At 40.1% G+C, this 71599-nt stretch overlaps 5 protein-coding genes across 5 annotated transcripts in view; all 5 read left to right on the top strand.

The window, feature by feature from the left end:
• The window catches only part of LOC141134090 (homeobox protein siamois-like), an 8253-nt gene extending 4820 nt beyond the window's left edge, over positions 1-3433 (top strand). The window contains exon 3 of the mRNA XM_073623677.1: positions 3260-3433. Within this exon, the coding sequence (XP_073479778.1) occupies positions 3260-3433 (174 nt within the window). The remainder of the gene's footprint in view (positions 1-3259) is intronic.
• A 7617-nt stretch (positions 3434-11050) lies between these two features.
• On the top strand, positions 11051-14609 carry LOC141134089 (homeobox protein siamois-like). Its single transcript, XM_073623676.1, has 3 exons — positions 11051-11387; positions 12037-12257; positions 14436-14609. The coding sequence occupies exons 1-3, from the start codon at positions 11051-11053 to the stop codon at positions 14607-14609; spliced, it is 732 nt and encodes a 243-aa protein (XP_073479777.1).
• A 2266-nt stretch (positions 14610-16875) lies between these two features.
• On the top strand, positions 16876-19468 carry LOC141134088 (homeobox protein siamois-like). Its single transcript, XM_073623675.1, has 3 exons — positions 16876-17170; positions 18149-18369; positions 19295-19468. Exons 1-3 carry the CDS (start codon positions 16876-16878, stop codon positions 19466-19468), a joined length of 690 nt encoding a protein of 229 aa, XP_073479776.1.
• Positions 19469-27084: 7616 nt separating this feature from the next.
• Positions 27085-31299, top strand: LOC141134087 (homeobox protein siamois-like). Its single transcript, XM_073623673.1, has 3 exons — positions 27085-27421; positions 29413-29633; positions 31111-31299. Exons 1-3 carry the CDS (start codon positions 27085-27087, stop codon positions 31297-31299), a joined length of 747 nt encoding a protein of 248 aa, XP_073479774.1.
• A 1504-nt stretch (positions 31300-32803) lies between these two features.
• On the top strand, positions 32804-35713 carry LOC141134086 (homeobox protein siamois-like). Its single transcript, XM_073623672.1, has 3 exons — positions 32804-33137; positions 34116-34336; positions 35549-35713. The coding sequence occupies exons 1-3, from the start codon at positions 32804-32806 to the stop codon at positions 35711-35713; spliced, it is 720 nt and encodes a 239-aa protein (XP_073479773.1).
• Positions 35714-71599: the final 35886 nt, after the last annotated feature.

Here is a 71599-nt window from a genome sequence, read left to right as displayed (position 1 = left end):
TAGCTAAGAAAAATAAACATTTCATTTTATTTTTAAATTAAATTACCGTATTTATCGGCATATAACACGCACAGGCATATAACACGCACATTCATCTTAAGAGGGAAGTTTAAGAAAAAAAAACTTAAATTTTAAATAAGGATCTTCGAAGCAAAATAAGGGTCAGTGCCCATCTGCAGCCTCACCATTGCCATCAATGCAGCCTGATCGCTGCCCATCTGCAGCCCAGAGGGGACAGGGAGGGGGGGCGGGATGAGCGCCGAAAGATTACATACAGTGAGAATCTCCTATGATAGACATAACAGTGGTCCAATGGAGGCCCAGGAGACGGGAGTTCCTATTACAGAGGCTGCCAAGTAAACAGGAGATTCTCACTTTATGTAATCTGACGGTGCTCGTCCTGCCCCCCCTCCCTGTCCCCTCTGAGGCAGCTAAAACTGAAGTATTGGCGTATAACTCGCACGCACTATTTCCATCCGATTTTCATGGTGAAAAAGTGAGTGTTATACGCCAATAAATACTGTATTTTAATGTGTTAATTAAATTGCTACAAGTACTATATTTAACTTGTTCTTATGAAATTCTGTTTATATAAGACAATAAAAATATAAATTATGTTAAAAACCAAAACATTATGGGCTACTATATATAATGTTTTGGTTTTTAACATAATGTTAATCCCTAGTTTGGGATTTCAAACACACATAAAGGTGTGATAAATAACTTGCAGGTGAGGTGACAACTCATACAGTAGGGGAACATCAAACCTGACTTTCCAATACAAAGATTTACACAATAATTCCTGTTTCTGAGCTGTAAAGAGGCAACTTTAAGGTGAGGCACCCAAAGAGCATCAAAGGATACAGTTCCTCTTTATAGAAACTTCAAAGGACTGTGTGGGTTTCTACCTCAATACTGGTCCAGGTCCATTCCACATTTATTTAGGAATAAAAGTTGTCTAAGGACCCCAGTCCCTCATTCCAACAGATTTAAGGTGAGCAGACATGGATCCTGAGCTGGACCAAATTCTCTGCACTGTGCTTTCTCTAGAAGAAGACTATCCAACAATGTCTCCTCCCCTGCGGTTCCAGGACAACTTCATTAGCACCCCATGCATCTCTCCTGATGATTTCTTAGCTACAAAAATCCAGAAAGATCTACAAAACTCCATTACTCTACAACAAAAGATGCTGGCAATGTACACACTCTTCGGAATCCAGCAAGAAGCACATGACAAAAACTCAATAATCCTTAAGGAAATTGTACATAAGGACATAATTAATCAGAATCCATTAAAACGTAAGTCTATATATCTATTCTATCTAATCTATCTATCTAATCTATCTATCTATCTATCTATCTATCTATCTATCTATCTATCTATCTATCTATCTATCTATCTCAGTGTTTCTCAACTCCAGTCCTCAAGGCGCCCCAACAGGTCATGTTTTCAGGATTTCCCTCAGATGAAACGGCTGTGGTAATTACTAAGGCTGTGAAACTGATCAAATCACCTGTGCAAAATAATGGAAATCCTGAAAACATGACCTGTTGGGGCGCCTTGAGGACTGGAGTTTACAAACACTGATCTGTCTATCTATCTATCTATCTATCTATCTATCTATCTATCTATCTATCTATCTATCTATCTATCTATCTATCTATCTATCTATCTATCACTTTTTTCTGATCCAATTATACGTCCATTTATAATAGAACATTATTGAGTTATGCTGTTTATCAATTTGAGTTCTTAATATTTTTTTATTGTCGTTTTCACAGCTCTTAAATCAACTGTATGCACACTGGGCTTAAAAAAAGTCTGTCCTCTTGGGAGTAAAAAACGTTCAGAGCATTTTTTTAGACGAGTTTAGGAGTTTAGGAGAAGCTTAGACGAGTTTAGGAGAGCTTTACGTTTCTTCTGCAAGTGAGCTAAAATCAGAAATGCGAATCAGAAGTTTTTTTTTTCCTGCCTCCAAACGTTGATCTCAAAAATGCCTGTAATCATCCTAATGTGCATGGACACATAGGATAACATTGAGCTGCTTCTACAGGCAGAACACAAAACTCCCGTAGAAGCAACAGTTTTTAAGCCAGTGTGCATGGAGCCTTAATGATAATCTTTTTAAAGTTTTTTTTCATTTCAAATGATTGGAAATATTTAATTGTAAGCCACACATTTTCTTTTTCTTTATAATTCAGTGAATAGAATTGTGCACAAAATATCCTCTTTGTATTGTCTTTGACTGCAAAGTTTTAAACCCTGTCATTGCTCTTGTTTCTAGGAAAGTTGGAAGAAGACGAGAATGCAGGATTTCAGAACCTAAAATACAGGTAAAAACATATATTTTTACCACAATTGTTTCTTAACTAATATTAATTTGTTGTATATTATTTTATTTCAAACTTTACTGCACCGTCATGTAACTTTTTTTGTATTATATATTTTTTTAAATGGGTTTTAGTGTAGATTAACTAATACTGACATGCACAGTAACTCCTCCAGCCACTGCATTTTATAAGGATGGGATCTGTAATTCCAGATTTCATCCCAACTGCCACCTTCTGGTGAAATCTGGAATTGTGACTTGACAATTGATAAAAGGGTTTTTTGCAAGAATTTTTGTATGCCTGTGGTTTATGATTCAATCTTTCAAGTAGCACAAATAACAGCATTAAGAGAGTTCCTCTGCCATATCAAGGAGAGTTGTAAAAAAGTATGAGTTTTTTGGCTGGGGTATGCGTGGGCAAACTTAAAAAAAAATAATTTAATAACTACCTCCACATTTCACAATGATTTGCCTTTCAAAAACCATTGAATTACATGTTTGTTGATCCTGCTAGAATTCATTGATCACTTAACTTCCTGTAGTGAGCTGATAACTCCACAATGAAGCCCCACACATTATCAGTCCTGCCTATATCACTAGAACATGAACTAGAGAGCAGCACCCAACTAAGCTATGCAGAAGAGAGGAGGGGGAGGTTTTCTGTAGTCCTAACACAGTTCCTGTCCTAGGGTGACAATGCTGCTACCCCATAGAAACAGTACAGTAGGTAAGCATTGACATCTTAGGATGGGAAGTGTATCACTGGCATGATCACCAATTGAACATGTCCTGAAAAACTAAAACAAATGAGGCTAACACATTCCAAACATTCCCTAGTTGTACATGTCCCTTTTGGTTCTTCTGTTGATAACTGTATAAAGAGTATAATATATAAATGAGTAATGGTGATTCATTGTTACATGTTACAGGTTTGGTTCCAGAACCGAAGAGCAAGACATCTCCCAAAACATAACAACTCTCAGTACATACAAGGTAGACACTTCCCAACTCCAGAAGATCTTTCCAACACTTTTCAGAATAGATACGAGGATCTACAAATCAATGGACATTTGCAGATTCCAGGAAACACGTGGATGCTGTAAATGTGGCTTCAAACCCACGTCAAGGACTTATTTTATGTTATTTTGATTTAGTATGTGATAGTTAGTCAGCTATCATGAATTAAGTAATGATATGTTGTTATATGCACTTAGTTTAATTTATAATAAAACATTTTCTTATTATTTGGAATAAAGTTTTGTGTGATTTTTTAAATTATCTAAAAGGGTGGTTTGATGTTGCAGATTATTCAATTATAAAATAGTAATTAGTTTGACAATTACATTTTGCATTTTCTGGGTCTAAAACAGAAAGGTTTTTGTCAAAACAAGATTATATTTCTCCCCAAAAAATGTAGCTTTTATTTTACTAATTTTGGATTTGGGAATAAAACTCTGAAGTCTTTTTTTTTAGAAAAAGGTTTCTCCCCAAAAAATAAAGTTTCTAGTTCACTAACTCTAAAAATACATGTTCAGATTCAGCGGGGACCGGCCAAATTTCAATCCATGTATGGGCAAGCTGATTGTACCCCAGTCAATCAATCAATCGAATTGGGTACAACCGGCCTATTCCACCCATGGTGGAAGGAAAGATGATCGTATCATTTTTGGCCTGCTTAAGACAACAAGGTGATTTTGATAAAAAAAACAGGCTCTGCTTATTTTTAGTTTGGAAATTGTCTGCTCCTAAAAGTTAAAAAGAAAGGTAGTTAGTTAAATAAAAAAACTTCTTTCTATAAAAAAGTAGTAAGTGATTGTAGGCACTTTTAATTTTCACCTTGCCTTCCCAACACACACTGCCCTAGCGGTCTACAAATCCCAAATATTATTATCAGCTCTGCCCATTTCTCTTCTGTGAACTACGGAACCTCCCCCCACCATTAAGAAAATGAGGGTAGGGGGTTTTGAGTTTCACAATTCTAGAATGACAACACTGCTCCTCCAGAGATACAGTAAGCTAAATGAGTGTTGTCATCCTAGGAAAGGAAATGTGTTACTAGGTGAAAATGAATGGATCTCTTAATAAATACATATTTCTCAGCAAACGTCCATATGATAATATAATATAACAAAAATAGTAATATCATATTATATACCAACAATAGTAAGAAATCAAAGTAAACTTCATTTGTTTTTAAATTTTGAATACAGTAGGGAAGGGATGAAACAATCATTTTTATTTTCTTGTCTCTGTCCTGTTGGGAGATTTCCATTCACTTCCTATCTTAGAGACACAGCAGGAAGTTAAAGGGGATCAACTACTCAAGGATTTTGAATGTAATGCCGCATACACATGCGCAGATTTTTCGTTGGAAAAAAAATGGATGTTTTTTCTGACGGAATTCCGCCCAAGCTTGCCTTGCATACACACAGTCACACAAAAGTTCTCTGAACTTTTGACCGTCAAGAATGCGGTGATGTACAACACTACAACGAGCCGAGAAAATGAAGTTCAATGCTTCTGAGCATGAGCCGAATTGTTTCCGAGCATGCGTAGGAATATTGGGCATCGGAATTTGTACAGACGATCGCATTTTTGGATAGGAACTTTTCCGGCCGAAAAATTGAGAACCTGCTCTCAATCTTTTGCTGGCGGGAATTCCGCCAGCAAAAGTCCGATGGAGCATACACACGATCGTATTTTCCGACCAAAAGCTCTCATCGGTCTTTTGCTGGCCGAATTTCCGATTGTGTGTACGCGGCATCAGATATTTTTCCTAAAATATAAAGAAAGTTCTTTGGATGCATCTATTACATCTTACTCCTCTCCCCCTGCTGCTGCTCCCCCACTACTATGACTGCTAATTACCGGCTCTCACAATGAAAGATAGAAATTGCATTGTGGTACACGACAGCAATTCCTGTGTAAATGACATTTGCAGATAGTCTGCAAGTGTCACTGAGTAAATACAATATACCAATGTATAATTTCTTTGTAATTACTATTTCATTAATACAGTTGTGCTCATAAGTTTACATACCCTGGCAGAATTTATGATTTCTTGCCCATTTTTCAGAGAATATGAACGATAACACAAAAACTTTTCTTTCACTCATGGTTAGTGTTTGGCTGAAGCCATTTATTATCAATCAACTGTGTTTACATTTTTGTTAACCACTTGCTTACTGGGCACTTAAACCCCCTCCTATCCAGACCAATTTTCAGCTTTCAGCACTGATGCACTTTGAATGACAATTACGCGGCCATGCCACACTGTACCCAAATACAATTTTTATCATTTTTTCACTACAAGTAGAGCTGTATTTTGGTGGTATGTGATCACCTCTGCAGTTTTTACTTTTTGTTAAAAAAATGTAAAAACTGAATTAAAAAAAATATATATATTTTTTTTATATTTTGTTATAAAAAATTTAAAACAGGTAATTTTTCTCCTTCATTGATATACACTGATGAGGCAGCAGTGATGGGCACTGATGGGTGGCAGTGATGGGCACTGATCAGTTACACTGATGGGCAGCACTTCTAGGTGGCACTGATTGGCACTACTGGTGGGCATTGATAGGTGGCACTCGTGGGCATTGATAGGTGGCACTTTTGGGCACTGTTAGGTGGCACTGTGGGCAGTGTTAGGTGGCACTGTGGGCACTGTTAGTTGGCACTGTTAGGTGGCAGTGATGAGACAGATGTGCCTCCTCCACTTCGGGACCGATGTCCCTGACATCTGAGCCGGTGATCGGCTTTTTTTTCTACTCATGCTGTCAGCGTGAGTAGAAAAAAAACGATTACCGATCTTTTGTTTACATCATGAGATTAGCTGTCAACGCCACAAAGTATCCCACTTACAATACACCAAACAGCACAGAGACAAGCCTCAAACCTTCTGGCACAAAGTCATTTGGAGTGATGAGACCAAAATTGAGCTTCTTGGCCACAACCATAAACGCTTCATTTGGAGAGAAGTCAACAAGGCCTATGATGACAGGTACGGAGGTGGATCACTGATGTTTTGGGGATGTGAGAGTTACAAAGGCAGAAATCCTTATAGAGACTTTTGCATAGAATTAGACAACGGAAGGCAATATTTTATAATCAAAGCATGCTTACATTCATTAACTAAAGCTTAAGTATATTGATGTTATATTAAATTTACCATAGTTACTTACAGTGCCTTGATAAAATATTCATACCCCTTTAAATCTTCTTTATGTGATAAACCAACACAAAGTGGCACATTATTGTGAAGTGGAAGGAACATGATAAACGGTTTTCAATTTTTTTTACAAATAAATATCTAAAAAGTGTGACCTGCATTTGTATTCAGCTCCTTTACTCTGATACCCCTAACTAAAATCTAGTAGAACCAATTGCCTTCAGAAGTCACCTAATTAGTAAATAGAGTGAACCTGTTTATAATTTAATCTCAGTATAAATACAGCTGTTCTGTGAAGCCCTCAAAGGTTTGTTAGAGAACCTTAGTGAACAAACAGCGTCGTGAAGGCCAAGGAACACACAGGGATATTGTTGTGGAGAAGTTTAAAGCAGGGTTAGGTTATAAAAAAATGATCCCAGGCTTTGAACATCTCACAGAGCACTGCTCAATCCACCATCCGAAAATGGAAAGAGTATGGCACAACTGCAAACCTACCAAGACATGGTCATCCACCTAAACTGACAGGCCGGGCAAGGAGAGCATTAATCAGAGAAGCAGCCAAGAGGCCCATGGTAACTCTGGAGGAGCTGCAGAGATCCACAGCTCAGGTGGGAGAATCTGTCCACAGGACAACTATTAGTCGTGGACTCCACAAATCTGGACTTTATGGAATTGTGGCAAGAAGAAAGACATTGTTGAAAAAAAGCCATTAGAAGTCCTGTTTGCAGTTTGCAAGAAGCCATGTGGGGGACACAACAAACATGTGGAAGAAGGTGCTCTGGTCAGATGAGATCAAAATTGATCTTTTTGGCCTAAAAGCAAAACACTATGTGTGGCAGAAAACTAACACTGCCCATCACCCTGAATATACCCTCTCCACAATGAAACATGGTTGTGGCAGCATCATGTTGTGGGGAGGTTTTTCTTCAGCAGGGACAGTGAAGTTGGTCAGAGTTGAGGGAAAGATGGATGGAGCCAAATACAGAGCAATCTTAGCTGAAAATCTGTTAGAGTCTGCAAAAGACTTGAGACTGGGGTGGAGGTTCTCCTTCCAGCAGGACAAAGACCCTAAACATACAGCCAGAGCTACAATGGAATGGTTTAGATCTAAGCATATTCATGTGTTAGAATGGCCCAGTCAAAGTCCAGACCAAAATCCAATTGAGAATCTCTGGCAAAACTTGAAAATTGCTGTTCACAGACGCTCTCCATCCAATCTGACAGAGCTTGAGCTATTTTGCAAGGAAGAATGAGCAAACATTTCACTCTCTAGATGTGCAAAGCTGGTAGAGACATCCCCCAAGAAGACCTTCAGCTGTAATTGCAGCAAAAGGTGGTTCTACAAAGTATTGACTCAGAGGGGCAGAATACAAATGCACGTCACACTTTTCACATATTTATTTGTAAGAAATGTTGAAAAACATTTATCTTTTTCCTTACACTTCACAATTATGTGCCACTTTGTGTTGGTCTATCACATTAAATCCCAATAAAATACATTTACGTTTTTGGTTGTAACATGACAAAATGTGGAAAATTTCAAGGGGTATGAATACTTTTTCAAGGCACTGTATATTATAAATGTATTTTTTTTTTTTTATCCATAGGGTAGTGTACTTTTGCTTAGTTCAAAATCAGGTTGTTAATTAAAGGTCTCTGCATAACTAACAGGTCTATGCAAAACTCAAAAGAAGGTCTGGTGGATCCCCAACAAATGAATATCAACCCATTTACATATCAAATACAATATTTTTATCCCTAGAATAAAGAAGAGAGTTGGGCATGAAGTCTGTAAAGGATCAAAGCACACTGTTCACACTCATACCTCATGGGCAGATCAAAAGCAGATGCCACTCTGCCCCAATGCAAATAGTCAGGTATAGGGCCATTGATTAGAGTAATGCAAATTTCATGAAACATTTTGTGTTCAATATGTAATTAACTAAACATAAAATATGTGGCTTTGGGACCTTAAAGTGTATGCCAAGACAAAACTTTTTTTTCTGGTTTTGAATAGAGTGGGAAAGGATTAGAAGCCCTTCCTGGCTTTTGTCTGCTACCTGGGACTCAATGAAAGAGATTTACTCTTACTTCCTGTTCTGCTAACAATGTTCACTAGACAGGAATTAATTAAAAACATAAAGCAGGGACAGGTAAAAATAACAGGGGTCCCAGGTTTCCAAAACTCTAATAAAGAAAACTATTTTAAATTTTGTCTAAAATAAAGAAAAAAAATGTAGTCGGGGCATACACTTTAAACTTTTTTTAATGTATTTGCATTCATTTTATATACAGAAAATATTTATATATTATATTGCCAAAAGTTTTGGGACTCCTGCCTTTACACGGAACTTTAATGGCATCCCAGTCTTAGTCCGTAGGGTTCAATATTGAGTTGGCCCACCCTTTCAAGCTTTCAACTTTTCTGGGAAGGCTGTCCACAAGGTTTAGGTTTTGTGTCTATGGAAAAGTTTGACCATTCTCCCTGAAGTGCATTTGTGAGGTCAGGCACTGATGTGAAAAGGCCTGTCTCGCAGTCTCCGCTCTAATTCATCCCAAAAGTGTTCTAGTGGGTTGGGGTCAGGACTCTGTGCAGGCCAGTCAAGTTCCTATATTCACATTTTATTTATTTATTTTTATATTTTTATATCAGATCGGCATATACATCGCAAGTACAAAAGTTACAATACCCTATTAGATTAACTGAAATAAGGATGATTTATCTCTATGTTTGGCCCCTCAACTTTTTTTTTCCAGAATCCTACCACCAAAAGGCCCAAAAAATATCTGTTTGACATACATTATAATTTTAGGCAATTTCAGTTGTAAATGTATTTGTTATCACCTCCATATCTGCTAATAACTGTATAGCATTTACGGGTGTCTTCTAATAAACCAAACAAAATAACTAACAATTTATAAACACCCAAACAAAAAAAAATGTATAATATCAATTTTCAAAATAGCTGTACATATCCATACATTCAATTTAAAGAAAAAGTAACATTTGTGGAAAGGCGCTTTAAAATTCAGATTTTTTGTTATAGAAACATAGAAGAACTAAGTTTGTTCCAAACATGTTTGATTTTTTAATTTAGCACAAATATGCACATTATGTGCTTTTAAAAAATCAGAATAGTTTTGTTCTTCAGATAATATAGAAAAATAAATGTCATTTATTTGTGGTTTTTAAACTCCCTGACGGTATTCCCGAGTCTGGCTCGGGGTGGATTTTCAGTACCAAAAGCGGTAACCCCGAGCCACACTCGGAATCGCATCGCAGGATCCAGGAAGAGGTTACTTACCTTGTCCTCAGGATCCTGAGATGTCTCCCCGCTCTGTGTGCAAGCCGTCCTCCGCCGGATCTATTACAGCGCCGAGCTCTTTTCCCTGCGAGCGGTGCGACGCACGGGGACAGAGAAAGGCGCCAAATTCAAAAAGTAAAAAACACATTACACATACGGTACACTGTAATCTTACAGATTACATTACTGTATCAATTTATTTCACATCCCTTTTGTCCCTAGTGGTTTCTCTAGTGCCCTGCATGCAGTTTTATATTATAGTTACTGTTCTTTCTGCCTGGAAACTGGAGATTGTCAAAAGCAACCAAAAAGTGTTTTTCATCAAAAGTGGTTTTAGACCAGTTAGAAAACAGCGATAAAAAATTAGAGTCACTTGCAGAATTGAGCGATAATGATTTGTGGGGAAATTCATCATCAAACACTGAAAGTAATGACAGCGACAATTCTGCAACTGAGCAAATTTCAGTGTTTTTGATTTGATTACATTATTGAATAATATTTATTATTATTATTTGTTATAATTATTTGTAGTTATTTATTATATTATAATTTATGATTTCATTTTTCAAACTTTATCATACCCGGGATGTCTACTAGACTCTTGTTTGGACAGATTTAAGTGAGTTATTCCTAAGAATTACAGTCCTACAATATAAAACGCCAAATTTCCATGCAAAATAATTGTACCGCTTTCAGCATCAAAAAATGGAAATAATCATACCGCCAGGAAGGTTAAAATTTTCTATCAGCATAGTTTCCTTCTGAAGGTGATATAAAAAAAATATAGTTAATTTTATGTACCTATTTAAATTTTCATAACATTACATTTGTTTTGTTCTGCAGGTGATAAAATCAAATATAAATTTTATGTGGTTTGTACTTTTGCTTAGATCAAAATCAGGTTGTTAATAAAGAGTCTCTGCATAACTAACAGGTCTATGCAAAACATAAAGGAAGGTCTGGTTTATCCCCAACAAAAGAATATCAAGCTATTTACATATCAATTACAATATTCTTATACCTAAACTATAGAGGGGAGGTAGGTGGGAGTCTGTAAAGGATCAAAGTGCACTGTTTACACTCATACCTCATGGGCAGATCAAAGTGCACTGTTTACACTCATACCCCATGGGCAGATCAAAAGCAGATGCCACTCTGTTCCCCAATACACATCATGGATGATATAAGTTAGTTTGGGTAGTCTGGTACTTTATTTCTGCCAAGAGAAGCTGGGGTGATCAGAAATGGACCCAGAACTTGATCACATAATCTGCACTGTCCTATCTCTTGAGGAAGACTACCCAACAATGTCTCCTCCCCTGAGGAATCTGAATTATCCATCTAGCCCCAATGGAGAGCTGCCGAACCTTCTCCCCATCATGAACATTTCAGGGCCACATAAAGTCTCGAATGTTTTAGAACAGACTCTGCTAAAACTCTATTCCTATCTGGGTTACGAACAAGAAGAAGGTAACAGCAAAAGCATCAACCCAGGCTTCAGTGAACAAATATCTAAAATTACACCAAGCATGAACGGCCAAGAAAATCTTAGTCACAATCAAAACCAGAAAGTATTAAAAAGTAAGCATTCGCAAATTTTCTTATTCCTCTTATTTCCATGTTATTCTTATTTGTTAGCATAAATAGGGCATAAATATGACACAATGACATATTATTTTACATTCTTGAAATTGTAGTTCTTGAAGTCCAAAGGTATAATTTATCTCAATTATGTCAACTCTAATGAAGAAAACCATTTTAATTTTTGTCTAAAATAAACATTTTTTAGTCCGGGCATACACTTTAAGCTTTTTTTATTATTTGCTTTATTTTTATATACAGTATATATATATATATTCTCATTTTATTTGTTTGTTTATTTATTTTTATATTTTTATATCAGATCAGCATATGCAAGGCGGGTACAAAAGTTACAACACCCTATTAAACAAACTGAAATATAAGTGATTTATCTCTATAGTTGGCCCCTTAACCTTTAAAATTACATTTTTCCCAGGATCCTACCACCAAAAGGCCCAAAAACTTTACTATCAAAATCTAAAAATCTGGTGTATGGCTTATCCTTAATATTTTTGTTTCTTTTACTATTTTGTTGCATCTGCTAGTGTTGAAGGTACCTGTTTGCTGACTTTTGTGTTTTTCAAATGTTACCTTGTAGAAAATATTTTTTTTTGTGAATAGTTTTAGTTACATTTTATTTTCTCACTAGGAAAGATGTGTGAACTAGAGACAGATGCTAGCAACAATTCCACAGAAACTATTCACAATGCCGGGACCAGCCTGTGGAATGCCAAGTCTAGAAAAAAGACAACTTACAACAGTGAACAGACCGCCTTCCTCCAGAATCAGTTTGATCTCAATCCATACCCAGACTTCGTGACTCGATGCCGTATTGCAGATATTACTGGAATTCCGGAACCAAGAATACAGGTAAAATATTTTCTTAACATCTCAGTTTGTTTACACACACTGACCCTGATTTATTTTATTTAAGGTACTTATATAGTGCCGTCAATTTATGCAGCGCTTTACATATACATTGTACATTCACATCAGTCCCTACCCTCAAGGAGCTTACAACCTAAGGTCCCTAACTCACATTCATACATACTAGGGCCAATTTAGACAGGATCCAATTAACCTACCAGCATGTCTTTAGCGTGCAGGAGAAAACCGGAGTACCCAGATGAAACCAACGCAAGCACAGGGAGAACATGCAAACTCCAGGCAGATGGGGTTGTGGTTGGGATCTGAACCAGCAACCCTTTTTCCTGCTAGGTGAAAGTGCTAACCATTACACCACTGTGATTTACTAAAGCAATTGAGCATTCATTTTCACGTTGCAAGGAAATTCTCATTTAGCTCAGTGAATGTCATGAAAATTAAAAACATTTTTTTGCTTGTGCATACCGTAGTTGGGTGATTGAAGTGAGCACAGCTTCCCCACATTCACTGAGTTAAGCGAAACTTCCCTTGCAACAAAAAATTCTTAGTTCCTTTAGTAAATCAGAGTCACCGATTTACAAAGATATTTATATGTGTTTTGTAGTGTTGCAGTGTTTTGTAAAATTGCAGTAAAATGTGTTCTTTTAATACACAGCAGATATATTATTTAAAGTGTGTGTCCATTATTAACACCCATTTTTTCCTTTTTTAGTTTTGAATAGAGTGGGGGAGGATAGGTTTTACTGCTATCTGGGATTCCATTGGAGAGAAAAAACTGAACTGGGTTCTAGCCTTCCCTTACCCCAATAAAAGTATTTTTATTTCTGTCTTTGATGCTGTTGGAGGTTTTCCTTGACTTCTGTATGGTGCAACCATTGTCACTGAGACAGGAAGTAAAGGGGAAATCTCGCTAAAGCTGGCCATACACTAGTAGAATTGAATTTGAAATTTTTCACTTTTAGAGCTATGTTTGATTTTCTAATCATTAGTGGGGTCAAACTAATTTTTGTTTTTAATTAGGTGATGAGGAAGATTGACAGAGCAGGATGGAACATTTTTCTCTAACTAATTAATTTCTAACAACGTATATAGTTTTCGTTTGGTAAAGGCTATGCATTCCAAAATCAAATGTTAAAAGCAAGTGAAATTTTTAAGTACTTTTGAACAACATTCATCAAGTTGTCAAATGTACTGAGAATTTTCATACATATTTTCGAATGTTTGTGTGAACGTGAAGTGTACAGCCAGCTTAACAGAACCCCAGATAACAAAGAGATCCCCACTCTCTCCTAAAACGAAAAAAAAAAAAGTTTTGGCTGGACCTTCAATTCAACTTTTCACTGCCATACTAAAAAAAATATTCAACCTGAAAGCACAACATGATATCTATTTATGCTCTGTTTTCTATTACATTTAATAATTAACATCTCACAACCTCTGTTTTTTTTTCAGGTTTGGTTTCAGAACAGAAGAGCGAGACATCTTTGCAAACAAAATAAATTTACAGAGCAGAGATCTTCAGGGCCCGAAGGGAAATCCAAAAGTTTGAAGTACAACAGAAGAGCTTTGGAACAATGGACGTCCTAAAGGACATGCAGTGGTCCTTTAATTCTTCTTCAAAACAATCTTAAAAATAAATGACACCAAATATGAAATCTATGGGTGTGATTTGGCTAAAGAAATTGTACATGAGTCCACATCTAGAAGAATTCCAATGGCAAGAGTGTTAAGGATGAAAAAACTTGATGGACATATAGTCAACAGTGCTTCAAAGAAATCTGTACTCAACAGGAATCTGATTATTAGCATACACATTTTTACATAGTTATGTAGCTTTAAAGAGGAAGTAAACCCTGAAGGGTTTTACTTCCTCTTTCCTTTTGTGCAAACCCTGCAAAGTAAAAGCATAATGGGCTAGTATGCATCGCATACTGGCCCATTACGTGGCACTTACCTGCAAAGGAAGCCGGAGCTGTCCCCGCTGCAGGAAGCATCCATCTTCGCCCCTCTTCCTTCCGGGGCAGCCAAGGTTCGCCATCACTGCCCTGGTTGTTCAAGTCACTTTTGCTCCCTCTGGTGATAGCCTTTTATACAATAAACATGAACTTTTTATACAGTACAGTATATAGATGATTAATGAGAATTTATTTTTACATGTTGCAGGTTTGGTTTCAGAACAGAAGAACAAGACATCTCTCAAAAGATATGAAATCCCAAAGCACCCAGGGTAGTCAGTTCTCAACTCCCAGACATCTTCCCAACATTTTTCAGAATCCATACCAGAATCTACAAATCGATGGACATTTCCAGATCCCAGGAAACATGTGGATGCTGTAAATACAGCTTCAAATCCATGTCAAGGACGTATTTAATGTTATTTTGTTTTAGTATGTGATTGTTACAAAGCTGTGATGATTTGACTAATAATATATTGTGGTATGCACTTAGTTTAATTTATAATAAAATATTTTCTTATCTTTTAAAATGGGTTGTTGTTGAATCCTTATTATTTTATAAGTCATCTTAAAAGTTTTGTTACTTTTTGAAACAGTTGCATGTAAGTGTCACACATATGTTTTTATATTGTATATTATCTCATATATAATTAGAAAATACTGTAGTCATTTGTTCAACAATTACATATTGGAATTTTATCTGGGTCTAGAACAGCAAGATCTTTTTTGTTTCCATAACATTTTATTGAAAGAAACATTTGAGACTCCCAGAGATCTTCCTAACATCTTTCAGAAGCAATGCCAGACTCTACATATCAATGGACATTTCCAGATCCAAGGAAACATGTGGATGCTGTAAATGCAGCTTCAATTCCATGTCAAGGACTTACTTGATGTTATTATATTTTAGTATGTGATAAAAAGCTATGATTTTTTTTTTTTCATTATAGGTACTTATAAAGTGCTGTCAATTTACATAGCATTTTACATATATATTGTACATTCACATTAGTCCCTGCCCTCAAGGAGCTTACATTCTAAGGTCCCTATCTCACATTCATACATACATACAAGGGACTATTTAGACAGGAGCCAATTAACCTACCAGCATGTCTTTGGAGTTTGGAAGGAAACCAGAGTATCTGGAGGAAACCCACACAGGCACAGGGAGAACATGCAAACTGATGAATTAACTAATGATATATAAGTTTAATTTATAATAAAATATTTTCTTAAAATTTTAAATGGGGTGCTTATTATATTATAAATTATCTTAAAAGTTTTGTTTCTTTTTGAAATATGTAAGTGTCAAAAATATGTTTTTATATTGCATATTATCTACAAAAAATAAGAAAATAGTAATTAGTTCAACAATTACATATTGGTATTTTATCTGTTTCTAAATCAGCAAGATTTTTTTTGTTTCCATAATATTTGATTGATAGATTTTTATACTTAAACAAAAATGACAGCACATGAACAATTTTAGTTGCAGGCATTATTGTGAACACCAGGCAAATCAGACATATTTAATACCAGTTTAAGTACATGTTATGATAATATTTAAAGAAGCACACTACTAAATCAAATACATTTTCATTGACCAACTTAATTCTCATTTGATTTTCTATCTATCATATATACTAGCTAAGAAAAATAAACATTTCATTTTATTTTTAAATTAAATTACCGTATTTATCGGCATATAACACGCACAGGCATATAACACGCACATTCATCTTAAGAGGGAAGTTTAAGAAAAAAAAACTTAAATTTTAAATAAGGATCTTCGAAGCAAAATAAGGGTCAGTGCCCATCTGCAGCCTCACCATTGCCATCAATGCAGCCTGATCGCTGCCCATCTGCAGCCCAGAGGGGACAGGGAGGGGGGGCGGGATGAGCGCCGAAAGATTACATACAGTGAGAATCTCCTATGATAGACATAACAGTGGTCCAATGGAGGCCCAGGAGACGGGAGTTCCTATTACAGAGGCTGCCAAGTAAACAGGAGATTCTCACTTTATGTAATCTGACGGTGCTCGTCCTGCCCCCCCTCCCTGTCCCCTCCGAGGCAGCTAAAACTGAAGTATTGGCGTATAACTCGCACGCACTATTTCCTTCCGATTTTCATGGTGAAAAAGTGAGTGTTATACGCCAATAAATACTGTATTTTAATGTATTAATTAAATTGCTACAAGTACTATATTTAACTTGTTCTTATGAAATTCTGTTTATATAAGACAATAAAAATATAAATTATGTTAAAAACCAAAACATTATGGGCTACTATATATAATGTTTTGGTTTTTAACATAATGTTAATCCCTAGTTTGGGATTTCAAACACACATAAAGGTGTGATAAATAACTTGCAGGTGAGGTGACAACTCATACAGTAGGGGAACATCAAACCTGACTTTCCAATACAAAGATTTACACAATAATTCCTGTTTCTGAGCTGTAAAGAGGCAACTTTAAGGTGAGGCACCCAAAGAGCATCAAAGGATACAGTTCCTCTTTATAGAAACTTCAAAGGACTGTGTGGGTTTCTACCTCAATACTGGTCCAGGTCCATTCCACATTTATTTAGGAATAAAAGTTGTCTAAGGACCCCAGTCCCTCATTCCAACAGATTTAAGGTGAGCAGACATGGATCCTGAGCTGGACCAAATTCTCTGCACTGTGCTTTCTCTAGAAGAAGACTATCCAACAATGTCTCCTCCCCTGCGGTTCCAGGACAACTTCATTAGCACCCCATGCATCTCTCCTGATGATTTCTTAGCTACAAAAATCCAGAAAGATCTACAAAACTCCATTACTCTACAACAAAAGATGCTGGCAATGTACACACTCTTCGGAATCCAGCAAGAAGCACATGACAAAAACTCAATAATCCTTAAGGAAATTGTACATAAGGACATAATTAATCAGAATCCATTAAAACGTAAGTCTATATATCTATTCTATCTAATCTATCTATCTAATCTATCTATCTATCTATCTATCTATCTATCTATCTATCTAGCTATCTATCTATCTATCTATCTCAGTGTTTCTCAACTCCAGTCCTCAAGGCGCCCCAACAGGTCATGTTTTCAGGATTTCCCTCAGATGAAACGGCTGTGGTAATTACTAAGGCTGTGAAACTGATCAAATCACCTGTGCAAAATAATGGAAATCCTGAAAACATGACCTGTTGGGGCGCCTTGAGGACTGGAGTTTACAAACACTGATCTGTCTATCTATCTATCTATCTATCTATCTATCTATCTATCTATCTATCTATCTATCTATCTATCTATCTATCTTTCTATCACTTTTTTCTGATCCAATTATACGTCCATTTATAATAGAACATTATTGAGTTATGCTGTTTATCAATTTGAGTTCTTAATATTTTTTTATTGTCGTTTTCACAGCTCTTAAATCAACTGTATGCACACTGGGCTTAAAAAAAGTCTGTCCTCTTGGGAGTAAAAAACGTTCAGAGCATTTTTTTAGACGAGTTTAGGAGTTTAGGAGAAGCTTAGACGAGTTTAGGAGAGTTTTACGTTTCTTCTGCAAGTGAGCTAAAATCAGAAATGCGAATCAGAAGTTTTTTTTTTCCTGCCTCCAAACGTTGATCTCAAAAATGCCTGTAATCATCCTAATGTGCATGGACACATAGGATAACATTGAGCTGCTTCTACAGGCAGAACACAAAACTCCCGTAGAAGCAACAGTTTTTAAGCCAGTGTGCATGGAGCCTTAATGATAATCTTTTTAAAGTTTTTTTTCATTTCAAATGATTGGAAATATTTAATTGTAAGCCACACATTTTCTTTTTCTTTATAATTCAGTGAATAGAATTGTGCACAAAATATCCTCTTTGTATTGTCTTTGACTGCAAAGTTTTAAACCCTGTCATTGCTCTTGTTTCTAGGAAAGTTGGAAGAAGACGAGAATGCAGGATGCAAGCAACCAAGAGTCCAGATTGAGGATTTCCCGAACAGCAACACAAATAAACGGTGCATAAAGAGGACAAAGTACACAAATGAGCAGACTGCCTTCCTGATGAATGAGTTTGCTCGTAACAGCTATCCAAACTTCACAAAGAGATGTCGTATTGCCAAGATAACTGGGATTTCAGAACCTAAAATACAGGTAAAAAAATATATTTTTACCACAATTGTTTCTTAACTAATATTAATTTGTTGTATATTATTTTATTTCAAACTTTACTGCACCGTCATGTAACTTTTTTTGTATTATATATTTTTTTAAATGGGTTTTAGTGTAGATTAACTAATACTGACATGCACAGTAACTCCTCCAGCCACTGCATTTTATAAGGATGGGATCTGTAATTCCAGATTTCATCCCAACTGCCACCTTCTGGTGAAATCTGGAATTGTGACTTGACAATTGATAAAAGGGTTTTTTGCAAGAATTTTTGTATGCCTGTGGTTTATGATTCAATCTTTCAAGTAGCACAAATAACAGCATTAAGAGAGTTCCTCTGCCATATCAAGGAGAGTTGTAAAAAAGTATGAGTTTTTTGGCTGGGGTATGCGTGGGCAAACTTAAAAAAAAATAATTTAATAACTACCTCCACATTTCACAATGATTTGCCTTTCAAAAACCATTGAATTACATGTTTGTTGATCCTGCTAGAATTCATTGATCACTTAACTTCCTGTAGTGAGCTGATAACTCCACAATGAAGCCCCACACATTATCAGTCCTGCCTATATCACTAGAACATGAACTAGAGAGCAGCACCCAACTAAGCTATGCAGAAGAGAGGAGGGGGAGGTTTTCTGTAGTCCTAACACAGTTCCTGTCCTAGGGTGACAATGCTGCTACCCCATAGAAACAGTACAGTAGGTAAGCATTGACATCTTAGGATGGGAAGTGTATCACTGGCATGATCACCAATTGAACATGTCCTGAAAAACTAAAACAAATGAGGCTAACACATTCCAAACATTCCCTAGTTGTACATGTCCCTTTTGGTTCTTCTGTTGATAACTGTATAAAGAGTATAATATATAAATGAGTAATGGTGATTCATTGTTACATGTTACAGGTTTGGTTCCAGAACCGAAGAGCAAGACATCTCCCAAAACATAACAACTCTCAGTACATACAAGGTAGACACTTCCCAACTCCAGAAGATCTTTCCAACACTTTTCAGAATAGATACGATGGTCTACAAATCAATGGACATTTGCAGATTCCAGGAAACACGTGGATGCTGTAAATGTGGCTTCAAACCCACGTCAAGGACTTATTTTATGTTATTTTGATTTAGTATGTGATAGTTAGTCAGCTATCATGAATTAAGTAATGATATGTTGTTATATGCACTTAGTTTAATTTATAATAAAACATTTTCTTATTATTTGGAATAAAGTTTTGTGTGATTTTTTAAATTATCTAAAAGGGTGGTTTGATGTTGCAGATTATTCAATTATAAAATAGTAATTAGTTTGACAATTACATTTTGCATTTTCTGGGTCTAAAACAGAAAGGTTTTTGTCAAAACAAGATTATATTTCTCCCCAAAAAATGTAGCTTTTATTTTACTAATTTTGGATTTGGGAATAAAACTCTGAAGTCTTTTTTTTTAGAAAAAGGTTTCTCCCCAAAAAATAAAGTTTCTAGTTCACTAACTCTAAAAATACATGTTCAGATTCAGCGGGGACCGGCCAAATTTCAATCCATGTATGGGCAAGCTGATTGTACCCCAGTCAATCAATCAATCGAATTGGGTACAACCGGCCTATTCCACCCATGGTGGAAGGAAAGATGATCGTATCATTTTTGGCCTGCTTAAGACAACAAGGTGATTTTGATAAAAAAAACAGGCTCTGCTTATTTTTAGTTTGGAAATTGTCTGCTCCTAAAAGTTAAAAAGAAAGGTAGTTAGTTAAATAAAAAAACTTCTTTCTATAAAAAAGTAGTAAGTGATTGTAGGCACTTTTAATTTTCACCTTGCCTTCCCAACACACACTGCCCTAGCGGTCTACAAATCCCAAATATTATTATCAGCTCTGCCCATTTCTCTTCTGTGAACTACGGAACCTCCCCCCACCATTAAGAAAATGAGGGTAGGGGGTTTTGAGTTTCACAATTCTAGAATGACAACACTGCTCCTCCAGAGATACAGTAAGCTAAATGAGTGTTGTCATCCTAGGAAAGGAAATGTGTTACTAGGTGAAAATGAATGGATCTCTTAATAAATACATATTTCTCAGCAAACGTCCATATGATAATATAATATAACAAAAATAGTAATATCATATTATATACCAACAATAGTAAGAAATCAAAGTAAACTTCATTTGTTTTTAAATTTTGAATACAGTAGGGAAGGGATGAAACAATCATTTTTATTTTCTTGTCTCTGTCCTGTTGGGAGATTTCCATTCACTTCCTATCTTAGAGACACAGCAGGAAGTTAAAGGGGATCAACTACTCAAGGATTTTGAATGTAATGCCGCATACACATGCGCAGATTTTTCGTTGGAAAAAAAATGGATGTTTTTTCTGACGGAATTCCGCCCAAGCTTGCCTTGCATACACACAGTCACACAAAAGTTCTCTGAACTTTTGACCGTCAAGAATGCGGTGATGTACAACACTACAACGAGCCGAGAAAATTAAGTTCAATGCTTCTGAGCATGAGCCGAATTGTTTCCGAGCATGCGTAGGAATATTGGGCATCGGAATTTGTACAGACGATCGCATTTTTGGATAGGAACTTTTCCGGCCGAAAAATTGAGAACCTGCTCTCAATCTTTTGCTGGCGGGAATTCCGCCAGCAAAAGTCCGATGGAGCATACACACGATCGTATTTTCCGACCAAAAGCTCTCATCGGTCTTTTGCTGGCCGAATTTCCGATTGTGTGTACGCGGCATCAGATATTTTTCCTAAAATATAAAGAAAGTTCTTTGGATGCATCTATTACATCTTACTCCTCTCCCCCTGCTGCTGCTCCCCCACTACTATGACTGCTAATTACCGGCTCTCACAATGAAAGATAGAAATTGCATTGTGGTACACGACAGCAATTCCTGTGTAAATGACATTTGCAGATAGTCTGCAAGTGTCACTGAGTAAATACAATATACCAATGTATAATTTCTTTGTAATTACTATTTCATTAATACAGTTGTGCTCATAAGTTTACATACCCTGGCAGAATTTATGATTTCTTGCCCATTTTTCAGAGAATATGAACGATAACACAAAAACTTTTCTTTCACTCATGGTTAGTGTTTGGCTGAAGCCATTTATTATCAATCAACTGTGTTTACATTTTTGTTAACCACTTGCTTACTGGGCACTTAAACCCCCTCCTATCCAGACCAATTTTCAGCTTTCAGCACTGATGCACTTTGAATGACAATTACGCGGCCATGCCACACTGTACCCAAATACAATTTTTATCATTTTTTCACTACAAGTAGAGCTGTATTTTGGTGGTATGTGATCACCTCTGCAGTTTTTACTTTTTGTTAAAAAAATGTAAAAACTGAATTAAAAAAAATATATATATTTTTTTTATATTTTGTTATAAAAAATTTAAAACAGGTAATTTTTCTCCTTCATTGATATACACTGATGAGGCAGCAGTGATGGGCACTGATGGGTGGCAGTGATGGGCACTGATCAGTTACACTGATGGGCAGCACTTCTAGGTGGCACTGATTGGCACTACTGGTGGGCATTGATAGGTGGCACTCGTGGGCATTGATAGGTGGCACTTTTGGGCACTGTTAGGTGGCACTGTGGGCAGTGTTAGGTGGCACTGTGGGCACTGTTAGTTGGCACTGTTAGGTGGCAGTGATGAGACAGATGTGCCTCCTCCACTTCGGGACCGATGTCCCTGACATCTGAGCCGGTGATCGGCTTTTTTTTCTACTCATGCTGTCAGCGTGAGTAGAAAAAAAACGATTACCGATCTTTTGTTTACATCATGAGATTAGCTGTCAACGCCACAAAGTATCCCACTTACAATACACCAAACAGCACAGAGACAGGCCTCAAACCTTCTGGCACAAAGTCATTTGGAGTGATGAGACCAAAATTGAGCTTCTTGGCCACAACCATAAACGCTTCATTTGGAGAGAAGTCAACAAGGCCTATGATGACAGGTACAGAGGTGGATCACTGATGTTTTGGGGATGTGAGAGTTACAAAGGCAGAAATCCTTATAGAGACTTTTGCATAGAATTAGACAACGGAAGGCAATATTTTATAATCAAAGCATGCTTACATTCATTAACTAAAGCTTAAGTATATTGATGTTATATTAAATTTACCATAGTTACTTACAGTGCCTTGATAAAATATTCATACCCCTTTAAATCTTCTTTATGTGATAAACCAACACAAAGTGGCACATTATTGTGAAGTGGAAGGAACATGATAAACGGTTTTCAATTTTTTTTACAAATAAATATCTAAAAAGTGTGACCTGCATTTGTATTCAGCTCCTTTACTCTGATACCCCTAACTAAAATCTAGTAGAACCAATTGCCTTCAGAAGTCACCTAATTAGTAAATAGAGTGAACCTGTTTATAATTTAATCTCAGTATAAATACAGCTGTTCTGTGAAGCCCTCAAAGGTTTGTTAGAGAACCTTAGTGAACAAACAGCGTCGTGAAGGCCAAGGAAAACACAGGGATATTGTTGTGGAGAAGTTTAAAGCAGGGTTAGGTTATAAAAAAATGATCCCAGGCTTTGAACATCTCACAGAGCACTGCTCAATCCACCATCCGAAAATGGAAAGAGTATGGCACAACTGCAAACCTGCCAAGACATGGCCGTCCACCTAAACTGACAGGCCGGGCAAGGAGAGCATTCATCGGAGAAGCAGCCAAGAGGCCCATGGTAACTCTGGAGGAGCTGCAGAGATCCACAGCTCAGGTGGGAGAATCTGTCCACAGGACAACTATTAGTCGTGGACTCCACAAATCTGGACTTTATGGAATTGTGGCAAGAAGAAAGACATTGTTGAAAAAAAGCCATTAGAAGTCCTGTTTGCAGTTTGCAAGAAGCCATGTGGGGGACACAACAAACATGTGGAAGAAGGTGCTCTGGTCAGATGAGATCAAAATTGATCTTTTTGGCCTAAAAGCAAAACGCTATGTGTGGCAGAAAACTAACACTGCCCATCACCCTGAATATACCCTCTCCACAATGAAACATGGTTGTGGCAGCATCATGTTGTGGGGAGGTTTTTCTTCAGTAGGGACAGTGAAGTTGGTCAGAGTTGAGGGAAAGATGGATGGAGCCAAATACAGAGCAATCTTAGCTGAAAATCTGTTAGAGTCTGCAAAAGACTTGAGACTGGGGTGGAGGTTCTCCTTCCAGCAGGACAAAGACCCTAAACATACAGCCAGAGCTACAATGGAATGGTTTAGATCTAAGCATATTCATGTGTTAGAATGGCCCAGTCAAAGTCCAGACCAAAATCCAATTGAGAATCTCTGGCAAAACTTGAAAATTGCTGTTCACAGACGCTCTCCATCCAATCTGACAGAGCTTGAGCTATTTTGCAAGGAAGAATGAGCAAACATTTCACTCTCTAGATGTGCAAAGCTGGTAGAGACATCCCCCAAGAAGACCTTCAGCTGTAATTGCAGCAAAAGGTGGTTCTACAAAGTATTGACTCAGAGGGGCAGAATACAAATGCACGTCACACTTTTCACATATTTATTTGTAAGAAATGTTGAAAAACATTTATCTTTTTCCTTACACTTCACAATTATGTGCCACTTTGTGTTGGTCTATCACATTAAATCCCAATAAAATACATTTACGTTTTTGGTTGTAACATGACAAAATGTGGAAAATTTCAAGGGGTATGAATACTTTTTCAAGGCACTGTATATTATAAATGTATTTTTTTTTTTTATCCATAGGGTAGTGTACTTTTGCTTAGTTCAAAATCAGGTTGTTAATTAAAGGTCTCTGCATAACTAACAGGTCTATGCAAAACTCAAAAGAAGGTCTGGTGGATCCCCAACAAATGAATATCAACCCATTTACATATCAAATACAATATTTTTATCCCTAGAATAAAGAAGAGAGTTGGGCATGAAGTCTGTAAAGGATCAAAGCACACTGTTCACACTCATACCTCATGGGCAGATCAAAAGCAGATGCCACTCTGCCCCAATGCAAATAGTCAGGTATAGGGCCATTGATTAGAGTAATGCAAATTTCATGAAACATTTTGTGTTCAATATGTAATTAACTAAACATAAAATATGTGGCTTTGGGACCTTAAAGTGTATGCCAAGACAAAACTTTTTTTTCTGGTTTTGAATAGAGTGGGAAAGGATTAGAAGCCCTTCCTGGCTTTTGTCTGCTACCTGGGACTCAATGAAAGAGATTTACTCTTACTTCCTGTTCTGCTAACAATGTTCACTAGACAGGAATTAATTAAAAACATAAAGCAGGGACAGGTAAAAATAACAGGGGTCCCAGGTTTCCAAAACTCTAATAAAGAAAACTATTTTAAATTTTGTCTAAAATAAAGAAAAAAAATGTAGTCGGGGCATACACTTTAAACTTTTTTTAATGTATTTGCATTCATTTTATATACAGAAAATATTTATATATTATATTGCCAAAAGTTTTGGGACTCCTGCCTTTACACGGAACTTTAATGGCATCCCAGTCTTAGTCCGTAGGGTTCAATATTGAGTTGGCCCACCCTTTCAAGCTTTCAACTTTTCTGGGAAGGCTGTCCACAAGGTTTAGGTTTTGTGTCTATGGAAAAGTTTGACCATTCTCCCTGAAGTGCATTTGTGAGGTCAGGCACTGATGTGAAAAGGCCTGTCTCGCAGTCTCCGCTCTAATTCATCCCAAAAGTGTTCTAGTGGGTTGGGGTCAGGACTCTGTGCAGGCCAGTCAAGTTCCTATATTCACATTTTATTTATTTATTTTTATATTTTTATATCAGATCGGCATATACATCGCAAGTACAAAAGTTACAATACCCTATTAGATTAACTGAAATAAGGATGATTTATCTCTATGTTTGGCCCCTCAACTTTTTTTTTCCAGAATCCTACCACCAAAAGGCCCAAAAAATATCTGTTTGACATACATTATAATTTTAGGCAATTTCAGTTGTAAATGTATTTGTTATCACCTCCATATCTGCTAATAACTGTATAGCATTTACGGGTGTCTTCTAATAAACCAAACAAAATAACTAACAATTTATAAACACCCAAACAAAAAAAAATGTATAATATCAATTTTCAAAATAGCTGTACATATCCATACATTCAATTTAAAGAAAAAGTAACATTTGTGGAAAGGCGCTTTAAAATTCAGATTTTTTGTTATAGAAACATAGAAGAACTAAGTTTGTTCCAAACATGTTTGATTTTTTAATTTAGCACAAATATGCACATTATGTGCTTTTAAAAAATCAGAATAGTTTTGTTCTTCAGATAATATAGAAAAATAAATGTCATTTATTTGTGTTTTTTAAACTCCCTGACGGTATTCCCGAGTCTGGCTCGGGGTGGATTTTCGGTACCAAAAGCGGTAACCCCGAGCCACACTCGGAATCGCATCGCAGGATCCAGGAAGAGGTTACTTACCTTGTCCTCAGGATCCTGAGATGTCTCCCCGCTCTGTGTGCGAGCCGTCCTCCGCCGGATCTATTACAGCGCCGAGCTCTTTTCCCTGCGAGCGGTGCGACGCACGGGGACGGAGAAAGGCGCCAAATTCAAAAAGTAAAAAACACATTACACATACGGTACACTGTAATCTTACAGATTACATTACTGTATCAATTTATTTCACATCCCTTTTGTCCCTAGTGGTTTCTCTAGTGCCCTGCATGCAGTTTTATATTATAGTTACTGTTCTTTCTGCCTGGAAACTGGAGATTGTCAAAAGCAACCAAAAAGTGTTTTTCATCAAAAGTGGTTTTAGACCAGTTAGAAAACAGCGATAAAAAATTAGAGTCACTTGCAGAATTGAGCGATAATGATTTGTGGGGAAATTCATCATCAAACACTGAAAGTAATGACAGCGACAATTCTGCAACTGAGCAAATTTCAGTGTTTTTGATTTGATTACATTATTGAATAATATTTATTATTATTATTTGTTATAATTATTTGTAGTTATTTATTATATTATAATTTATGATTTCATTTTTCAAACTTTATCATACCCGGGATGTCTACTAGACTCTTGTTTGGACAGATTTAAGTGAGTTATTCCTAAGAATTACAGTCCTACAATATAAAACGCCAAATTTCCATGCAAAATAATTGTACTGCTTTCAGCATCAAAAAACGGAAATAATCATACCGCCAGGAAGGTTAAAATTTTCTATCAGCATAGTTTCCTTCTGAAGGTGATATAAAAAAAATATAGTTAATTTTATGTACCTATTTAAATTTTCATAACATTACATTTGTTTTGTTCTGCAGGTGATAAAATCAAATATAATTTTTATGTGGTTTGTACTTTTGCTTAGATCAAAATCAGGTTGTTAATAAAGAGTCTCTGCATAACTAACAGGTCTATGCAAAACATAAAGGAAGGTCTGGTTTATCACCAACAAAAGAATATCAAGCTATTTACATATCAATTACAATATTCTTATACCTAAACTATAGAGGGGAGGTGGGTGGGAGTCTGTAAAGGATCAAAGTGCACTGTTTACACTCATACCTCATGGGCAGATCAAAGTGCACTGTTTACACTCATACCCCATGGGCAGATCAAAAGCAGATGCCACTCTGTTCCCCAATACACATCATGGATGATATAAGTTAGTTTGGGTAGTCTGGTACTTTATTTCTGCCAAGAGAAGCTGGGGTGATCAGAAATGGACCCAGAACTTGATCACATAATCTGCACTGTTCTATCTCTTGAGGAAGACTACCCAACAATGTCTCCTCCCCTGAGGAATCTGAATTATCCATCTAGCCCCAATGGAGAGCTGCCGAACCTTCTCCCCATCATGAACATTTCAGGGCCACATAAAGTCTCGAATGTTTTAGAACAGACTGTGCTAGAACTCTATTCCTATCTGGGTTACGAACAAGAAGAAGGTAACAGCAAAAGAATCAACCCAGGCTTCAGTGAACAAATATCTAAAATTACACCAAGCATGAACGGCCAAGAAAATCTTAGTCACAATCAAAACCAGAAAGTATTAAAAAGTAAGCATTCGCAAATTTTCTTATTCCTCTTATTTCCATGTTATTCTTATTTGTTAGCATAAATAGGGCATAAATATGACACAATGACGTATTATTTTACATTCTTGAAATTGTAGTTCTTGAAGTCCAAAGGTATAATTTATCTCAATTATGTCAACTCTAATGAAGAAAACCATTTTAATTTTTGTCTAAAATAAAGAAACATTTTTTAGTCCGGGCATACACTTTAAGTTTTTTTATTATTTGCTTTAATTTTATATACAGTATATATATATATTCTCATTTTATTTGTTTGTTTATTTATTTTTATATTTTTATATCAGATCAACATATGCAAGGTGGGTACAAAAGTTACAACACCCTATTAAACAAACTGAAATATAAGTGATTTAGCTCTATAGTTGGACCCTTAACCTCCCTGGCGGTATGATTATTTCAGATTTTAGGTGCTGAAAGCGGTACAATTATTTTGCACAGAAATATGGCGTTTCATATTGTAGGCCTGTAATTCTTAGGAATAGTTCACTTAAATCTGTCCAAACAAGAGTCTAGTAGACATCCCGGGTATGATAAAGTTTGAAAAACGAAATAAAAAATTATAATATAATAAATAACTATAAATAATTAAAACACATAATAATATAATAATAATAAAAATTATATAATAATGTAATCAAATCAAAAACACTGAAATTTGCACAGTTGCAGAATTTTAGCTTTTATTACTTTTAGTGTTTGATGACGGATCTCCCCACAAATCACTATCGCTCAATTCTGCAAGTGATTATAATTTATTATCGCTTTTTTCTAGCTGGTCTAAAACCACTTTTGATGTAAAGAGACAGTTTTGGTTGCTATGGACAATCTCCAGTTTCCTGGCAGAAAGAACAGTTTTATATATATAAAACTGCATGCAGGACACTGGGCAGACCACTAGGGACAAAGGGGATGTGTAGTTATTTGATACAGTACTGTAATCTGTAAGATTACAGTATACTGTATCTATACTATGTGTTTCACTTTTGAATTTACCGCCGAACTCCGTCCCCGTGCGTCGCAACGCTCGCAGGGAACGGAGCTCGGCACTGTGAATCGAGCGAGACACAGCGGCTCGCCGATCACAGCGGGGAGACATCGCAGGAACCAGGGGACAAGGTAAGTAATCTCTTCCTGGATCCTGCGATGCAAGCCCGAGTCTGGCTCGGGGATACCGCTTTTGGTATGTAAAATCCACCCCGAGCCAGACTCGGGAATACCGCCAGGGGGGTTAAAGCGGAGTTCCACACAAAAATGGAACTTCCGCTCTTCGGAACCCTCCCCCCCTCCGGTGTCACATTTGGCACCTTTCAGGGGGGAGGGGGGTGCAGATACCTGTCTAAGACAGGTATTTGCACCCACTTCCGGCATAGACTCCCATGGGTGTCTACGCCTCTTCCCGTCCCCACCGCGCTGTCTCCTGGGAACACACAGCTCCCAGGAGAGAGCGGGGACCACTTGGGCCGCGCAGCGCGACTCGCGCATGCGCAGTAGGGAACTGGGAAGTGAAGCTGCAACGCTTCATTTCCTGATTCCCTCACCTAGGATGGCGGCGGCAGCTGCCAAGAACTGAGCGGGTTCTCGGCGTCGCCTGCCGACATCGCTGGACCCTGGGACAGGTAAGTGGCCATGTATTAAAAGTCAGCAGCTGCAGTATTTGTAGCTGCTGGCTTTTAATATTTTTTTTTTTGGCGGTGTGGGTGGACCCCCGCTTTAACCTTTAAAATTACATTTTTCCCAGGATCCTACCACCAAAAGGCCCAAAAAACTTCACTATCAAAATCTAAAAATCTGGTGTATGGCTTATCCTTAATATTTTTGTTTCTTTTACTATTTTGTTGCATCTGCTAGTGTTGAAGGTACCTGTTTGCTGACTTTTGTGTTTTTCAAATGTTACCTTGTAGAAAATATTTTTTTTTGTGAATAGTTTTAGTTACATTTTATTTTCTCACTAGGAAAGATGTGTGAACTGGAGACAGATGATACCAACAATTCCACAGAAACTATTCACAATGCCGGGACCAGCCTGTGGAATGCCAAGTCTAGAAAAAAGACAACTTACAACAGTGAACAGACCGCCTTCCTCCAGAATCAGTTTGATCTCAATCCATACCCAGACTTCGTGACTCGATGCCGTATTGCAGATATTACTGGAATTCCGGAACCAAGAATACAGGTAAAATATTTTCTTAACATCTCAGTTTATTTACACACACTGACCCTGATTTATTTTATTTAAGGTACTTATATATTGCCGTCAATTTATGCAGCGCTTTACATATACATTGTACATTCACATCAGTCCCTGCCCTCAAGGAGCTTACAACCTAAGGTCCCTAACTCACATTCATACATACAACGGCCAATTTAGACAGGATCCAATTAACCTACCAGCATGTCTTTAGCGTGCAGGAGAAAACCGGAGTACCCGGATGAAACCAACGCAAGCACAGGGAGAACATGCAAACTCCAGGCAGATGGGGTTATGGTTGGGATCTGAACCAGCAACCCTTTTTCCTGCTAGGTGAAAGTGCTAACCATTACACCACTGTGATTTAATAAAGCAATTGAGCATTCATTTTCACGTTGCAAGGAAATTCTCATTTAGCTCAGTGAATGTCATGAAAATTTACTTAAAAAAAAATAAAAACATTTTTTTGCTTGTACATACCGTAGTTGGGTGATTGAAGTGAGCATAGCTTCCCCACATTCACTGAGTTAAGCGAAACTTCCCTTGCAACAAAAAATTCTTAGTTCCTTTAGTAAATCAGAGTCACCGATTTACAAAGATATTTATATGTGTTTTGTAGTGTTGCAGTGTTTTGTAAAATTGCAGTAAAATGTGTTCTTTTAATACACAGCAGATATATTATTTAAAGTGTGTGTCCATTATTAACACCCATTTTTTCCTTTTTTAGTTTTGAATAGAGTGGGGGAGGATAGGTTTTACTGCTATCTGGGACTCCATTGGAGAGAAAATACTGAACTGGGTTCTAGCCTTCCCTTACCCCAATAAAAGTATTTTTATTTCTGTCTTTGATGCTGTTGGAGATTTTCCTTGACTTCCGTATGATGCAACCATTGTCACTGAGACAGGAAGTAAAGGGGAAATCTCGCTAAAGCTGGCCATACACTAGTAGAATTTAGTTTGAATTTTTTCACTTTTAGAGCTATGTTTGATTTTGTAATCATTAGTGGGGTCAAACTAATGTTTGTTTTTAACTTAGGTGATGAGGAAGATCGACAGAGCAGGATGGAACATTTTTCTCTAATTAATTTCTAACAACGTATATGGTTTTAGTTTGGTAAAGGCTATGCATTCCAAAATCAAATGTTAAAAGCAAGTGAAATTTTTAAGTATTTTTGAACAACATTCATCAAGTTGTCAAATGTACTGAGAATTTTCATACATATTTTCGAATGTTTGTGTGAACGTGAAGTGTAGAGCCAGCTTAACAGAACCCCAGATAACAAAGAGATCCCCACTCTCTCCTAAAATGGAAAAAAAAAGTTTTGGCTAGACCTTCAATTCAACTTTTCACTGCCATACTAAAAAAAATATTCAACCTGAAAGCACAACATGATATCTATTTATGCTCTGTTTTCTATTACATTTAATAATTAACATCTCACAACCTCTGTTCTTTTTTCAGGTTTGGTTTCAGAACAGAAGAGCGAGACATCTTTGCAAACCCAATAAATTTACAGAGCAGAGATCTTCAGGGCCCGAAGGGAAATCCAACAGTTTGAAGTACAACCAAACCCTAGAGAAGAGCTTTGGAACAATGGACCACCTGAAGGACATGCAGTGGTCCTTTAATTCTTCTTCAAAACAATCTTGAAAATAAATGACACCAAATATGAAATCTATGGTTGTGATTTGGCTAAAGGTATTGTACATGAGTCCACATCTAGAAGAATTCCAATGGCAAAAGCATAATGGGCTAGTATGCATCGCATACTGGCCCATTATATGGAACTTACCTGCAAAGGAAGCCGGAGCTGTCCCTGCTGCAGGAAGCATCCATCTTCGCCCCTCTTCCTTCCGGGGCTGTGGACTCTGGTTCTGTTACTGGCCGGAGTGACGTGACGTCACTCCCGCGCATGAGCATGGGAACCGATGGTCACAACACGGGCACTATAGAAACGTCATGTTCGTGCCCTTTCTTCAGTGCGCATGCGCCGATGACGTCGGCGCAAGCATATATGGTAAATATCCGTACAGGTATAGAAGATATTTCCAGTACCTACAGGTAAGCCTTATTATAGGCTTACCTGTAGGTAAAAGTGGTGTGTAAGTGTTTACCACTTTAAATTATATTGTATTTATTTGTTATGTGCACTTAGTTCAAAATTAAATACACCCCATTTTAATTACATTTGTTTTTTTTAACTTTTTTAAACATTTATAAGAACATTTGTGGAAAGGTGCTTTAAAATTCAGACTACTTGTGATAAAAAAAACATGTCATGATCTATGTTTGTCCCAATCATGTTTGATTTTTAATTTAGCACATATATGCACATTATGTGATTTTTTAAAAATCAGAATGGTTTTGTTCTTCAGATGATATAGAAAAATAAATTTCATTTATTTGTGTTTTTTAATATTTTTTGTATCAGCATATTTGTGTTCTGCAGATGATATAAAAATATAGTTAATTTTATGTACCTTTTTGATTCTGCAGATGTTAAAAAATATATAATAAAAGTATGTTCCTTTTTAAAATTTGCTGTTAAAATAGTTTTGTTCTGTAAGTGATAAGAAATAATAAAGTTATTAAACCACTCTGTTTCTTGTATTTATTTAAAATAATGCTTATTCCTCTGATTGCACCATATTTATATTTCTATTTCATTTAAATAGATAAGTATTAAAGTGAGGTTTGACATTTGTTAGAAATCCTTATAGAGAATTTTTGTATTGAACTAGACAATAGAGGCCAATATTTTATAATCAAAGCATGCTTACATTCATTAACCAAGCTTAAGTATATTGATGTTATATTAAATTTACCATAGTTACTTATATTTTAAATAATTTTTCATCCATAAGGTAATGTACTTTTACTTCGTTCAAATTCAGGTTGTTAATAAAAGGTCTCTGCCTAACTAAAAGGTGTATGCAAAATATAAATGAAGGTCTGGTTAACGCCCAACAAGTGAATATCAAGCTATTTACATATCAAATACAATATTTTATCCCTAGAATATAAAGGAGAGGTGGGCGTGAAAGTCTGTAAAAGCAGATGCCACTCTGTTCCCCAACACACATCTTGGGCAATATAAGTTAGTTTGGGTAGTCTGGTACTTTATTTCCACCAAGAGAAGCTGGCGTGATCAGACATGGACCCAGAACTTGATCACATAATCTGCACTGTCCTATCCCTTGAAGAAGACTACCCAATAATGTCTCCCCCCCTGAGGAATCTGAATGATCCATCTAGCCCCATTGGAGAGCGGCCGAACCTTTCCATCATGAACATTTCAGGGCCACATAAGGTCTTGAATGTTTTAGAGCAGACTCTGCTAGAACACTATTCCTATCTGGGTTACCAACAAGAAGAAGGTAACAGCAAAAGCATCAACCCAAGTTTTAAGGAACAAATATCTAAAATTACCCCAAGCATGAACAGCCAAGAAGATCTCAGTAGCAATCAAAACCATAAAGTATTAAAAAGTAAGTGTTAGCATTTTTTTCTGCCTCTTAATCCTCGTATTTCCATTATATTCTTATTTCTATGCTTAAATAGGGAATAAATATGACACAATTACATATTATTTACATTTCTGAAACTATAGTTCTTGAAGTCCAAAAGCATAATTCATGTCAATTGCTTGCCATAATTCCAATAATATAAGTCATAAATAATGTATCTGAAACAGCATACAAATGCTCAAGTTTAGGACTTTAATGATAGTCGCTCAGATTTCATGTAACATTTTCTGTGTAGCATTTAATTTCACCAATAATGCCTAAGTGTCATTGATGCCTTAAAGTGAATGTCAAGCCAAAACTTGTTTATTTTCTAAAGTGGGGAAGGATTAGAACCCCTTTTTTTTTGCTGCTATCTGGGGCTCAGTTAGAGAGATTTGCTCTTAATTCCTGCTCTGCTAACAATCTTTTACTAGACAGGAAGTCATGGAAAACATAAAGCAGGAACAGGTAGAAATAACTAGCTTTCCAAAACTGTAATAAAGAAAAACATTTTCATTTTTGTCTAAAATAAAGAAAAAAGTTTAGGCCGGGCAAAAACTTTAAGCTTTTTTTTTTATTTGCCTTATTTTATTTTATATATATTCTCATTGTATTTATTTATGTATTTGTTTGTCTATTTTATATCAGATCTGCATACACATCACATGTACAATACCCTATTAAAATAACTGAAATACGGGTGATTTACCTCTATATTTGGTCCCCCAACCTTTAAAATTCCCTTTTTTTCAGGATTCTACCACCAAAAGGACCAAAAAACTTCACTATTAAAATCTAAAAACCTGGTGTATGGCTTACCCTTAATATTTTTGTTTCTTTTACTATTTTGCTTCATCTGCTAGTGTTAAAGGTATCTGCTGATTTTCCATTTCAGGTATTACTTTGTAGAAAATGTATTTTTTTGTGGGTTGTTTTAGTTACACTTTATTTTCTCACTAGGAAAGATGTGTGAACTGGAGACAGATGATACCACAAATTCCACAGAAGTTATTCACAATGCCGGGACCAGCCTGTGCAATGCCAAGTCCAGAAAAAAGACAATTTACAACAGAGAACAGACCGCCTTCCTCCAGAATCAGTTCGATCTCAATCCATACCCAGACTTTGTGACTCGATGCCATATTGCAGATATTACTGGAATCCCAGAACCAAGAATACAGGTAATATATTTTCTTAACAACTCAAGTTGTCTACACACACTGACCCAGATTTACAAAAGGAATTGGGCATTCATTTTCACTTTGCAAGGATATTTTCATTTAGCTTAATGAATATCATAAATAATTTAATTTGCAGACAATACCTAATCATTTGCAAAAAAAAAAAAAATAGAATTTTTGCTTGCATGCTTGCACATAGTTGGGTGATTGAAGTGAGCACAGCTTTCCCACATTCACTAAGCTAAATGAAACTTCCCTTGGAACAAACTGAAATTTTGCAAAGTAAAAATGCTTGTTTCCTTTAGTAAATCAGTCACCAATGTAATATTTATATGCACAGTGTTTTTTAGAATTGCAGTAAAAGTTGTTCTTATAATATACACTATATTTATTATTTAAAGTGTATGTCTTTTATTAACACCCATTTTTAGTTTTGAATAGTGTGGGGGAGGATAGGTTTTATTGCTATCTGGGACTCTATTGAGAAAAAAAAAAGCTGAACTGGGTTCTAGCCCTCCCCTACCCCGCTAAAAGTATTTTTATTTCTGCCTTTGATGCTGTTGGAGATTTTCCTTGACTTCCTGTATGGTGGAACCATTGTCACTGGCACAAGAAGTAAAGGGGAAATCTCTCTAAAGCTGGCCATACACTAGTAGAATTTTATTTGACATTTTTCACTTTAAGAACTGTGCTTGATTTACTAATCATTAGTGGTCAAATCACTGTTCGTTTTCGACTTAAGTGATGATAAAGATTGACAGAGCAAGATGGAAAAATGTTCTCAAACTAATATATTTCTAACAACGTATATGGTTTTCATTTGGTGAAGTCCATTTATTCCCAAATCCAATGGTAAAAGCAAGTTGAATTTTGAAGTACTTTTGAAGAACATTCATCAAGTTGTCGAATGTACTGAAAATTTTCAGACATATTTTCGTACAAATGTTCACATGCATGTAAAGTGTATGGCCAGTTTAATAGAACCCCAGATAACTTCTCTTTTTAAAACCTAACAAAGGATGTAATCCTTCTCCACTCTCTCCTAAATTAAAGAAAGTTTTGGCTGGACCTTCACTTCAACTTATCACTGCCGTACTAAAAAAAATGTTCAACCTTAAAGCAAAAAAATGATATTACTTTGTTTCTGCTCTGTTGTGTATTACATTTTTTTAAATTAATATCTGACAACCCTTTTTTCTTCTTTTTTTTCAGGTTTGGTTTCAGAACCGAAGAGCGAGACATCTTTGCAAACCCAGTAAATTTCCAGAGCAGAGAGCTTCAGGGCCCGAAGGGAAACCCAACAGTTTGAAGTATAACCAAAACCCAGCAAGGAGCTGTGGAACAGGGCAACCTGAAGAACATGCAGTGATCCTTTAATTCTTCAAAATAATCTTGAAAATAATATACACCTAATATGAAATCTATTGTTGTGATATGGCTAAAGAAATCATACATAAGCCCACATCTGGAAAAATTCAGTTAAGGATAAAAACTTGATAGATATATACTCCCTTTCTAACATTGCTTCAAAAAAATCTATACTCAACAGAAGACTGATTATTAACATAAACATTTGTACATAGTTATGTAGTTTAAAATGATATTGTATTTACCTGTTATTTGCACTTAATTCAAAATTAAAGACCCCGTTTTCATTGCATTTGCTTTTGTTTTTTCAAACACTGCAATATTTAGCTGTTGTTATATTCATATATGTAATACATAGAAGGTATCTGCATAGTTTCACTTCATTTCATTTGATATTACAACATCAAAGTCTTGGGGTGCAGAAAGTGAGGTGTGAAATGGGATGGCATGCTAAAAATGGGTGTCACCCAAACTCAAAAACATCAAAAAACTTCTGTGCATGTAGTTCAATACACAAAACTTGGCAGATGCCAGAATGCAAATGACATTCTCTAAAAGAAGAAAGGACTTCTGGGTAAATGCTGTTTTTCATGACAAGCCTTTGGGTGAATTCCCCGCCCAATGGAAGTTCAAAGCATTGTACAGCCTCTGCAGAACCAAGCCACCAGCAGTGGACAGTGGGGGCTGTATCAGAATGGTGGTGGTTCTGATATGAAATACTACAGAAGCAACCATTGCATAAGGTCTAAAAAAATTTTTTGGGGGGTATACAAAGTGACAATGTAAACTTACAGATTCTAAAGATTTTTCTTTTGTAAAAATGTTATTACTTTTTAAAAATTACGTTGAAATATATTTTACAATATATATCTAAGGATAGCTATATATAGATAGATATATAGATATATATCTATCTATATATAGATATATATTTGTTTAGAACCTGGCCACCAACTATAGACTATAGTGGCTGTATCAGCATGGTGATGGTTCCGGTTGGTATATAAAGTACAACAGGAGTTATCCAATTGTAAAAAAATATATATTTTAATAATAAACATAACACTGTTGGGGGAGTTTCCTAAATTCTAAAAAGGTGTGTCCTTCAGCAAATGACAGATGTAGCCAAAATATGGGTGGTTAAAGTGTATCTAACAGCAATACTTTTTAAGCTTAGAATTTAATAGGGAAGGCTTAGACCCTATGCAAAATGTTATTCTCATCTGCGTTCCTGAAACACCTCCATATTTGTATGAGCATTGTTAGCAAATGAGAGAGTGAGGGGAAAGTCAAAAATTTGGGGGAGAGGTGTTTCAGTGACAACTGTCTTACAGTATATGGGAATTCCCCTCCTTTTCACGAGAAAAATAAAAAGAGAAGTCTTGGCTGTACACATACTTTAAGAGGCATCCAAAATAGGAACAGACCACTCATCTTACATCTTATAGGCAATGTTTTCACACAAGAGACTTGTTCTCATGATGACCATACAGGTGTCTGGTAAAGAGGAACTGAAATCAAAAAGTAAAGATTTGTTATGTTATGGGGAACATTTAGAACTGTTGATTGTGCCCAAGGAGTATCCTGAAAGATTTATGTTTTTTTATTGAATTCCTCCTAAAAATAGCAGTATGTGAGGGTGCCTAGGCACTCCTATACGTACATCCTCATAGCTATACATGGGCAGTGTGAGATCTAAGGCACTGTTGCCTCTGACTGCTAGTCTCAGGAGATTTGGCATGAGATTTGGTGATGTCATCACTGTGCTGCTCACTCTTCTTCTTTGCTGGTGGCTCTGACATGAGGAAGTAAAGCCCTGTCTCTGCCAAGATGGTGGCCTCCATACAGAGACACAGTGCAGAACACGGCATGGTAAGTAAGTCATGGGGAAGCTACAGGGACACCAATACAGGCAATACTGGTGACTAGTCAGTTGCTCTCTGCCTAATTTTTTGCAGCAGCTTTCAAAGTTCCATTCCTCTTTGATGTCAGGAAAGTGGTGGGAAAAGGTTGCAGTTATATATATTTTGATCAAATGCAATCAGATCGCTCCACTAGATCCCAAGACATCACATCCCATCAGTCCAATATTTAACATGTAATTGCCAAATGAAGGATTTTCAAGGGGAAAGTTAAATTCTTTGCAATCACAGTCAGTAATTAAAACCAAATATCTTTTATTTATAGTATTCATATGAAAAGTTCCACCTTAAAAAGGCTTCCAAGGAAGATAAATATTTTAAACAAAAACAATTGTTACATTCCTAGGAGAACATTCACTTACGCATGCCATCTACGATCCAGCTATTGGTATCTTCTAGGATGTATATGTTTTACAGATCTTAATTCCAGGATATATATGTTTTACAGATGACCTCTGCTTCTTCACACAGAAATGGGAATAACCATATAAGGTGCGTACCATGGGGCACGCTTTGGGCATAACCAGATCCCCATGGGACTGAAGGGGAGCAGTTGGACCAGAACATGTAGAATACCCAGGGAACCCACCTCCTCATTTCTCTCCCTTTCACTTTAACATAGGATTCGTGATCCAACACAATCTTAGGAATTAACCTGGAGTTTTTTATACTCTCCTATGTACTATTGCTCTGTTGCAGAGATATACCATGAAGGATTATGTGTTACCAAGAATGTCATATTTTATGTCAGATGGTATTATAAATCTGAGTGCAGAACCTTATTTATAGGAATGCCATATGTGGTGATAAAGACCTAATGGTTCCTAAGCCCTCCTTTCATGTTCTGTCCAGACAAAGAGGGCATCTCTCCACCAGATTTCTATATATTGATAGAGAACTGTTCTATATTGATACATACAGTATATTTTAATGAGATTCAAAGCTTAGCTAGAACAAGAGATTTAGAGAACAGAAGTGCCAATTAGTCACTGAGGGATGCATACAGGACCTGCAGATATATATTATACATATATATACTGATCTGTAACATGACCACCTAGCTAATATTGAGTAGGTCTCACTTTTGCTGCCAAAACAGCCCTGACCCATCAAGGCATTAACTTCACTAGAACTCTGAAGGTATGCTGTGGTATTAGGTATCAAGCCATCACGGGTCAGCACAGGTCAACATGAGCATCCTGACCAGTCAGCAGCTACACAACAAACTGCAATGCACTGTGTGTTCTGGCACCTTTCTTTTGGAATCAGCATTAACTTTTTCAGCAGTTTGAGCTACAGTATCTCTTCTATTGGACCGGACTACACAAGCAAGCTTTCGCTCCCCACATGCATCAATGAGCCTTGGCTGTCCATGACCCTGATGTGGGTTCACCAGTTTTCTTTCCATTAAACACTTTTGGTACCTCCTGACCACTGCAGACTGGGAACATCCCACAAGAGCTGCCGTTTTGGAGTTGCTCTGACCCGTCGTCTAGCCATTACAATATGGCCCTTGACAAAGTTGCTCAAATCCTTACGCTTCCCCGTTTTTTTTGCTTTCAACACATCACATTCAGAGACAACATTCACTGCCCAATATATCCCATCCACTTTCAGATACCATTGTAACTAGAAAATCAATGTTATTCATTTTACCTATGAATGGTTATAATTTATGAATGATCGGTATATATATATATATATATATATATATATATACAGTATGTCCTCTTTTAGCCTTATAAACAAATCTTCTATACATTTTGTAGGTAGTCTCTTACAGTTAGGCCTGTACAAACTGTCCTTTTTACTCTTTAATTCAGACAAGTTGTCACCCGATACTTAAAGAGTTACTAAACCCACAACAGTAAAATCAGTCTGTATATGCAGCATAGCATGCTTGTTATACTCACTGTGGAACTTAAGGGGTTAATCCTCAGCATTTTGTAAAAAAGCTCTTTGATCCTGTACGCACAGATCCTTCCCTTCTGCACTGTCTGTCTGGGGAAAGCCAGCTAACACAGGCAGGGTAGCCAACCTGCACATGCTCAGTTGTGTCTATTATGCTGGAGAGATCATTTACTTGTTCTTACTTGTTCTCAGAGATAGCCAGGTCACATGATATTGAAAAGAAAAAAAGGCGCCTCTAAGTGCAGAAGTAAAACTTTATATTTCCCAAAAGAGTTAAAAACACTTACAAAAAAGGTGGATGGGTAGAAGCACATCATATTAGCAAAATGGCAGGTGCTTCGGCGTTCTGGTAGTTCCAAGGAGTTTCAGTGATATCCGCAGGTGTAATTCTATGGCAGCATATTCAGAAGTGACCGACAGATGGAAGCCACAATTCTCCTGGATACTGGGAAGACAGCTGGGCTGTCTGGGACAGCATGGAAGCCGAATCTAGGAAGTGACGTCAGCAGGAAGGGAACAGCAACCAGCGTGGACAGCAACCCGGAAGTGATGTCATCATCATGCGACACGTTTCGGAACAGCTGATTGGTTCCTTCTTCAAGGAATTATTGAAGAAGGAACCAATCACGCTGGTTGCTTGCTGTCCAGGCTGATTGCTGGTCCCTTCTTGCTGATGTCACATCCTGGATTCGGCTTCCATGCTGTCTCAGACAGCCTAGCTGTCTTCCCAGTATCCAGGAGAGTTGTGGCTTCCATCTGTTGGCCATTTCAGAATATGCTGCCATAGAATTACACCTGCGGATATCACTGAAACTCCTTGGGACTACCAGAACGCTGGACCACCTGCCATATTACTAATATGATGTGCTTCTACCCATCCACCCTTTTGTAAGTGTTTTTAACCCTTTTGGGAAATATAAAGTTTTACTTCTGCACATAGAGACGCCTTTTTTTCTTTTCATTTTACTTCTTTTTTCATTTTACTTCCAGTTTGCTTTTCTGCCGAAAGTGCATGAAGACCCTCTTCTATTTCTACATAGACTGATTGGTTTGTTACTCAGAGCACCATTATACACACTTTTATCAGGTCACGTGATATTGGCATCACACATGTGGGCGTGTATACAGGCTGTAGTGGAAATCTCCACCTTCCTAAACTCTTAGCACTGGAGAAACTGGTGCAGTTTATCGCTGACTGTGGTATACACATCAGCCAAAAAGGTATAAAGTGGCAACATTTTATTGTAAAAAGAAGATTTATAAGCTGTGGGCACTGTGTGTGTGTGTGTGTGTGTGGGGGGGGGGGCAGGTGAACTATTTTCATATTACTGGGTTTAAAAAAAAGATTTATAAGCTATGGGCACTGTGGGGGGGCAGGTGAACTATTTTCATATTGCTGGGTTTAGTAACACTTAAAAACACTGAGAAGCATGTATACTGTGGAAAATAATTTTGGTTTTGGTTAGGTCTTGAAAAACATCAAAAAGATTTACCTTGTATGTTCCCCAATACTCAAGAGTTGGCTGGTGCCAGGATGCAAATGAACTTCTCCAAAAGAAAGGCCTGTAAACACTGAGAAGCATGTATAAAAAAGAACTTTAGTTTACTTGGTCATAGAGAATAAGAGCTTCAGTCTTGAAAAACATCAAAAAGATTTTCCTTGTATGTTCTCCGATACAAAAGAGTTGGCAGATGCCAGGATGCAAATGAACTTCTCCAAAAGAAGAAAGGACTTCTGAGTAAATGCCATTTTGCATGGCAATCCATTGAGTGAATTACCCACCCAGTGGGTGTTCAAATATTTGTACAGCCTCTGCAGAACCTGGTCACCAACAGTGGACTATAGTGGCTGTATCAGCATTAGGGTTTTGGTTGGTATATGAAGTACAACAGGAATTATGCTTTTGTAAAAAATATATATATTTTAATAATAAACATAACACTGTTGGGGGAGTTTCCTAAATTGTAAAAGGTGTGTCCTTTAGCAAATGACAGATGTAGCCTAAATATGGGTGGCTTTAACCACCTCAATACAGGGCACTTACACCCCCTTCCTGCCCAAGCCATTTTTCAGTTTTCAGCGCTGTCGCACTTTGAATGACAATTGCGCAGACATGTTACACTGCACCCTAATTAAATTTTTATCATTTTTTCCCCACAAATAGAGCTTTCTTTTGGTGGTATTTGATCACCTCTGCGGTTTTTATTTATTGCGCTATAAACAAAAGAAGAGGGACAATTTTGAAAAAACACAATATTTTTTACTTTTTGCTATAATAAATATCAATTTTTTTTTTTTTTTTTCCTCAGTTTAGGCCGATATGTATTCTTCTACATATTTTTGGTAAAAAAAAATTGCGATAAGCGTATATTGATTGGTTTGCGCAAAAGTTATAGCGTCTACAAAATAGGGGATAGATTTATAGCATTTTTATTATTTATTTATTTTTTACTAGTAATGGCGGCGATCTGCAATTTTTATTGTGACTGCGATATTGCGGCGGACACATCGGACACTTTTGACACATTTTTGGGACCATTCACATTTATACAGCGATCAATGCTATAAAATTGCATTGATTACTGTGTAAATGTGACTGGCAGGGAAGGGGTTAACACTAGGGGGCGCTCGAGGGGTTAATGTATGACCTAAGGAGGTGATTCTAACTGTGGGGGGAGGGGACTGACTGGGGGAGGTGACCGATCGCTGTCCCTATGTACAAGGGACACACCATCGGTCTCCTCTCCTCTCTGACAGGACGTGGATCTGTGTTTACATACACAGATCCACGCTCCTGCTCTGTTACCCGGCAATCGCGGGTGCCTGGCGGACATCGCGGCCGCCGGGCACGCGCACCGGGTCCCGAGTGACGCAGCGCCCCCTAGTGGCTCGGGAGGGCGAGGACGTCATATGACGTCCTCCCAGAACAACAGAAGCCTCGTCCCGCCGTCATATGACGGTGGGCGGTGGCTTAGTGGTTAAAGTGTATCTAACAGCAATTCTTTTCAAGCTTAGAATTTAATATGGAAGGCTGCAAAATGTTATTTCCATCTGCATTCCTGCTAGATGAACAGTCTCCATATTTGTATGCGCATTACTGGCAAATGAGAGAGTGAAGGGAAAGTCACAAATTTGGGGGAGATATATTCCTGTCTTAGTTGGGAATTCCCCTGCTTTTCACAAGATTTCCTTTTTTTTGTGTTGTGTCTCCAGAACAGGAAGTGAAGTGAAATTCCCCTAGTGGGACAAATACAGCATAACCTGAAAGGGGTTTTAGCTCTTTACTGACTCTATCCAAAACTAAAAATAGAAGTTTTGGCTATATACACACTTTAAAGCGCATCCAAAAATAGGAACAGACCTCTACATCAGGAATATGCAATTAGCGGATCTCCAGCTGTTGCAAAACTACAAGTCCCATCATGCCTCTGCCTTTGGGTGTCATGCTTGTGGCTGCCAGAGTCTTGCTATGCCTCATGGGACTTGGTGTGAGATTTGGTGATGTCATCACTGTGCTGCTCACTCTTCTTCTTTGCTGGAGGCTCTGACATGAGGGAGTAAAGCCCTGTCTCTACAAAGATGGCGGCCTCCATGCAGAGACGCAGTGCAGAACAGGGCATGGTTAGTCAGTCATGGGGAAGAGTCAGCTACAGAGAGACCACAGGTTATAGTGGTGACTAGTCTGTTGCCCCCTGCCTGATTTGTGGGCAAAGCTTTCAAATTTCCATTCCCCTTTGATGTCAGGAAAGTAGTGGGAAAAGGTTGCAGTTTTATATATTGATAAATTACAATTGGATCTTGTCACTAGATCCCAAGACACCACATCCCATCAGTTCAATATTAAACATATAATTGCAAAATGAGGGATTTTCAAGGTGTCAGTATGTTACATTCCTTGCAATCGCAGTCATGTAATCTAAAACCAAATTTTATTTATAGTATTCATATGAACATTTCCACCTTAAAAAAGGCTTCCAAGAGAGATAAATATTCTAAAAAGGGACAATTGTTACATTCCTAGAAGAATTTTCATCTGTACAAGCCATCTACTATCCAGCTATTGAATCTAAAATTCTAGGATATATGCATTTCACTGATAACCTCTGCTTCTTCACACAGAAATGGGAATAATCATATAAAGCGTATATCATAGGGTCTCGTTATGGGCATAACCAGATCCCCATGGGACTGAAGGAGAGCAGATGAACCAGAACATGTAGAATCCCCAGGAAACCCACCTCCTCATTTCTCTCCCTTTCTCTCTAACATAAGATTCTTGATCCAACCTGATCTTGAATATAGAGTAGGTCACCCTTTTGCTGCCAAAACAGCCTTGACCCGTCAAGGCATGGACTCCACTAGATCTCTGAAGGTGTGCTTTGGTATCCTTTAAGTCCTGCAAGTTGCAAAGTGGGGCCTTCATAACTTGGGCTTGTTTTTTCAGCACATCCCACAGATGCTCGATTGGATTGAGATCTGGAAAATTTGAAGGCCAAGTCAATACCCTCAAGATATCTTCCATTGCTCCGTGGTCCAGTTCTGATGCTAATGTGCCCATTATAGGTGCTTTTGGCTGTGAAGAAGGGTCAACATGGACATCTTAACCAGTCTGCAGCTACACAGCCCCACACACAAAAAACTGCAATGCACTGGGTGTTTTGGCACCTTTCTTTTGCAACCAGTATGAACTTATTCAGCAGTTTGAGCTACAGTAGCTTTCTATTGGATCAGACTACACAAGCCAGCCTTTGCTCTCCACATGCATCGATGAGCCTTTGCCGCCCCTGACCCTGGTGCAGGTTCACCAATTTTCCTTCCCTGAACCACTTTTGGTAGGTCCTGACCGCTGCAGACCAGGAACATCCCACAAGAGCTGCTGTTTTGGAGTTGCTATGACCTATTAGCTGTTACATTTTTGCCCAGGTCAAAGTTGCTCAAACCCTTATGCTTGCCCAGTTTTTCTGCTTTCAACACATCACCTTCAGGGACAACATGTTCACTTGCTGCCTTATATATCCAGACTCTAATGCCCCGTACACACGATCGGACTTTCTGACAACAAAACCGTGGAATTTTTTTTGAAGGTTGTTGGCTCCAACTTGTCTTGCATACGCACGGTCACAAATGTTGGCTAACAATTACGAACGTGGGAACGTGGTGACGTACAAGACGTGCAACGAGCCGATATAAGGGAAGTTCAATAGTCATGTGATATCTCCATTACGAACGCTAGTTTTACAAGACCAAGTGCTATCGGCTCATACTTGATTCCGAGTATGTGTGAACTTTTGTGCGACGGACTTGTGTACACACGATCGGAAAGTCCGACAACAAAGTTTTTTTGGTGGAAAAGTTGAGAACCTGCTAGCCAACATTTGTTGGTGGAAAGTCTGACAACAAATGTTCGATGGAGCATACACACGGTCAGACTTTCAGCCAACAAGCTCACATCCAACATTTCCCGTCGGAAAGTCAGATCGTGTGTACGTGGCATAACAGGTTTTCTTCTAAGATTGCCCTGTATTTGGCTCCATCTATCTTCCCATCAACTCTTACCATCTTCCCTGTCTCTGCTGAAGAAAAACATCCCCACCACACGAAGCTGCCACCACCATATTCCATGGTGGGGATGGTGTGTTCAGGGTGATGTGCAGTGTTAGTTTTCCGCCACACATAGCATTTTGCTTTTAGCCCAAAAAGTTCAATTTTGGTCTCATCTGTTTTGCTGTGTCCTCCACATGGCTTCTCGCAAACTGCAAATGGGATTTCTTCTGGCTTTCTTTCAACAATGGCTTTCTTCTTGCCACTCTTCCATAAAGGCCAGATTTGTGGAGTGGACGACTAATAGTTGTCCTGTGGACAGATTCTACCACCTTAGCTGTGAATCTCTACAGCTCCTCCAGAGTTACCATGGACCTCTTGGCTGCTTCTCTGATTTATGCTCTCCTTGCCTGGCCTGTGAGTTTAGGTGGATGGCCATGTCTTGGTAGGTTTGCAGTTGTGCCATACTCTTTTTTTATAACCTAACCCTGCTTTAAACTTCTCCACAACTTTATCCCTGACCTGTCTGGCGTATTCCTCGGCTTTCATGATGCTGTTCACTAAGGTTCTCTAACAAACCTCTGAGGGCTTCACAGAACATATGTAATTATACTGAGATTAATTTACACACAAGTGGACTCTATTTACTAATTAGGTGACTTCTGAAGGCAATTGGTTCGACTAGATTTTAGTTAGGGGTATTAGAGTAATGGGGGCTAAACACAAATGCACGCCATACTTTTCAGATATTTATTTGCAAAACATTTTGAAAATCATGTATCATTTTTCTTCCACTTCACAATTATATGTCACTTTGTGTTGGTCTATCATATAAAATCCCAATAAAATACATTTAAATTTTTGTTTGTAACATGACAAAACATGGAAAATTTCAATGGGTATGAATACTTCTTCAAGGCACTGTATATGCAGTATGTGCTCTTTTAGCCTCATAAACAAATCTTCTATAAGTTTTGTAGGTAGTCCCTTCCATTTGGACCTGTCCTTTTTACTATTTCATTCAGACAAGATGTCTAAGGTCAACCAGAACAGCACTTAAAATACTGAGAAGCATGTATAGAAAATAATTTTGGTCTTGGACAGGTCTTGAAAAACATCATAAGGATTTACCTTGTACAATAAACAAGAGTTGCCAGGTGCCAGGATACAAATAAACTTCTCCAGAAGAAAGGAGTTTAAACACTGAATAGCATGTACAGAAAATAACTTTAGTTTACTTGGTCATAGAGAATGAGAGGTTTAGTCTTGAAAAACATCAAAAAGATTTTCCCTGTATGCCATTTTGCATGGCAATCCATTGAGTGAATTACCCACCCAGTGGGTGTTCAAAGAATTGTAGAGCCTCTGCAGAACCTGGCCACCAACGGGGGGACTGTAGTGGCTGTATCAGCATGGTGGTGGTTGGTGGTTCTGGTTAGTATATAAAGTATATATTAAAATTTTTTATATATATATATATATATATATATATATATATATATATATTTATAATAGATAACACTGTTAAGATTTACCTGAGCTCTGAAAATAATTGTTTATTTGTTTGGTAGATGAAGTGACATTGTAAACCCACAAACTCAAAGAATTGTAGGTAGGTCTCATTTTGCATGTGATTTTACCTTAGTCTCTTACGGTTAGACCTTTACAAAACTGACCTACTTATTCTTTAATTCCGACAAGATGTCTAGAGTCGACCACAACGGTCACATAAACACTGAAAAGCACGTATAGAAAAGTTTAGATCACTTGGTTAGAGACAGCAAGATGTTCAGGCTTGAAGGGACAAGCCAAACTAGCACATACTGTATACAGTCTGATCTGAATATTTTCGAAATAAAAAAATAGAATAATGGGTTTCTCCTGAGAGACATTCCATCGTTCTCTCTTTCAGTCCCTGGTGTGTATACAGGTAGAGTGAAGAGTAGAGCACAAAGATGAATAATCAACGGATCATAGATTCTATTGTTTAACAGCCTTTCACTAGAAAACGATAATTTTTTCTGTCTGGACCCCTTCATCCTTTTTATTTATTGAACCTCACAATTAGTGCAAGTGATTATCTAAAAGTGGCAACTTTACCATTAAAGGGGATAAAGGGTAGGGGTGAGGTTCAGGTTTGCCACCAACTTGGATTTGAGGTAGATCCTCTCGTTTCATAGTTTAGCCAAATTCAGAATTTTTTACCAAAAACGTCATGCCTTAAAATGTTACTAAACCCACAACAGTATGCATGTGTGTTTATGCATACTTAATCCTTATTGATATCACAGATAATTGGCTATAGTCCGCCTCCCTTCTAGGACCACCCATCATCTGCTGGGGGAGGGATTTTCTAGGGGGAGGAGTTTTAAGGTAGATCTGGGATGTGCCTCCCAGAAGTACACATGTATAAGTAGCTGTGAGAGAGCAACATTGCTAGGCTCTGATGAAGAAGGAATCCCTTCGAAACGCGTCAGCCAGCAGCGGTTCATATTTCCACTCCCCAGGACGCAGAGACTGCAATCAGTAGACAGCTACTGCCATATGTCTAAAGCCTTTCAAAGCGTTTATATCTCCCACTTTTGTGAGTAGTTTTCATTATGTTTTCTGACTAAATAAATGTACCTTAAGATAATGCACTAGGCTGGTGCGCCCTCTTTTCTTTGTGTTTTTGTCTACTACTAGGATATCCCTATCCTGGAGGGCAGCAAGGCCGAAAGCTAATATCTAAATTGATCGTGTGATCATCAAGCAAACACACCTGTGCACAGGAGTAATTGTTTCTTTTGCCACCAACTTGGATTTGAGGTGGATCCCCTCGTTTCATAGTTTAGCCGAATTCAGAATTTTTTACCAATAACGTCATGCCTTAAAATGTTACTAAACCCACAACAGTAAAATCAGTCTGTATATGCAGTAAAGCATGCTTGTTATACTCACTGTGGAACCTAAAGGGTTAATCCTTTGCATTGTGAATAAAAGCTATTTGATTCTGTCTCTCTGATCCTCCTCTTCTTCCACTGTATTTAAAGAGCCAGTGGTGGACATGCTGCACATGCTCAGTTTGGTGTGTATTGCTAGAGAGTTTTTTTTTTTTTTTTTTTGGGAGGGTGCATGTGATCAGCACAGGGCCTAATTAGCACTGTCCAGATATGTCCAGGCAGAGGATCAGATGCTGTGAGAATGCCATGCTAGAGCCCTGACAGGAAGGTGGCTATTAAATGGGATCAACTTTACCAAAGTTTGGTCAGTCCATTGCTAGTCTTGGTGTAATAGCACACAACTGAAGATCGCTGGTCTTGGCTTAAAGGCACACAACTGAAAATTGCTGATCTTGGCTTAAAGGTATACGACTGAAGATTGCTGGTCTTAGCTTAAAGGCACACAACTAAAGATTGATGGTCTTGGCCTAATAATGACACACAGCTGAAAATTGCTGGTCTTGGCTTAAAGGCATACAACGGAAAATTGCTGGTCTAGGCTTAAAGGCATACAACAGAAAATTGCTGGTCTAGGCTTAACGGCACACAACTGAAAATTGCTGGTCTTGGCTTAAAGGTATACGACTGAAGATTGCTGGTCTTGGCTTAATGGCACACAACTGAAGATTGCTGGTCTTAGCTTAAAGGCACACAACTAAAGATTGATGGTCTTGGCCTAATAATGACACACAGCTGAAAAATGCTGGTCTTGGCTTAAAGGCATACAACGGAAAATTGCTGGTCTAGGCTTAACGGCACACAACTGAAAATTGCTGGGCTTGGCTTAAAGGTAAAGGTATACGACTGAAGATTGCTGGTTTTGGCTTAATGGCACACAACTGAAGATTGCTGGTTTTGGCTTAATGGCACACAGCTGGAGATTGCTGGTCTTGGCTTAATGGCACACAGCTGGAGATTGCTGGTCTTGGCTTAAAGGTATACGACTGAAGATTGCTGGTTTTGGCTTAATGGCACACAACTGAAGATTGCTGGTCTTGGCTTAAAGGTATACGACTGAAGATTGCTGGTTTTGGTTTAATGGCACACAACTGAAGATTGCTGGTCTTGGCTTAAAGGCATACAACAGAAAATTGCTGGTCTAGGCTTAACGGCACACAACTGAAAATTGCTGGTCTTGGCTTAAAGGTATACGACTGAAGATTGCTGGTCTTGGCTTAATGGCACACAACTGAAGATTGCTGGTCTTAGCTTAAAGGCACACAACTAAAGATTGATGGTCTTGGCCTAATAATGACACACAGCTGAAAATTGCTGGTCTCGGCTTAAAGGCATACAACCGAAAATTGCTGGTCTAGGCTTAACGGCACACAACTGAAAATTGCTGGGCTTGGCTTAAAGGTATACGACTGAAGATTGCTGGTTTTGGCTTAATGGCACACAACTGAAGATTGCTGGTTTTGGCTTAATGGCACACAGCTGGAGATTGCTGGTCTTGGCTTAATGGCACACAGCTGGAGATTGCTGGTCTTGGCTTAAAGGTATATGACTGAAGATTGCTGGTTTTGGCTTAATGGCACACAGCTGGAGATTGCTGGTCTTGGCTTAAAGGTATACGACTGAAGATTGCTGGTTTTGGCTTAATGGCACACAGCTGGAGATTGCTGGTTTTGGCTTAAAGGCACACAACTGAAGATTGCTGTTCTTGGCTTATTGGCACACAGCTATAGATTGCTGGTTCCTGGCTTAAAGGCACACAACTAAAGATTGCTGGTCTTAGCCTAAAGGCACACAACTGAAGAACAATGGTCTTGGCTTAAAGGCACACAAGTGAAGATTGCAGGTCTTGGCTAAAAGGCATATAATTGAAGATTGCTGGTCTTTGCACTTCAATACCGGGCCAATTCTGACACTTTGCTCCTACATGTAAAAATCATCATTTTTTTGCTAGAAAATTACATAGAACCCCCAAACATTATTTATTTTATTTATTTCAGGTACTTATATAGCGCCGTCAATTTACGCAGCGCTTTACATATACATTGTACATTCACATCAGTCCCTACCCTCAAGGAGCTTACAATCTAAGGTCCCTAACTCACATTCATACACACTAGGGACAATTTAGACAGGATCCAATTAACCTACCAGCATGTCTTTGGGGTGTGGGAGGAAACCGGAGTACCCGGAGGAAACCCACGCAGGCACAGGGAGAACATGCAAACTCCAGGCAGGTAGTGTTGTGGTTGTGATTTGAACCAGCGACCCTTCTTACTGCTAGGCGAGAGTGCTACCCACTACACCATTATATATGTTTTTTTAGCAAAGACCCTAGAGAATACAATGGTGGTTGTTGCAACTTTTTATCTCACACACTATTTGAGCAGGAATTTTTCGAACGCGTTTTTTTGGGGAAAAAAACAGTTTTGTGTTTAAAAAAAAAACAAAACAGTAAAGTTAGCCCAATGTGTTTTTGCATTTTGTGAAAGATGAAGTTACGCCGAGTAAATAGATACCTAACATGTCACGCTTCAAAATTGCACACGCTCGTGGAATGGCGCCAATGTTCGGTACTTAAAAATCCCCATAGGCGACGCTTGAAATTTTTTTACTGGTTACATGTTTTGACCGGTTTTGACCGGCCTCCGACGATCATAGAGACTCCGGGGACCATCTGGTCTGCCGGAAATCTCTATGATCTACATCCGGCACCGGCGGATCCACTCTCCGCCTCACCGATCGTAACGGTGAGTCAGAGCAAGCACCGGAGGGCGGCGGGACGTCCCCTCTCGCCTCCCATAGGAACGATCAAGCGGCGGAACGGCCGCTATGATCATTCCTATGGTGTAGAGATTCTCTGGCTGAAACCGGCAATATCTGAATGATGTCTGTAACTACAGGCATCATTCAGATATACCTGCTCAAAGCCCAGGACATCATATGACGCCCGTGGTATTGAAGTGGTTAACCACTTCAGCCCCAGAAGATTTTCCCCCTTGACGACCAGGCCATTTTTTGCGATACGGTACTGCGAAAATTTAACTGACAATTGCGCGGTTGTGCGACATTGTACCCAAACAAAATTGACGTACTGTTTTTCCCACAAATAGAGATTTCTTTTGGTGGTACTTGATCACCTCTGCAGTTTTTATTTTTTGCACTATAAACAAAAAAAGAGCGACAATTTTGAAAAAGAAAAAAACAATATAAAGAAATGTGTTCATCAGTTTAGGCCAATATATATTCTTCTACATATTTTTCGTAAAAAAAATCGTAATAAGCGTATATTGATCAGTTTGTGCAAAAGTTATAGCGTCTACAAAATAGGGAATAGATTTATGGCATTTTTTTAATTATTATTTTTTTTTTACTAGTAATGGCGGCGATCTGCAATTTTTAGTGGGACTGCAACATTGCGGCGGACAGATTGGACACTTCTTACGCATTTTTGGGACCACTGAAATTTATACAGCGATCAGTGCTATAAAAATGCACTGATTACCTTGTAAATGTCACTGGTAGGGAAGGGATTAACACTAGGGGGCGATCAAGGGGTTAAATGTGTTCCCTCTTTGTGTTTCTAACTGTGGAGGGATGGGACTGACTAGAGGAGGAGCGAGATTGCTGTTCCTAACTAGTAGGAACAGACGATCTATCTCTCCTCTCCTGTCAGAATGGGGATGTGTGTGTGTTTCCACACACACATCCCCGTTCTGGCTCTCCTGCTCGTGATCATGAGTGGCTGGAGGACATTGAGCCAGCCGGCCACGTGCATCGGGTCCCCCACCGTGCAGCGGGCTTGCGCACGTGCCTGCTATAGCTGTTTAAAGGGCCGATGTACAGCTGCGGAGATTTGCGGGAACGAGACGAACTACCGCAGTATAACCACTTCAATACAGGGCATTTTCACCCCCTTCCTGCCCAGGTCAAATCTCAACTTTCAGTGCTATAACATTTTGAATGACAATTGCGCGATCATGCAACACTGTACCCAAATGAAAGTTTTTTTTCCCCACAAATAGAGCTTTCTTTTGGTGGTATTTGATCACCTCAGTGGTTTTATATTTTTTGTGCTATAAACAAAAAAAGAGCCACAATATTTTTTACTTTTTGCTATAATAAATATCCCCAGTTTAAAAAAAATATATATTTTTTTCTCAGTTTAGGCCGATATGTATTCTTCTACATATTTTTGGTAAAAAAAATCGCAATAAGCGTATGTTGATTGGTTTGCGCAAAAGTTATAGTGCCTACAAAATAGGTTATTGATTTATGGCATTTTTATTAATTTTTTTTTTGGTAATGGCGGTGATCTGCTTTTATCGTGACTGTGACATTGCGGCAGACAGATCGGACACTTTTGACACTTTTTTGGGACTATTGACATTTATACAGCGATCAGTGCTATAAATATGCACTGATTAATGTATAAATGTCACTGGCAGGTAAGGAGTTAACACTAGGAAGCGATCAAGGGGTTAAATGTGGTACCTAGGGAGTGATTCTAACTGTGGGGGGGGGGACTGACTAGGGGAGGAGACCGATCAGTGTTCCTTTATACTGGAAACACACAATCTGTCTCCTCTCCCCTGACAGGAGATGGATCAGTGTGTTTACACACACAGATCCACGTTCCTGCTCTGTCACGAGCGATCGCGGGTGCCCGGCGGACAGCGCAGCCGCTGGGCTCGCGCATCGGCTCCTCGGTGACGCGGCGGGCACTCTCGCGCCCTTATACCGCCGGGACGCCGAGGACGTCATATGACTATGGGCGGGGAAGGAAGTGGATAATGACAGCAGCTGGTCGGCTAGTGGTTAAAGACATACCACTGTAGATTGCTGGCTTTGGCTTCAAGTAGAAGTAAAGTCTTTTTTCTAACTTGTACCTACAGACAAGCCAATAATAAGGCTTACCTGTAGGTACAGCGAATATATCCTAAACTTGCACTACAATGTAAAGTAGTGAGTGTACAGCTTGTATAACAGTGTATTCAGCGCTGACAGCCTGAATAAATACAATAAAGTGCAACTGTAGTGAATACAAAATTAGGTGCAAAATGAATAATAAAAAATATATATATATATATTAAGCATGCAGCCAGTGAAAACTTAAAGAACACATGCAAATATGTATAAACTTCTAGTTGGAAGGTTCCTTTCACAGGTGCTGCTGCGCTAGAAATAGTGCAAATCAATATTAACCGCTTGCCGACCGGCTCACGCCGATATACGTCGGCAGAAAGGCACGTACAGTACAGGCATATTAACGTACCTGCACGTTGCCCTCTAAGACGCGGCTTGTGGGCGCGCGCACCGCCGGCGGTGCGCACCCGCTGCGAGCTCCGTGAGTGTGACCGCGAGTCCCACGGATGCTATGTCCGCGGGGATGCCCGTGATCATCTCACGGAGAGGAAGAACAATGAAATGCTGATGTAAACAAGCATTTCCCCTTTCTGCCTAGTGACAGGACACTGATCACAGCTCCCTGTCATTGAGAGCGGTGATCAGTGTCGTGTCACATGTAGCCCCTCCCCCCCACAGTTAGAATACATCCCTAGGACACACTTAACCCCTACAGCGCCCCCTCCTGGTTAACCCCTTCACTGTCAGTCACATTTACACAGTAATCAATGCATTTTTAATCGCACTGATCCCTGTATAAATGTGAATGGTCCCAAAATAGCGGCAAAAGTGTCCGATCTGTCCGCCATAATGTCGCAGTCACAATAAAAATCGCTGATCGCCGACATTACTAGTAAAATAAAAATGCCATAAAACTATCCCCTATTTTGTAGACGCTATAACTTTTGTGCAAACCAATCAATATACGCTTATTGTGATTTTTTTTTACCAAAAATATGTAGAAGAATACGTATCGGCCTAAACTGAGGAAAAAAAATGTTTTTTTATATATTTTTTGGGGATATTTATTATAGAAAAAAATAAAAAATAATGCATTTTCTTCAAAATTGTCGCTCTTTTTTTGTTTATAGCGCAAAAAATAAAAACCACAGAGCTGATGAAATACCACCAAAAGAAAGCTCTATTTGTGGGGAAAAAAGGACGTCAATTTTGTTCAGGAGCCACATCGCACGACCGCGCAATTGTTAGTTAAAGCGACGCAGTGCCGAATCGCAAAAAGTGCTCTGGTCTTTTGCCAGCCAGTTAAGCATGTGACCAGTGAAAGTCCAAAAAAGACGTGCACATAAACATATAGCTGTTCTCAGTTGATAAGTTCCTTTCCCAAGTGCCGCTGTGCTAAAAAAAACACATGATGCTGTAAACTAGACATGTGCGGTTCGTTTCGTACGAATCGAAAATTCATACGAATTTCCAAAAATTTGTTCATTCGGAAGCATCCGAAATACGAATTTCTATGCTTGCGAATTGTATACGAAATTTCGTTGACGAATTTCGGATCCAAATTACGTTACAACGGAAAGGTGACTGGTGTTTTTCTGACCAATCAGAGGTTTTCTTCTACTGCTGAGTGAGGGTTGGGAAAATTACCTTTTTTAATATGGGAGTGGGAGACTGGTACTGGTAGTCGATGGGAGATTCAGAATTGAACAAAATAAGAATGTTCATTAAAATCATTTTATTATTGTCATAATAATTATGATTATTCATTATGATGAAGTTAAAAACCCAGGAAGTCAACACAGCACAGGGATGGGGGGAGCCCCTCACAATGAGCACAACACAGGGATGGTGGGAGCCCCTCATAATGAGCACAGCACAGGGATGGTGGGAGCCCCTCATAATGAGCACAGCACAGGGATGGTGGGAGCCCCTCATAATGAGCACAGCACAGGGATGGGGGGAGCCCCTCACAATGAGCACAACACAGGCATGGTGGGAGCCCCTCATAATGAGCACAGCACAGGGATGGTGGGAGCCCCTCACAATGAGCACAGCACAGGGATGGTGGGAGCCCCTCACAATGAGCACAGCACGGGGATGGTGGGAGCCCCTCATAATGAGCACAGCACAGGGATGGTGGGAGCCCCTCATAATGAGCACAGCACAGGGATGGTGGGAGCCCCTCATAATGAGCACAGCACAGGGATGGTGGGAGCCCCTCACAATGAGCACAGCACAGGGATGGTGGGAGCCCCTCACAATGAGCACAGCACGGGGATGGTGGGAGCCCCTCATAATGAGCACAGCACAGGGATGGTGGGAGCCCCTCATAATGAGCACAGCACAGGGATGGTGGGAGCCCCTCATAATGAGCACAGCACAGGGATGGTGGGAGCCCCTCATAATGAGCACAGCACAGGGATGTTGGGAGCCCCTCATAATGAGCACAGCACGGGGATGGTGGGAGCCCCTCACAATGAGCACAGCACGGGGATGGTGGGAGCCCCTCACAATGAGCACAGCACAGGGATGGTGGGAGCCCCTCATAATGAGCACAGCACAGGGATGGTGGGAGCCCCTCACAATGAGCACAGCAGGGGTACAGGCCCAGGAGGAAATCAGCACAGCACGACTTCCTCCTGGGTTTGTACCCCTGCTGTGCTCATTATGAGGGGCTCCCACCATCCCTGTGCTGTGCTCATTATGAGGGGCTCCCACCATCCCTGTGCTGTGCTCATAATGAGGGGCTCCCACCACCCCTGTGCTGTGCTGACTTCCTCGGGGAAGTCAGCACTGCACAGGGATGGTGGGAGCCCCTCATAATGAGCACAGCAGGGGTACAAACCCAGGAAGTCAGCACAGCACAGGGAAGGTGGGAGCCCCTCATAATGAGCACAGCAGGGGTACAGCCCCAGGAGGAAGTCAGCACGGCACAGGGATGGAGGGAGCCCCTCATAATGAGCATAATGAGTCCGATGACTGCCATATTGAGAAAGGTATTTTTTGCTTTTTAAATTCATCATAACAAACGTTTGTAATTGTTACGAAAAGTTAACGAACCTAACGAAAATACGAATTAACGGCTCATACGAAACGGAACAAAACAAATTTATTGACGGCGCACATGTCTACTGTAAACAGGTGCATACGGGATCCACACCCCCCTTACGGTTGAACTCACCAGATCCAATGGACCCCCAAGCAGTACTGCGTTGCGGGTCAAGTAGGCTTAGTATGGTGAGCGGGGTGATGAAAATGCCAACTCCTGGGTGCGATCCTTTCTGGGGTGTTTTCAGGCACAAACATATGGAGAAAGAGCCCACATAGTAAAGTACGTCTTGTTTCTTTATTATGTAAGTACGTCTTGATTCATTAAAATCAATCTTTAGAGAGTTCCAATCATAAAATCAATCTTTACAAGGTTCCAATGAGGGCAAACGGATGAACATCAATTACCAGTCCATTAATCAATAGGTTCTCTCACAACCTAACTGCAATTGAACGGGCATTGGACGTGATGTCACCACGGTGCCGCAAGCTGCGTCTGACGTTGCGTTTCTCCCTTCCCACAGGGCGTTATCAAAGACCTTTAACCACTTCAATACCGGGCATTTTCACCCCCCTTCCTGCCCAGACCAATTTTCAGCTTTCAGCGCTGTTACACTTTGAATGACAATTGCGCGGTCATGCAACACTGTACCCATATGAAATTTTGATAATTTTTTCCCCACAAATAGAGCTTTCTTTTGGTGGTACTTGATCACCTCTGCGGTTTTTATTTTTTGCACTATAAACAAAAAAAGACTGACAATTTTGAGAAAAACACAATATTTTTTACTTTTTGCTATAATAAATATCCCATTAAAAAAAAAAAAAAAAATTTTTTTTCCTCAGTTTAGGCCGATATGTATTCTTCTACATATTTTTGGTAAAAAAAAACGCAATAAGCGTATATTGATTGGTTTGCACAAAAGTTATAGCATCTACAAAATAGGGGATAAATTTATGGCATTTTTATTGTTATTTTTTTTTTTTTACTATTAATGGCGGCAATCTGTGATTTTTATCGTGACCGCGATATTGCGGCGGACACTTTGGACACTTTTGATACTATTTTGGGACCATTCACATTTATACAGCGATCAGAGCTATAAAAAAATGCACGGATTACTGTGTAAATGTGACTGCCAGGGAAGTGGTTAACACTAGGGGTGATCGAGGGGTTAATTATGTTTCCTAGGGAGTGATTCTATTTGTAGGGGGCGGGGACTCACAAGGGGAGGAGACCGATCGGTGTTCCTCTGTACTGGGAACACACCATTGGTCTCCTCTCCTCTGACAGGACGTGGATCTGTGTGTGTAAACGGGCAATTGCGGGTGCCCGGCGGACATTGTGGCCGCCGGGCACGCTCATCGGGTGCCTAGTGACGCGGCGGGCACGTCCCCTAGAGGCTTGGGAAGAAATTACGTCATATGATGGCGGCCCGGGGGTTGGGAAGTGGTTAATTCATTTAGCACTTCATTTTGTACACACTACAGTTGCACTTATACTCTTACCCTTTTTTCCATGGTTTGACTTATGTCATGTACAGCAGCGGCAGGCCTAATCACTAATTAGTATTTTTAATGCAGGGGATTTTTTTTTTCACAGTGTAAATTTGCTGTCCCCTCAAAATAACTCAACACACAACCATTAATGTCTAAACCGCTGGCAACAAAAGTGAGTACACCCCTAAGTGAAAATGTCCAAATTGGGCCCAAAGTGTCAATATTTTGTGTGGCCACCATATTTTCCAGCACTGCCTTAACCCTCTTGGGCATGGAGTTCACCAGAGCTTCACAGGTTGCCACTGGAGTCCTCTTCCACTCCTCCATGACGACATCACAGACCTGGTGGATATTGGAGACCTTGCGCTCCTCCACCATTTGAGCATGCCCCACAGATGCTCAATAGGGTTTAGGTCTGGAGACATGCTTGGCCAGTCCATCACCTTTACCCTCAGGTTCTTTAGCAAGGCAGTGGTCGTCTTGGAGGTGTGTCTGGGGTTGTTATGTTTGAATACTGCCCTGTGGCCCAGTCTCTGAAGGGAGGGGATCATGCTCTGCTTCAGTATGTCACAGTACATGTTGACATTCATGGTTCCCTCAATGAACTGTAGCTCCCCGCAGCACTCATTTAGCCCCAGACCATGACACTCCCACCACCATGCTTGACTGTAGGCAAGACACACTTGTCTTTGTACTCCTCACCTGGTTGCCGTCACACACTCTTGACACCATCTAAGCCAAATAATTTGATGCAGTGTGTGGCGTATGGTCTGAGCACTGACAGGCTGACCCCCCACCCTTTCAACCTCTGCAGCAATGCTGGCAGCACTCATACGTCTATCTACCAAAGACAACCTCTGGATATGACGCTGAGCACGTGCACTCAACTTCTTTGGTCGACCATGGTGAGGCCTGTTCTGAGTGGAACCTGTCCTGTTAAACCGCTGTATGGTCTTGGCCACCGTGCTACAGCTTAGTTTCAGGGTCCTGGCAATCTTCTTATAGCCTAGGCCATCTTTATGTAGAGCAACAATTCTTTTTTTCAGATCCTCAGAGAGTTCTTTGCCATTATTATTATTATTATTATTATACAGGATTTATATAGCGCCGACAGTTTACGCATCGCTTTACAACATTAGGGCAGACAGTACAATTACAATGTTTTGGGGCAACTGTAGAGAGAACAGACCCTGTCACCAATCTAAAAAAATTATAGGTGAAAGCACTGAAAAGATCAAGTATTTAAATTCTTACTTGCAGTCCTTTTACTTTCCATAAATTATGTAATATAATACTGAACTTTTAATTCTTCCATCAGCTCATCCATCACAGTTAACTTTTGTGCCACTTGACCCACCCTTACTACAAACTACTCCAAAAAGTCAATACCCCAGCACAGCCCCTTTGTCCTTGTACATAGTCCTCTCCTCCTCTGGAAGTGTCTCTTTACTCTTTGTGCTCCTCTGTTCCTCCCCTCACATCCCCTGGGGATAGAGTGAAGGAAAATACTATAGAGTGTCACTTGATTCTGCTGGTACTACTGACATCACATCCAAAATGGTGGCACACAACAGCAGTCTTAGAGCTTTTGGCTTTTACAGGTAAATACCATACATCAAAAAAAAAAATCTGTTAAATGCATTTATAATCATTTGGAAAGGTTTTTGCTCACATAGCAAACCCTGTTAGGAGCCGCTGGTGAACTTGAGTCCTTTTCCCCAGTTAAAGAAGACAAAGCCAGGCACACGGCATTTGCTTCCATCTTCTACTGGCTCGAATAGAACAGTCTAGGGGTATCTTTTTGTAGTTTTATTGGGACATTGAACTTAGATGGGGTGAGGGAGCATGGAATACCCCAAACTGGTGCCTAGAACTATTTGAGGACTATGTCTGCACAAAAGTCCTATACAGAGATGCTTTTGATGAAGGTCTAAGGCCGAAAAGCGTCAGAATTTTTGGATGATGTTATCGCTGTAATGCTTAAATGAATATTTTATATGGAGAAGCTGTCGAGCTGCCGGACTGTACTTTCTATGAAAAGTCCTATACAGTCTCTACTGCTGATGGTTGACTATGACTTTTCCAAAGGACCAAAAAATCTGCACATAGCTACTTACTTCCAGCACTGGGGGCATCTATTCACACAGCCACAGTATCAATGGTTGTCTCCTTCCGATATCCACCGGGCATTCTCCAGTGAGGGAGACACAGATTCACATCAGGTAAAAACAAAAATTGCACTTACACTAATAAATATAAGCAGCGACTAAAAAGTAGTAAACCATAAATCATATATAAATCAAAAAGTCGCGCTAAAAACTAGAGGTGACAGACAAATGTCTAAAAAACTTCATAAGGATATGAAGGTGAATAGTGATCACTAAATAGATGAGTTTCATAGGAGTGCTGAGCAATGTAAATACACACTACAAAAATAAATGCTGTTAATTAAATAGGACACAGAAAACATTGACTATGTCCGTGTGAAAAGATCAATATTGCATGACCCAATCAGTGACAGGTGAATATCTCAAATAACTGTAGGAATAATATTGTGACAAATCTGTGACTCAAAAACTGAACCGTGATGAATGAGGAAAAAATATAAATGAATAAAAAAATACAATAAACCCAAAAAAAAGTCCGTGGCTCAACAAAAACAGTGATAGTAAAAGTCCATCCGTGCTACACTGATATGCAAAGAAAATAACTTGTCTCCCAGTCTGCATTGAAGTTCAGCAGTTTCCAGGAGGAGGAGCTACGTCCCGACGACACCGCGATTCACACACCCGGAAGACACGGGTTACTTTGGAGCCGGCCGGCTTTTTCTTACGTGTTTTAAATTTTCTATGCTTCTGTAAGTGCAACCTTTAATTTTATATTTAATAAAACGCTGGTTTTATGCTATGTGGAGCACTTTGTTTTTTGCATGGTGACATTTCCTTATTTGCGGAGGCTGGTGGGAGAGAGTCCCTGGATCTGGACGCTGAGTGCCTGCTTTAAAGATCCCTGGCTGGGGTTGCAGCCATCCGCTTCCTGGGTCTCCTGTAATTTAGAGACCATTTTTATCTGGTAAGAGGCAGCATTTTTCCAAGAGGTGGAGGTCTGTCTACGCACTCTAATTTTTACCACAGCAAGATTCTGTTACATTATTTCACAAGAGCACTGGGAGACAAGTTATTTTCTTTGCATATCAGTGTAGCACGGATGGACTTTTACTATCACTGTTTTTGTTGAGCCACGGACTTTTTTTTGGGTTTATTGTATTTTTTTATTCATTTATATTTTTTCCTCATTCATCACGGTTCAGTTTTTGAGTCACAGATTTGTCACAATATTATTCCTACAGTTATTTGAGATATTCACCTGTCACTGATTGGGTCATGCAATATTGATCTTTTCACACGGACATAGTCAATGTTTTCTGTGTCCTATTTAATTAACAGCATTTATTTTTGTAGTGTGTATTTACATTGCTCAGCACTCCTATGAAACTCATCTATTTAGTGATCACTATTCACCTTCATATCCTTATGAAGTTTTTTAGACATTTGTCTGTCACCTCTAGTTTTTAGCGCGACTTTTTGATTTATAACAGATTCACATCACCATAGGACAGCTGGACACTTTCCCCCCAACTTCCACCTAGTACACTCCAGTGAGCTTCTCCAGGCCTAAACAAACTCCAGGACTAAGCTTTGCACATAGGCCCCCCAGCTACAGCTTCAGCTGGGATTTCAATGTCTTCTAGATAGCACTCCAGTAATTCTGCACCAGGGGAAGAACCATTGCACATGGGTCCCCTCCAGCAGGACTGGACCCAGAAACCCTCCCTCCAGTCTCAGGTCTCCAACTATTTATGGGGTTTCAGCCACCTACTGGGCACCCACCTACCCTGTTTCCCCGAAAATAAGACCTAGCGTGATTGTCAGTGATGGCTGCAATATAAGCCCTACCCCCCAAATAAGCCCTAGTTAAAGTCCTTGTAGGTCTTATTTTCAGGGTAGGGCTTATTTTCGGGGAAACAGGGTAGGGCTTATTTGGGGGGTAGGGCTTATATTGCAGCCATCACTGACAATCACGCTAGGTCTTATTTTCGGGGAAACAGGGTACTGGGCACACCTCCCCAGAGATTGGCTCTATAACCTATAAATAGTCAGGCTGCCCATCTTGTTCTTCCTCCCACTATAATTCTAGAATCCTCCAGAGTACAGGGGACAGTAATCAGGGCAGCAGCCTGTGAGACACTGAGCAGACCAAAATAATCAATCATTGCTCTACTGATTAACCATTTGCTTACTGGGCACTTAAACCCCCCCTCCTGTCCAGATCGATTTTCAGCTTTTAGCGCTGTCGCACTTAGAATGACAATTGCGCCGTCATACAACACTGTACCCAAATGAAATTTTTATCATTTTTTTCCCACAAATAGAGCTTTCTTTTGGTGGTATTTGATCACCTCTGCGGTTTTTAGTTTTTGTTAAAAAAAAATGAAAAAGACCGAATTTAAAAAAAAATATATATATTTTTTTTATATTTTGTTATAAAATTTTTCGCAAACAGGTAATTTTTCTCCTTCATTGATGTCCGCTGATGAGGCGGCACTGATGGGCACTGATAGGTGGCACTGATTCGCACTGATGGGTGGCAGTGATGGGCACTGATGGGTGGCAGTGATGGCAGCACTGCTAGGTGGCACTGATTGGCACCACTGGTGGGCATTGATAGGTGGCACTTGTGGGCATTGATAGGTGGCACTGCTGGGCACTGTGGGCACTGGCAGGTGGCAATGTCAGATGGCACTCTCAGGCTCAGATGAGGCATATGTGCCTCCTTCCTCTTCGGGACCAATGTCCCTTTAACATGAGCCGGTAATCGGCTTTTTTTTCTCCTCAAGCTGTCAGCGTGAGGAGAAAAAAAAAACGATCACCGAGCTTTTGTTTACATCATGTGATCAGCTGTCATTGGCTCCGTGACTCGGTGATCACAGCGCCAGTGATCACAGCGCGCGCACCGCGCGCCCTGCAGGGTGCGCGCGGTGCGCGTGCACAGGGGAGGACGTCCCATGACGGCCTCCCGGAGATTGAGGTCCACGCTATGGCCTGGACCTCAAGTGGTTAAAGAGGAGCTAGACTAAATTGACCTAACAATCCGCACTAATCTATCAGGGTGCTACACCAAAATGAAAGGACAGGCAACAGAGTCTCTTTAAATAATACTTCTCATGCTTTCATTGGTGACTCCTCATCCTTTTTACATTTCTCAAAACCAAAAAAAGTTGACACAGGCACACAGAGATTTAAATTGTTGCTCTTACTTTGTTATTTGTTTTTGAATATTTATGAACCCCCAAGAACTCTTCAGCTTCAAGATTTTCTCAGCAATATTCACACACCATAAAAGCCACGCCACATTTATATGTTCATCTAGCTCAGGTGCGTACGCCGCTCCCCTCCCCCCCGCAGGCCTCACGCATGTGGTGCTGGCGGCATGTACTTATAGGTCCCCCAGTGGTAGCGGGCTGCTCACACGGCCAGTCTCTGTTGGTTTCTGCACACTAACTGTTTCCACCTTGCTAGTTGTGCATGACATGTAGCATCAGGTAAGCACTCTCTGTCTACACCAAATTTCACTGTTATGTTTCTACTTTGTCACCATCCATTTTTTGCACCAGCTCTTTACAATCCTTCACATCAAAACCCCCCCCCCTTTTTTAACTACTCACTCACACATTTAGATTTTTCACTAGTCATTTCCTTCATTAGATTCCCCTTACCACACGATTTCCACTACATCACTCACCAACACTCTGCATAATTCATACTTTATTCTACATAATTTTTTCATTCGTATTTAATTAATATATATTCACACAATACTTCCCAGATATCCCTCCTCTTTTTTCTGACAAGCCATGTTACATTGTTGCTTTTACAAATACTTTTTCATTCAGACCTTTTTCAATATAATTACCATTATACTAGCTACCACTACTCTCCATTTATGAGTATCTCTGGGTATAATATCTAAATATTACTCAACGTAATCTAATTTATTTAGTTATCTTTTTAATTTATACTGATATATTATTCTTTAACATCCATTCCCAGATTTTCTCTATCTCTGACAATTCACGCTTCATCAACGGAGATCATCTCACTACTCATATAGTGTCACCCCACTACCTGATGCTATTCAGACACTACATGCTGCCTCAGCTCCCGCCACGAGGCTTGCTGCCCCCGGCCTACTCCATGCCATCCGCCATGCGCTGCGCTCAGTGTCAGGGTTGGTAAGTGTATTTCTGGCCATACTTTTCCAACATTTTTTCAATTCCTCCCCTACGGATTGAGATTGATTAGATGTACATATCTTACAGGATTATTATGCATCAGCTCTTGATGAGTGGAAAACATCACCCACGAAACGCGTCGAGCTATAATTGATGCCTACTCTATCCACTCTACTTTGATGCCATCATTGTTCGTTATTACGATTACATTATCCCTGTATGCAACTTTACTATCAGTCACCGGGCATGCCACCATTGGCACCCATGCTATGGTCCACCAATACCATTTTGACTACCATCTACTTTGTGAAATCATGTATTCAACTGTGTGTACTTGCCCATTGATTATGTCTATATTTTTGTGCCAATTATCTGTACATGTGTGTATATATGAAATTCTTTTATTATATCTACTATGATCAATAAATACACAATTTTAACCCTCCGCATTTCAACTGCTTCATTTTAAAGTCCCATGTCCTTTCTATTAGGGATGAGCTTCGTGTTCGAGTCGAACCCATGTTCGACTCGAACATCGGCTGTTCGATCGTTCGCCGAATTGCGAACGTTATGGGCCGTTCGCGCTAAATTCGTGTGGCGCGTCACGGCCCATAATTCACTGCGGCATCGCAGTGCATTGCTGGCTGATGATTGGCCAAGCATGCACTATGACCCGCATGCTTGGCCAATCACAGCGCTGTCAGTAGAGAGAGCTGTAATTGGCCAAAGCCAGGGTGGCTTTGGCCAATTATGGCTCAGGGGATTTAGTACACACCCCACACTATATAAGGCCGCCTGCACGGCGGCCCTGTGTAGTGTGTGTTCCGGTGTGCTGAGAGATAGAGAGAGAGAGAGACAGTGTCATTTGATTTGAGTTAGATAGATTAGGCAGAACAGTCAGTCAGTTAGCTGCACTTACAGTGTATTGTGTATATATATGCACCCCAGGTGTTGCATATATATATATACACTGTATTCAGTTTAGCTAGATCCGTTCCTGTTATCTTCTATCTAGACTATTTACATTTAATGCAGTGCGTCCTGCTCACAGTGTTCAGCTAGATCCGTTCCTGCTATTTACATTTAGTGCAGTGCGTCCTGCTCACAGTGTTCAGCTAGATCCGTTCCTGTTATCTTCTAGACTATTTACATTTAGTGCAGTGCGTCCTGCTCACAGTGTTCAGCTAGATCCGTTCCTGCAATTTACATTTAGTGCAGTGCGTCCTGCTCACAGTGTTCAGCTAGATCCGTTCCTGCTATTTACATTTAGTGCAGTGCGTCCTGCTCACAGTGTTCAGCTAGATCCGTTCCTGCTATTTACATTTAGTGCAGTGCGTCCTGCTCACAGTGTTCAGCTAGATCCGTTCCTGCTATTTACATTTAGTGCAGTGCGTCCTGCTCACAGTGTTCAGCTAGATCCGTTCCTGCTATTTACATTTAGTGCAGTGCGTCCTGCTCACAGTGTTCAGCTAGATCCGTTCCTGCTATTTACATTTAGTGCAGTGCGTCCTGCTCACAGTGTTCAGCTAGATCCGTTCCTGCTATTTACATTTAGTGCAGTGCGTCCTGCTCACAGTGTTCAGCTAGATCCGTTCCTGTTATCTTCTAGACTATTTACATTTAGTGCAGTGCGTCCTGCTCACAGTGTTCAGCTAGATCCGTTCCTGCAATTTACATTTAGTGCAGTGCGTCCTGCTCACAGTGTTCAGCTAGATCCGTTCCTGCTATTTACATTTAGTGCAGTGCGTCCTGCTCACAGTGTTCAGCTAGATCCGTTCCTGCTATTTACATTTAGTGCAGTGCGTCCTGCTCACAGTGTTCAGCTAGATCCGTTCCTGCTATTTACATTTAGTGCAGTGCGTCCTGCTCACAGTGTTCAGCTAGATCCGTTCCTGCTATTTACATTTAGTGCAGTGCGTCCTGCTCACAGTGTTCAGCTAGATCCGTTCCTGTTATCTTCTAGACTATTTACATTTAGTGCAGTGCGTCCTGCTCACAGTGTTCAGCTAGATCCGTTCCTGCAATTTACATTTAGTGCAGTGCGTCCTGCTCACAGTGTTCAGCTAGATCCGTTCCTGCTATTTACATTTAGTGCAGTGCGTCCTGCTCACAGTGTTCAGCTAGATCCGTTCCTGCTATTTACATTTAGTGCAGTGCGTCCTGCTCACAGTGTTCAGCTAGATCCGTTCCTGCTATTTACATTTAGTGCAGTGCGTCCTGCTCACAGTGTTCAGCTAGATCCGTTCCTGCTATTTACATTTAGTGCAGTGCGTCCTGCGCACAGTGTTCAGCTAGAGCCGTTCCTGCTATTTACATTTAGTGCAGTGCGTCCTGCTCACAGTGTTCAGCTAGATCCGTTCCTGTTATCTTCTAGACTATTTACATTTAGTGCAGTGCGTCCTGCTCACAGTGTTCAGCTAGATCCGTTCCTGCTATTTACATTTAGTGCAGTGCGTCCTGCTCACAGTGTTCAGCTAGATCCGTTCCTGTTATCTTCTAGACTATTTACATTTAGTGCAGTGCGTCCTGCTCACAGTGTTCAGCTAGATCCGTTCCTGCTATTTACATTTAGTGCAGTGCGTCCTGCTCACAGTGTTCAGCTAGATCCGTTCCTGCTATTTACATTTAGTGCAGTGCGTCCTGCTCACAGTGTTCAGCTAGATCCGTTCCTGTTAAATTCCTACTGACCGGCAGGCTTGTCTGGTTACAGTATATAAAGCTACCTGAAGAAAATTACAGGTGTTCTATTTGATCCTATTAGTACCACGGTCAGGCAGCTAGACTATTTACATTTAGTACAGTGCGTCCTGCTCACAGTGTTCAGCTAGATCCGTTCCTGTTATCTTCCTACTGACAGGCAGGCTTGTCTGGTTACAGTATATAAAGCTACCTGAAGAAAATTACAGGTGTTCTATTTGATCCTATTAGTACCACGGTCAGGCAGCTAGACTATTTACATTTAGTACAGTGCGTCCTGCTCACAGTGTACAGCTAGATCCGTTCCTGTTATCTTCCTACTGACAGGCAGGCTTGTCTGGTTACAGTATATAAAGCTACCTGAAGAAAATTACAGGTGTTCTATTTGATCCTATTAGTACCACGGTCAGGCAGCTAGACTATTTACATTTAGTACAGTGCGTCCTGCTCACAGTGTTCAGCTAGATCCGTTCCTGTTATCTTCCTACTGACAGGCAGGCTTGTCTGGTTACAGTATATAAAGCTACTTGAAGAAAATTACAGGTGTTCTATCCCAGCTTAGTGCAGCTACAGGCCATTAGTATGTCTGGAAGGCCAAGAAGGAGAGGCAGACAGTCACAAGCCAATAAGAGAGGGCAAGCAGGCTCTGTGTCTAGTGCTGGTCGTGGAGACGGTGCATCCTCATCAGCACGTGGCCATGGGACACGCTTGGCCTTTTTTTCGGCAGCTGGCCATGTTGAGCCGCAACATGCGGAAGACTTGGTCGAGTGGATGACCAAGCCGTCCTCATCCTCCTCATCCTCTCTCACCCATGCCCAGGGTGCTTTGTCTGGCAAAGCAGCGGCCTCTTCCCTCAGCTCAATGTCATCAGTGACTCCTTCCCTAGCTCCACCATGTCCTCATGAGGATTCCCTCGAACTGTTTGACCACAGTGTTGGGTACATGCTCCAGGAGGATGCCCAGCGTTTGGAAGGCTCTGATGACGATACTGAGCTCGATGAAGGCAGTAACATGAGCGCGGACAGAGGGGGTGCCCAAGAAGGACAGCAATCTGGCAGTCATGCTCCCCCTGCTGCAGCATACTGCCAGGTTTGCTCCAGTGATGAGGAGGGAGGGGATGATGAGGTCACTGACTCAACGTGGGTGCCTGATAGGAGAGAGGAGGAGGAGGAGGAGGAGGAGGAGGAGGAGGAGGAGGCGGCAGCACATCACCAACGAGGCAGGATGCCCTCCAGGGGCCAGCCTAAGGGCAGCACATTGACTGCATCACACCCCAAAGCTCCACATGTGCAGGGCGCTGCAGTCTCTGCGCGTTATTCAAAAAGTTCTTTGGTGTGGGCCTTTTTTGAGACGAGTGCATCAGATCGCACCGCTGCTATTTGCAACATATGTCTCAAGCGTATCTCGCGTGGCCAAAATATCTCCCGCTTGGGTACCACATGCTTGACCAGACATATGTTGACCTGCCATGCAGTTCGTTGGCAAGCGTATCTAAAAGACCCACACCAAAGAACAAAGAGGATCTCTCCTTGCTCCTCATCAGCTGAGATTTCCAACCCCACTAGACCTTCAGTCCTCTCTGAGACCTGCAGTGAGAGGAATGAAGGTGTAGAATTAGGTGTGTCACAGCCAAGTACTTGTGGGCAATCTGCTTTTGGTACACCGACGTCAGATTGTACCAGGCAAATTTCCCTGCCCCAGCTGCTGCACCGCCGAAAGAAGTTTGCTCCCAGCCATCCACATGCCCAGCGGTTGAATGCTAGCTTGGCAAAATTGCTAGCACTTCAACTGCTGCCTTTTCAGTTGGTAGACTCTGCCCCCTTCCGTGAGTTTGTGGAATGTGCGGTTCCTCAGTGGCAGGTACCCAAACGCCACTTTTTCTCACGGAAGGCGATTCCGGCTCTCTACCGGCATGTGGAAGGCAATGTCCATGCCTCGCTGGACAGGGCGGTCAGCGGTAAGGTGCATATTACCGCTGACTCATGGTCCAGCAGGCATGGACAGGGACGTTACCTAAGTTTCACGGCGCATTGGGTGACTCTGCTGGCAGCTGGGAAGGATGCAGGACAAGGTGCAGTAGTGTTGGAGGTTGTTCCGCCACCACGCCTCCAAAATGCTGATTGTGACACACCTCTCTCCTCCACCCCCTCCTCTTCTTCTTCCTCCATGGCCTCTTCCTCGGAACCAGCGGTGCTCCGTAGGCGTTCAAGGGGCTACGCAAGTACGCAGGCCAAAAGATGCCATGCGGTGCTTGAGCTGGTGTGCTTGGGGGACAGGAGCCACACTGGGGCAGAGGTTCTGTCAGCTCTGCAGGGGCAGGTTCAGAGGTGGTTGACGCCACGCCAACTTAAGGCAGGAATGGTGGTTTGCGACAATGGCACCAACCTCCTCTCTGCCCTCCGACAGGGACAAATGACCCATGTGCCCTGTTTGGCTCACGTCCTTAACTTGGTGGTGCAGCGGTTCTTGGGCAGGTACCCGGGCTTACAGGATGTCCTGAGGCAGGCCAGGAAAGTCTGTGTGCATTTCCGCCGGTCATATAATGCCAGTGCTCGGCTGACGGACCTCCAAAAGGAGTTTAACCTGCCCAAGAACCGCCTAATCTGTGACATGCCCACCAGGTGGAACTCAACGTTGGCCATGCTGCAGCGGCTGCACACGCAGCAGAGGGCCATCAATGAGTACCTGTGCGACTATGGCACCAGGACAGGGTCAGGGGAGCTTGGTTTTTTTTCCCCACGCCAGTGGGCCATGATCAGGGATGCATGCACTGTCCTGTCACCATTCGAGGAGGCCACGAGGATGGTGAGCAGTGACAGTGCATGCATCAGTGACACTGTCCCCCTTGTCCACCTGTTGGAGCACACGCTGCGTGGAATAATGGACAGGGCACTTGAGGCAGAACAGAGGCAGGAAGAGGAGGACTTCCTTAGCTCTCAAGGCCCCCTTTATCCAGACAGTGTTCCTGCGTGCCCGCCGATCACACAGGAAGAGGACGAGGAGGAAGAGGAGGAGGAGGAAGATTGTGTCAGTATGGAGGTGGAGCCTGGCACTCAGCATCAGCAGCAGTCTTTAAGGGATCAGTCCCAAGAAACACATGGACTTGTACGTGGCTGGGAGGAGGTGGCTGCGGACCATGTCGTTCTTAGTGACCCAGAGGACTCCGGACCGAATGCCTCAGCAAACCTACGCTGCATGGCCTCCCTGATCCTGCAAAGCCTGCGTAAGGATCCTCGTATTCGTGGTATCAAGGAGAAGGACCAATACTGGCTGGCAACCCTCCTTGATCCACGTTACAAGGGTAAGGTTGCGGACCTTATCTTGCCATCGCAGAGGGAGCAGAGGATGAAACATCTTCGGGAGGCCTTGCAGAAAGGTCTGTGCAACGCGTTCCCAGAGACTGGGAGGTTACAAACTCCTGTTTCTGGACAACGTGTTGCTGAGGCTTCGGTCAGTCAAAGAAGGAGCGGTGGAGAAGGTGGCCGTCTGACCGATGCGTTCAGACAATTTTTTGGTCCGCAGCCCCAAGGTATGATCGGTTCCAGCAACCATCGCCAGCGTCTGTTTTACATGGTGCAGGAATACCTAGGGGCAAGATCAGACTTGGACACCTTTCCCACCGAAAATCCTCTGGGTTACTGGGTCTTGAGGATGGATCACTGGCCAGAGCTTGCACAGTATGCAATTGAGCTACTGGCCTGTCCTGCATCCAGCGTTCTTTCGGAACGCACATTCAGTGCTGCTGGAGGCGTGGTAACCGATCACAGGGTGCGTCTGTCCACCGACTCGGTCGATCGGCTGACCTTCATAAAAATGAATGAGTCTTGGATCACCACCAGCTACCAAGCACCTGATGCTGATGTAACCGAATAATTTTTTTTGAAATCTCAGATCCCTTCAAAGACTGCCTATGCTGATGCTGAGTGACTATCCCTGAGTAATTATCCTCTTCCTCCTCAATCATCACGCTGATAGCTTGTAAGAACATTTTTGGTTCTGGGCGCCACCACCAGTGCCTAAGGCACAATTTTTCAGCCCCTGTTTAACAGGGGCGTGTAATTACAATTTTTGATGTAATACTTTGCAGCAGGGCTCGTTCCTGCATTCCAACTAGAGTGTCTGTGAGGGGTTGCAGTGTTGTGGCACCAGCACCAGTGCCTAGGGCCCAATTTTTCTGCCCCTGTCTAACAGGGGCGTGTAATTACAATTTTTGATGCAATACTTTGCAGCAGGGCTCGTTCCTGCGTTCCAACTAGAGTGTCTGTGAGGGGTTGCAGTGTTGTGGCACCAGCACCAGTGCCTAAGGCCCAATTTTTCTGCCCCTGTCTAACAGGGGCGTGTAATTACAATTTTTGATGCAATACTTTGCAGCAGGGCTCGTTCCTGCGTTCCAACTAGAGTGTCTGTGAGGGGTTGCAGTGTTGTGGCACCAGCACCAGTGCCTAAGGCCCAATTTTTCTGCCCCTGTCTAACAGGGGCGTGTAATTACAATTTTTGAAGCAATAATTTGCAGCAGGGCTCGTTCCTGCGTTCCAACTAGAGTGTCTGTGAGGGGTTGCAGTGTTGTGGCACCAGCACCAGTGCCTAAGGTCTAATTTTTCAGCTCCTGTTCAACAGGGGCATGTAATTACAATTCTTGATCTAATATTTCACAGCAGGGCCCTGTGAGGGCTTACAGTGTTGTGGCCACAGCAACACCTAAGGCCCAAATTTCTGCTGAGTATATAGGGCAGGACCCTACTTTCAAACATCTAACTTACAAACGACTCCTACTTGCAAACGGAAGGAGACAACAGGAAGTGAGATGAAATCTACCCCTAGGAAGGGAAATTCTCTCCTGTAAGAGTTAATATGGGAAAACAAGTTCTCCTTTCCACTGATGCTTTCCAATCCTTGTTCCACAAAAAAACCCAAATTTTCAAAAAACATTTTTCATTGGGACAAAAAAGTGAGGTGAAATCTTCTGAAGAGGAGGAAAGACAGCAAAACAAATGTCACAGGGGTGATAACCCTTCCCTATGTTTTCCAAAAAGCTTAGAAAAGATTTTTTGGCTGGAGCTAAACACGTTAAAAATGTTCAAAATTACAAACAGATTCTACTTAACAACAAACCTACAGTCCCTGTCTTGTTTGCACCGCCTGTATACTGCTGTTCAGAGTATATAGGGCCTGGTGGCCCCA

This window comes from Aquarana catesbeiana, linkage group LG03 (genome assembly GCF_042186555.1).
Source record: "Aquarana catesbeiana isolate 2022-GZ linkage group LG03, ASM4218655v1, whole genome shotgun sequence".
Lineage (NCBI taxonomy): Eukaryota > Metazoa > Chordata > Amphibia > Anura > Ranidae > Aquarana > Aquarana catesbeiana.
The sequence above is the reverse complement of the archived record's forward strand: the minus strand, read 5'-3'. Positions and strand labels throughout refer to the sequence as shown.

Bases quoted from the DNA above. Each gene is read 5' to 3' on its own strand.
- LOC141134089 (XM_073623676.1), top strand. From the start codon at position 11,051: ATGGACCCAGAACTTGATCACATAATCTGCACTGTCCTATCTCTTGAG. The intron at 11,388-12,036 runs GTAAGCATTCGC...TTTTCTCACTAG, and splicing joins AAACCAGAAAGTATTAAAAA to GAAAGATGTGTGAACTAGAG. The intron at 12,258-14,435 runs GTAAAATATTTT...TACATGTTGCAG, and splicing joins TTCCGGAACCAAGAATACAG to GTTTGGTTTCAGAACAGAAG.
- LOC141134088 (XM_073623675.1), top strand. From the start codon at position 16,876: ATGGATCCTGAGCTGGACCAAATTCTCTGCACTGTGCTTTCTCTAGAA. The intron at 17,171-18,148 runs GTAAGTCTATAT...TCTTGTTTCTAG, and splicing joins TAATCAGAATCCATTAAAAC to GAAAGTTGGAAGAAGACGAG. The intron at 18,370-19,294 runs GTAAAAAAATAT...TACATGTTACAG, and splicing joins TTTCAGAACCTAAAATACAG to GTTTGGTTCCAGAACCGAAG.
- LOC141134087 (XM_073623673.1), top strand. From the start codon at position 27,085: ATGGACCCAGAACTTGATCACATAATCTGCACTGTTCTATCTCTTGAG. The intron at 27,422-29,412 runs GTAAGCATTCGC...TTTTCTCACTAG, and splicing joins AAACCAGAAAGTATTAAAAA to GAAAGATGTGTGAACTGGAG. The intron at 29,634-31,110 runs GTAAAATATTTT...TTCTTTTTTCAG, and splicing joins TTCCGGAACCAAGAATACAG to GTTTGGTTTCAGAACAGAAG.
- LOC141134086 (XM_073623672.1), top strand. From the start codon at position 32,804: ATGGACCCAGAACTTGATCACATAATCTGCACTGTCCTATCCCTTGAA. The intron at 33,138-34,115 runs GTAAGTGTTAGC...TTTTCTCACTAG, and splicing joins AAACCATAAAGTATTAAAAA to GAAAGATGTGTGAACTGGAG. The intron at 34,337-35,548 runs GTAATATATTTT...CTTTTTTTTCAG, and splicing joins TCCCAGAACCAAGAATACAG to GTTTGGTTTCAGAACCGAAG.